The following is a 55,111-nucleotide window of genomic DNA, read 5'->3' as shown; positions in this document are numbered from 1 at the left end:
AGATGATGATGCAAATAACCAGTCGCGAAAGAGTAGCTCTACAACCTACGTAGCTAACTGTTGCTGAACAAGCTAAACGTTTTTCGTATCATTGTACAACAATATGTATTCACGATGACTGGCAGTATCTACAGCAGCTCACCAACAGGCCCTGCAGGTAATCACTATGTCACCACCCATTTCACACAGCCTGCTGAGGAATTTGGTTGTGCCGAATGCCGGTGTGACCATGCCTTCAAAAGGCATTTAGAAGACAAATAAAGTTTAGGAACTCACATGCACATTGTGTGAAGTAGTCAGCATAAAAGATGCAATAGATTTGGATCAGCCCTACTAGTTAGGAACAGCAGCAGGGAACACGGTACACTAACAACCAAAACAATCCATTATCCTTTTACATCTACGCTTCATGTCAAATATTTTCAGCATATTCTCTTCCTGTAGGAACTTCGCTGTCTTTTGGTACTACATTTTTCTCAGCCAATGGCCTATGGCAGTGTTTTTCAACCTTGGGGTCGGGACCCCACATGGGGTCGCCTGGAATTCAAATGGGGTTGACTGAAATGTCTGGTAATTGAAAAAAAGAAATACTGATAAAAACATTATTTTAACTAATTATTATTTAACCCTTATTATTATTTTTAAAATTATGATTAATAACACCACACACAATCTTAAACAACTGTATTCTATACTTTCACTTTCTCGAATATAAATAGAAAATGCAGCATAAATATCTGAGCTGGCGCATCTTGATTGACAGCGACCCCTGTCTTGAGAATAAATGGCTGAAAATATTTTAAATTAAGAATATATCTAAAAGTATATTGGATTTTCAGTGGGCATCTTTAAAAATGTGTCGAAAACACATTTTTCTCTGCTGGCCCTGAGCACAACTTTCTCTGTGATGGTGCTCCCTGCCGCCACTGATCTAAATATACAGCAGGTAAGACACAGACCGTGCATGGCTACCTCTCACAACCCCACATCAAATAACCCCAACTAGCCCTTTAACATTAGAGTCTAAGGAGTTGTAAATCTGTTTTGTCAAGGCAATGTTATGCTATAAAAAGCTTCGAAACAATATTGTTTGGTCTGTTTCATACACCAAACCTATTCTCAATGTGTGATCTTTGGTGAGAATCACAGCCCACTATGATGACTCACCAGCTGCAGTTGCTAAACAGGGAAGTTCAGGTTCCGAGACACTCTGCAAGAGACTGGGTATGCTACCTTTTCTCAGGAAACTGGCAGTGGGACAACTTGTGAAAGGATGTTTTCTTTACTACACCCAGTGTTTGTCAAGTCTGAGGAGGGAAGGTGGGTTATGATGAGGTCGATGGAGAGCTTGGTGAATTGTAATGTCTATTTCAGTCTCTTTGAAGGACGGGGACGTCAATCCTTTGGGGGGTCTGTGGTTTGTCTAACCCAGACAGTGACATCAGAGCAGAAGAGCATGCAAAAAAGGCCTGAGGGAGAAAAGGAAATCCCACTTTTGTGATGCCCCATATCAAGGCAAAAATCCCTATAATAGTCGACCAAAATGTTTACTCCCTGAGTGCACACTGCAGTTTTTACCATTTGTGTCCATGTCACCACAATGGTTCGCAACATTTGTGACTTGCATTGCGTCTGTGAATGGCAACAAGTAAGGATGTCTCTCAAAGTGACACAGTGCTTGGTACCTAATCTGGGAACTCCATCAAGAAGCGTGAACTTAGCCCATAAACACAATGGAGAGCCAGAGTCAAAGAGTCAGGCACGATGAAAGCACTTCCCGTCCGCTGACCTCTCGTCATTCCAAGCCTGCTGTGTTGTGGAGCAAGATCAAAACAAAGCCTTTGTAATCTGATCCTCGTGCAGCATCAAACAACCACTACCAACAAAACAACAAACAATGAGGCGAAAGGGCACAAAAATAGTCAAGGAAAGGGCCATAACACAATAACATTGTAACTGTAGAAAGAGACACTGGAGCACTGGCATTTTGTCAGCGCTCTACACTGGGCACACCTTTCTGTTTACAGGTGGTGAATTAATTGTATATAATCCCTCTACCTAGGTTTGGAGCTAGTCGAACAGCGAATCCCAAAAGCGAGTCGGGAAGAAAAGAAAACAGCAATTAAAAGATTAGATGTCCTCAACAGTGCAAAATGTTGATCTCTCAAATACTTGAGAGAACCAACAATTAACACAGTCGATCAAGTTACAAGAGAGCTGGATGGTGAGACTTGTGGAATAGCTGGAATTCTTCACAACACAGGTGCAAACTGTGTAACCATAGTGAGTGAAAATCCTTAGGCTCAACCAAAAAAAAGGAAGGTTATATAAGTATAATGGCATTATAAACAAGTGTGGATCAGTACAGCATAAAGTAAAAGGCATGAGATTTTACAGTGGTGAAAGATTAAAATGGTAGAGAGTAAAAAACAAATCAGCAAGCATAACTTGAGTGTAGGAGGTTGTATCATCCATTCAGAAAACCATAAACAAAGTATGACTCACCATGACACATAAGGTCAGCTTTAGAAAAACATTTTTCTAAATCCTCTGCGGCTTCCCTTAGTAAGCAAACGTTTCAGATATATAATGGAGAAGGGTGTTTTGAGATAGCAAAGGAGAAGAAGGGAACAAAGCGAGTGGAATAATAAGTGCACTGAAAACGCATAGGGATGAATGGGAGCTGTTTTTAGCTGCCATCACACAACAGGTGACAGTAGTGGCACATTGTTACTTCTGTTGTGCCATTTCAGTCATTACAGTTTGTGGCGGTACAACACACTGCTATAGCATCCCTAGGAAAACAACTATCAAACAGCTTAACATATTAGCTTTCTGTATGCAACAATAGTGCGGTGCTATCCTCCTGTATTAAATCAGCTGTCTTAACATACAAAACGTGGTTTAATGCTGATATTGTCATTACATAAGAGTTGTAAGCCTCTCAATTTTAAAACTCTTCTAGGAGACATACAACCACTCCTTAAAAAAGACATATTTTTAGACAGTGTTTAGGTCACATGTCCGTCAGAGGTGATGACATCGCCAAGGCTTCTGGTAAGAGTCTATTTAAAGTCAGCGTTTTGTTGCAGTAATAACATTAATGATTATAAAGATCTATTTATAGAGCACTTTTCCAGACACATGTTGCAAAGTTCATCACAAAGGTAATAACTGCAAAATACAAATGCATGTAAGTGTAATAAACAGATAAACTAATTGCAGCATATGTCAGACAAGCTTCAAGGTGAGAACATCATAAAGTGATTAAAAAAGATAATATAATGACATTGTTAATTTTACAGGGCTGGCACAGAGGAAAAACAGTGCCAAGTGTTACATGGGGCAATGCAAGTTTTGAGCAAAAAATCTGGACTCTGTCTGGAGACATTGCACGTCTGCTTTATAAAGGCAGAGACAAGTGGAAAAAAGAGAAGAGGAGGGAAATAGAAGAAATCACCGAGTAAACAGTAAATTCCAAGATCACTAAGTGGCTGAGTGGATGGACAAATTCGACCACACACAGTTGATAGCTGGTTAACTCATACCTACCATCTGTACAGTTGGTGTATGGGCTGTTTCAGGCAAATCAGCATACAGATGGTTGAAAACATGCTTTAGGTTCTGTCTGAACACACCATGAATGTGTCAACGTTGTTAAAGAGAAGTCAAACAGGGCAAGAAACATAAGCAGTCGGATGATAAAAATGTTGCTGATCATATAAAAAGGAAATGAAGGTGAGCCCAAGTATATGTTCAAGGAGAAATGCGCTAACCTCTGCCCTGCTCCAGCTTTGTGGCTCTGGCACCCCAAGACTCACTCACACAGTCTCTACGCCACCGGAGCCACGAAGATGTAGTAATAGAACAAAATTAACCAGATAAAGCTGTATGCATGCAGTGGGATAACAGATTATTGTACAAAAAGCTACTGTGTCCAGGAGACTATTAGCCACTCTGGCATCTGTCCTCAAGCTCTCCACTTTCAGCCGTCTCCATCTTTCCAACGTATCTCCGGCTATGCAGATCCTGGTTTTGTTTCTGCTTTTGTCGATACATTTTTGAGAGTCATAGCGAGGTCTTTTAATGTCAGTAACGTCAGACATAATCCACAATGCTTATAGCTGCAGTGGTAACTGGCAACCTGGATGCCGAAATTCTACTGATTTTGTGATTGGGAGTAAGCGGTGGGTGGCGCAACAGGCCAAAAAACAAAATCAAAACATAAACATGATCTGCATGCTGCAAGTAAAGTTTTTAAATGTGCACATTCTGGCTGTATATCAAATTAACATGATTCCTTAGTCTCTGGTGACATATTGGGTGATTTTATGATTACCTGCCATATAGTTCCTCTAACTAACGTTTCTGGATACTATGTTCTTGACAGTTTTGTAAACACACAGATTTCTTTGGCAACAAGTGATCCTACCTTTTAGGTGCTGCTTTTATTTTCCAAATAAAGATTCTCATCTTGCTGATCATGTTAATTGGAAAGAAGAGTTGTAATAAACTCAACTCCTGTAAAAAAGTTTGCTAGATTTGCAAGACAAGATGAAGCTAGACTTTGAACGGGACTAAAGACATTCACTGTATAAGTCAGATTTTTCTTTCCATAAATATGATGCCTGTAATTGTACAGCATTGCTGTCTATGTAATAACCGCTCTTTGGAAACTTTAATCACCGCTGTGCCCGAGCAGCGAATGATATTTTATTACTGTTTTCAACCTGTGTTTAGGACATACACAGTTAAACACACGCTGCTAAGCAACCGCTCTTAGTTGAACTGAAAAGACATTAAGTTAACTGTAATATGAACACCTCATCATGATTTTTGATGAGGTCTGACAGCAGTAAACACACCCTTGTAGCATGCAAAGCTACGTTTGCTGTGTCATTGTTTATCTTCACGTACATGCTGAAGCAAAATGCCTTTATTTATGTGCACGGTTCAGAAGACAGTTAAGAAAATTACGTCTGTACACACCTGGACACAGACATGCTTTCAACGGTGGCGACAGTGGAATAGTTTCGACAATAAAAGCCGAATTACTTGAATGAAAGCTGTCAGTTGGGGCGAGACGCATATCTAAACAATCTGAGGAGAGGCAGTGAAGCACATATATACAAACAGTCCTGAAATGCCTTGGTGTTATTCTTCTGGGGATTTCGAAGCTTACTTAATAAGCCTGATGAGTAAGACACAAAGTAATGGCACAAACATTGCCTATAGTAATGACTAATGTCTCTTTGGAAGGGAATTCTATACTTCAGGACTGGTGTTGACGTGGGTGAGTCCCGTCTGGCACGCGATGTGGGCTTAAGGACATAAACAAACCTGTGTCTGGCTCTGCCTGTGGATCACATGGCCGGCTTTCCCAATACAGGAATGTCCTGCCAGGTACTGATAGGGACTGGTCCTGTGTGTATGACCCACCTGAACCCATGAACCGCTTTGGAAGGGAGTTTAAGGATTTAAGGTATTCTCTTTTGTCTTCTAAGATATTGCATCCTAAGTGGAAAGAAACTGTTATTTCTACAATGTCTGTGCATTTTCATTACTTTTATCATAAGGTTCAATTATCAAGATTTTTGCCTTGACAGTTGATTAAATTAGCATTGTAATATGAATGGGGTTGTTGATAGTGATGAACCCTTAGATGGTCAGTTCATTTTATCATCTGTCAGCTCATTGTTTTGGTTTTATGTACGAAACTCTCAAACCTCTCAGCAGCTAAAAAGCTCACTATACACCGGACAGACAAAGTTAGCAACAAGCTGGTGAACATGGTGAATCATGATTTGATTTACATTCATGGTCAGAGATAACATCAAGTGAGTGGTAATGTTGCTCCTCGCTATAACTGGATGGAGTGATATGTAAACTTGAAAATATGAATTATATAGATTAGTTATACTTATTTAACTTTTATATGGCTAATATATTTTTCTACTGTGTACAAACTAAGACAGCCAAGATGAGTAAGACGTTACAAGCATGCCAGGACAATGGCCCGTCAGGCTCAGGGGGCCACACTTACTTTATAAGCTTTCTCAGAACACCAGAGATAAGCTGACAGGTTAATGATACATGATATGATTGCTTTTTCCTCTCCCTCTTCCTTTCCCTCTCTCTTTATATCAGTCTGCGTTACTAATCTGTTCAAATGACTAGACATGGGCTGTGCCTTGGTTAAACTTTAAGCCTATGTATTTGACACTGATGATGAATGGACGAGGAGTCATTTTACTGGATGGGACAATGGATGGTGAAACAATATTCCCTTTATAACCCATATGATGGAACTTTAATGAGGTATACGTCCTGGTTAGACTCCTGTCCTAATGCAGAATATGCCAGCCACTCCCTTAGAGACCGGAGATGACCCTAACCTTATATCAAAAAAGAGGGTGTGCCCTCTGATTAGAAAACACATAGCATACAATATACACTCAAGCAATGTAAAATACTTCTTATATCAACAGATAAAAGGCACAAAGTATAATATAGCAATAACCCTTTCTGTGTCTGCATTTGTGTGGGTGTCAGTGACAGTGTCAGTGTGTGTGTGTGTGTGTGTGTGTGTGTGTGTGTGTGTGTGTGTTTGTGTGTGTAAGGGGCCTTTTTTAACTGTTTTCACAGCTGAGAGCAGCAAAGAGGCCTGTCCACACCTCTTGACAGCTGTGTTCTGCTCAGTCACGCCACAGAGGCACAGCAGTGGTCTCCACCTCTGACTACAGGGCCCTCTACAGTTTAAGTGACACATACAAAGTGTTTTGCTCTCAGTCGAAGGATTGAACAGATGAAATGATCTTTGACAAAACAATCTTTCAGATATAAAAGTACTGTATATTGTGTTTTCTTTTCAATTAAAATGTTGTAGGCTAGGTTGTGCTGAGTAATAATGTCCACATTACAATGCCACCTTAATGAACTCTGAAGTATCCCTGTTATAATCATATCAAATCAGTCCATGCAAAAGTAACACTCCTAGTTGTTACACAATGTATTAAATAATATGAGTTATATGATCCATGGTTGAGCCCAAGGCTCATTCATTGTCCTCACATGGCTGTATAAGCAACATGATTGACTAACAATGATTAATAATCAGCAGTTAATCATTCTGTTGAGCAAGCTGTTTATTTTATCAAGTGAGAATGAAGAGAGTGAGCCAAAGGCAGGGAGAGTGAGTGGGTGAGATCCGAGAGGGTGCGCTGTAAACCCACTTAAAACTGTAAAGGAGTATAAAATATAAAAATGTTTAGGATGATCAATGCTATTTCATCCGGTGCATAGAAATCTACTCTTTTCAGTTTTCAGACTAGAAATCGATAAGAAATTACTGCAACTAGTTAGCAATCAAACAGAGGAACTCCGACATAACTATAACATGAATTATCAAATGTAATTTAATTCAATACAGTGAAATCAGCAGCAGTGTATTAAGTGTGATTACCACTGCTTTTACCTAGAATGTGGGTGCGAGTTGTACACATGTTTACAATAGATTTCATGTTTATAATGTGCTCCTGGTTGAACTAAGACCAGTAAATTACCAATTAGTGGCATATTTATCTTAGGGTGCAGCTTTCTCAAGCATTGTAGTATTTGTGTTTGAACACTGTGTTAGATAATGATTTAATACTGGGTGGAAATGAACAGTAGTAATTCATAATATTAAATAAATCAATTACAATTATGTTTGCACTGCTCTCATTTTGTTACTGTTAATTAAACGTTTAATTTTATAGGAATATATTTATCACTTAACGTTGACACTATGTGCTGAAAGAAACATGTGTGACCCAACTTGTACTCCTGGACTGTGTAGTTTGGCTATACTGTGTATTTTAGTTAAATATAAACCAACGTCAGCCCAAGGCACTGGGGAATTGGTTCATCCCAAAAAAGTACTGGTACTTTTATTTGGCTTGGTTATCAAGTAGCCTACCTGTCTTGATTCCAAAAACTTGAAAAAAAAAAAAAAATGTTGTAATGTTCACAGCACTGAAAAAAAAAGTTTGTTCAAGTGTAGAATATCTTAAAAGTTGCAATACTGTTTCTGTCCACATCTTGATGATATTCATTTGGTGCTGCATGCATAAAATCATATTGCGCCAGCTTTTACCCAGTCCTTTATTATTTCATCTGCAATGACTGAGCGTGGTTTATACAAAGTCAGGTTAACAGTCCCTCGACAAATGTGTGCTGCCTCCTGAAAAATGGTGTTAGGTTAAACCCATTTAAGCTTCACAGACATGTTACAAGGAATAACCAAGTCCAAAGACAATAGTTACAAAAAAAAAAGATGGAAAACGTGCTGTTGTCTTTTCTAGAGAGATACACACTGGCAAGAGTGGAGACAGGCAAGGTGAAGGAAAACACTGAGTCATCCTCATCCCGTTAATCTAAGAATAAGTTTCAGAGAAAAACATGCTTGTACTCATCACCTCATACATTATCCAGAACAGACCTCTGCTGAAAAGTATTCTGCAAATGAGGAGGTGTTGATGACCGTTACCGTCACAAGGATAAAAGCAACAAAGTGAATGATTTATAGTCAGAGAACTGCAAACAAAGTCCATAGTCCGAGTTATGTTACTAGAAGGATATTCCTGCTCACGACTGGTTCTGAGTTTCCACTGATGAGCTGCAATTTCTTAACCACTGACACACTGAGATGGTTGTGTTTCTGTCCCAGTTTCATAAAAGAGACTTTAACCATTGGTTGCTGCAAAAGGACTAAGGCAAATGTAGACAGGAGACAGGTCTGGTAGAAATTTGAATAAAAGCTCAGTGTTTAAAAAAAAAAGATAAACAGAGAAAATGGACACCTGGACATGGACCTCACCATGTCCTGGTGTCCAGTCTCTAAGAGCTGTAACTGTTGGGTTTCTCTCTGTGACACTGTAAAGTCATGACAATACTTAGTTATACAATACTTAAGTGCATTGACAGTATGATTGGCTTTGTCACTATAGAAATCAAATTGAATAAAAGTGGATTGAACTGAAGGTGCTAACAGAAGGAGTGGTAATGTGTCACCTGATAAGCATCGTTTGTGCCACAGCAAGACAGAATACACAGTGGGAGGATCAAAGGTCCGGTGCTGTCCAACATGAAATGCCATGGTGCACACACATACTCACAACAAAGTGTGTACAGGGAGCAGTTCATTCAAATCAAAAGCGTGAAAGGATTAAATGCATGTGCTCCTTTGGCTCTTTTGGCCTTAGCAGGAAAACCCACTTAACCCACTTGGACCATTTTTTCATTGCGGGAAAGACTTTCAAAGTAATTCCCTGAATATCAGCCGAGCGCAGTTCTTGGAAGTCTCACACCTTTTTAGTGAACTATTGACACCAGCATGTAGTAGCCAAACTTCATTTAAAAAAAAAAAAAATGCTCCAAGGAATGGGCTCAACCATGCCCCCTGCTGGGCACAAAAGACATGACGTGTGATGTGCAAGAGAAGGCTTCATCATTTGTATGATTGTGTCTAAGTGCAGATAATGTGGTTTGTACACAGTATGTTATTTATGAATTAGTTGTTCTTTTTGTTAATTTATTTATTTATTTTAATTATTCATTCATTTTGTAATTGTATATTAGCAAAATAAAACACCAACTGAAAATGACCTCTGCTTTCCATTTCCTAGTAAAAATCAAGCTTTTGTCAACTGCCAACAAAACATTAACTGCTAATAACCTGTTCTTCCAACTGTACGGTGTATAATAATAACTGATGATTATTTAACAATCATTACAAACCATTAATATATTAACGTAAACAGGGTAAACAGCATGAAGAAAAAGCTGCCAGGTTAATTTTATCCAAATGCAAATAGAATATTTCATTCCAAAATATTACAGATTATGTAGAAATATAATTGATGTTGCACACAGCACAATGTTTCCAGGTTCCAGCCGATCCATTTAGTTGCAGGGGAAAGGAAATGTCGGCTTTCATTAACTCTGTCTCATAAATAAATATAGTGGGAAAGTATCACAAGAAGGTCAGAGAGTAATTCATGTAAGTGTGGTGATGTGGCTGCTACTGGACTCAAACTCTCATTTAAAAACATTTCTTCCTGGGCCTCCATGAGGAAGTTGCAGTACTGTAGCATCACAATTTAAACAAATTCTCTCCCTTTTTGAAATTAAGCTTGGACTCGTGTCGAGAAAATTAAATGTGTATTATTCTGAATCATGTGGGAACATTCTGTGAAGTTTGAATTAATTAATTCCTGGAAAAAACATGCGTAGGTAAAAACAAAACAAAAGAAAATCTTTCATATTTTTGTCCATGTATCCAAAAATTTGAACCATAAATATAATTTGAAAATCATTTTGTTTTTCATGTAACGAAATACTTACCATGAATAATTTTCTTAAGACGAAGGAGGACATAAGGTATAAGTTACCTGGTGCCAAAATAAAGATAATATGATTATTTTGAATATAAAAACAATTTAATTGTATTTGCAGTTGTACTGGTACGCCACAACCTTAAATTGTTATTCCCTTCTGTTTTACACTGTGTTGAAATTAAGAGATAGAAAATAATCTTGGCACTGGAACTCATAATTTACATTAAGTGGAATATTGCCTTCTATGGCCACAACTCTTTGGTGCTGCATATTTTCAATATCCCAAAAATTCCACTTTCAGTGTCTAGACAACTTATTACATGAGAAAAAGTCACAATTTTGACTAGACTGTCTCAAACACTATTTAGACTGTGGCCTAGCACACAAGAGGCCTATTCATATTTTATTGACAGAGCAGCTTGTCTGTAATCTTTATTATCACACAGCAAATGAATATTCTCTAGGCAAATACAGCTTGATGTTGTTCCCACTGATGTTCTCCAGGCCATTTAATCCAATACCGAGGTGTTTCCCTGCTCTACCAGTCTTCAGCATGTTGATCTAACCAAGGTTGTTAAAACCATGCTGCTGTTAAAAATACATTCCCCAGAGGGCTTGCAGAAGACTTAACATTTAAGCAGGACAGAAAGCTTTAAGTCTCATTTAATGGAAGGTCAATATTGATGTAAAGTTTGCAGTGTGTCCTTTTCATTTTTACACCTAAAAGAATGTAATTGCTGAGGCGCACTTAAGAATTAATGCTGCCTTATTGTGCTTTCCCATATCTGAATTCAGTCCGGCAGTCTGGATCCTGAGCTGAACTTAACACTGCAAGTGAGAGGCCTGAAGGACTGCACATCACACACTGCAACTGTTACGTGACTCATGGAAGATCTGACTTGGTGTTGTTGTGCCTTCAGAGATGATTTGCAATTTTCTGATAATAATCATAATCATCTCTTGTCTAAATTTTGATGTGAACATGCCATTCCTCCTCCAAGTCAGCTTCTTAGCTCTATAGAGAGCAGCGTCGGCCACTACAGCCTCGCAGGGCCACGCATGGAACAAAATATCCCTCAATCTTTTAATCTCGCAAGAGGCTGGTTGAAAAATTCTACTTGAGAGATCGCCGGTAGTTTTGGAAATGTTCTCAAAATGAGCCTGTGTCTGTTTACATTGAGGTTCTGCAGCCCAGAGTCAAGGCAAGAGAGGATCTCCTGAGCCCTGTGTTTATACTGTCTGTTTCCTGTGTGGCTGTTGAGGGAAGAGACACTGCAGTCAGAGACCAATCAAACATAAACACTGAACAATGGATGATGGACGGAGGAGGATTTGCTGCAAAGACAGAGTTTTGGGGGTATCGCTGTTGATGCTGTCAAGGCAAAGTTTTTTTTTTCACCCTTGTCTTAAAAAGACAATTTTTAGATGATCCAAAATTAATGTAAACAATCTAAAATCAAGAAGACGGAAAGACAGATATACGGAGATTATCACTGTGTTTTTGATCCTCATAATCCAAATCAGTGTCTGAATTTCAAAATTCCTTAATTTCCAGGGAGGGAGTGGAAAAAAAGACACACTGTCACATACAGCCAGTGCCACACTTTACTCTCATCTAGGGGTTTTTAAAGTGTGGGAAAGTGAGTTCCACTAAGACAGGAAAGCCTCACACTGAAAACTACTGCATTTATCAAATAAGATACAGAGAATTCATCAATAATGACTTGTAGGACAATAGATGAATAATAAAAGACTTATTAGAATTTATAATGAAACCAGGCAACAACAAAAAAAAGTAGCTTGCAGCTTTATCCTGCGAGATCATGACACAGAGTAGATTGTTATTGTCGTCTGTGTAAAACTGGACTCACTGGAGCTGTGGTCTTTGAATCCACTCGGCTGCCTCGTATTTGTGAGGTCTTGCCAGTGATTGTGACCGAGTGGAGTTCTGAGTTTTGCACTTGAACATTTCAGGTCTTGTGCTGAACTACAGTATCTACAGTAACGTGCAATAACAAATGCTCGATTGTAGTTATTAGTCGATTGTCATTTGCTGAATGACAGTTTCAAAAATGATATGTACCATGTTTCATCCAAGAAGCGTCCCTGGGAAGATCTCTGTTTGTCCTGAACACATCATCTATGGCCCTTGGGACAACAGTGCACAGTCAGTCTCAGGCCTTGCAAGACGCATGTCAAGGATGTCTAAGCATTCACAACATAAATACATGCACAGTGAGAACAACCCATTACCTCAGTCCCTTCACTTAGGCTTTATCTTAATGAGCTCTGCCCTTTCCGGGTGAATTATAGTCGTTAAGAAATGTGGTGATGTGCCTTGCAGCCATATCTGGAGTGAAAGTGACTTTCATGACACAGCTCTTTGACTCTCAGGGGTAATTACACTAAGTTGTGTGTTTATGTTAACTAATAGGCCCCGTGATGTTTGCCGACTGACCACAGCTGAGGCAGTGACCAAGGGGCACAGGAGCTCTAGATCTAGTGCGAGTCCAAATGTGCCAGGCGAGTCTATCAGTCTTTGACCCGGAAATGATCGGGCAAACCTCGTTACACTATCAAAGCACCATCTCTCCTTAGAGAAGGCTTGTCTTTCTTATCACGACAAGGACCCTGCCTCTGCCTCGAACAACTGGACCCCCGGTTCCTGGGTGGTCTCGGCGCTTAGCTGCGTAATAACGATGCCTCGCTGTTCCAAGAAGATGTGGAATACGGCGAGAATGCCTCATTTCAGCCTGATAGGAATCGCCTCATAACCTCGATGGGACTGATAAGAGAAGCCTGTGTAAGTCTTGGTCTCTCAAAATGAAGTAAAATGAAATGTTTGTGAACCTAAAAGTCTTGCCATGATTATAGTGATTTCATAGGTATAAGTATAAAATCCTGTGTATTCATTCCATGCCCATTTTTGACTTTTTCTGCAAGTTTGTGAGAGTCACATCCATGAGCGGTAGAATGAGACGGAGCACTGTGGAGCTGGAGGGGGATGTGCAGAAGAGCCTAAAGGTGGGGTGCTGCTCTCCACTGTGTCTAAAACTATCGCTGTCCCATGTCCCTAACCTGGACCTGGATCTTGCCTCCGTCCAGGAGAGGAGGACAGAGAAGGGGGTGTGGTCTCCTCTTGTCTCCCCCATTTCCTGCCTTCCACACCAGCTCTAATTGGAAATTTGGGTGGCCCTGTTTATTTACATGGTTGAAATGCGGCGAGGTTGTATTTATATTTTCATGGCGCGTTCTCAGCAGTGCTGCATTACATAGCCTTCCCCTGAGATCGCTGTGGGAGTGGGAGAGGAGTGTAGGCTAACGCAGTGGTTGAAGATGATTGTGGGAGTTTGTGTGTGTGTGAGTGAGAGAAGAGTAAGGAGGTTGTATGATGCCTTATCTTCTCTGTGAATCTGTACTTAATGATCTTAAAGGTACAATCATTACATTTTCTGTGTTGTACTTTTTTGCTTTAATTGGGTCCATCTGCAGATTAAAGCATGAAGGAATAAGATACTCAAATGTCCTGAATGGAGATTTTCATGGAACAACACATACAATGCTTGTCTAAATAATCACAAAGCAGAAGAAGAGAAGAAATCCAAATCACAAAACCCAGATTCATTCAACGTGGTAGAAATATTTCAAATGCAGCACTGGAATGTTACACTATTTATATAGTGCTGAGTCATGCAGACAATGAATGGAAAAATATGTTTAGGAATCAATCACAATTAAAGGATTCAGAGGTCCATTTATCAAATACACAGATGCAGTGATGTAGTCGATGTAATAGACTAGTTTGAATAATAAAAAAAAATATATATATATATATAATCCATAAAAAATTTCAATAAAATAAAAAAGGAGGGAAGGAAAACATACAAATGCAAATATCAGGCAAAACTGTCCTGACAAGTTTAAAGATTTGTGTTGGGAATTGTTCAAATTGAATACAGCTAAGAAAAAGCACTGAAAACAATTACTCCATACAAGGCTATAGTTTCAGACAGTACACGCCAGCCTAAGACCCTCTAACCTAGAGGTCTTAAAGGTCCCATAAGTGTATACATGGATAAAAATTATCCTTAGATGAGCCATGTCAGAGTGGTGGCAGTGTATGTTTATCTTTCAGCCCAGGGCTGCTGAGTGGTGGAAGGCAGAGCTTTCTAGTAAAGCCATGGCTACAGAGAGCCTGGACCTGACTCTGGATAAAGTAAACACTTGAACACACACGCACACACACACACACACACACACTCTCACAGGGCTCTCCCGTCCTCCTCCCTGCCCGTCAGCTGGAGACCACACACCCAGACCACACAGAGTCTGAGAACAGCTCGAGTCACTCTCACGCAACACGACCCATGAGCTGTCACTCCGACCACCTCCGTCTCTCTGTCAGCGCTGGTCCTGCGTGTCACTTGACACACAAAAAAATAGTGTCTGTGTTTGGGGGGACTGAAAAGTGAAAAAAGTGGAACCCTAAACTCTCCAAACCTTTTATAGAAAATGGTTTACAGGACAGGACATACAAAAAGTACAATTTGATAATATTCAGGAATTAGAACAAATTAACTGAGCTAAAATGTGTGTGTGTACTGTATGTGTGTGTCCCACGGTTATTATAGGGATTCAGGTCTTTAGGCCATTAAGTTGATCAAACTGCAGATTATGGCTCATATTTTCACTTTCCAGCTAAATACACACAACAGCCAACCAATGACACATCACTCCCTGCTGGTCATTGATTTTACTGCACCCACATCTACACAGTGACTTGGTTTCAACTTGAACGTCACATTCTTGCTGTGTTATACGTCCCAGGAGGAAATCTGGTTTATAGTTCTAAAAAAAATAAATCAGCATTTCCTACTTTCCTTTATCTCTTTGCCAGTAGCCAGTCAAACTAAACAGACAGCCAAGCCCATGCATTAGTGCCAGGTAGCCCACCATATTGTTCTGCTTATCTACCCTTATCTGTTTACACTCGTCTCCAAAGTCATCTGATTGTTTTCCATTACTTTGCTGCTCCTCATCCGACAACTGTTTTTGCTTTCCTGCCATCGTAATGTATTAGGTCAAGTACATTGTTATCTGAGGGGTCCCAGATAAACACAGACATCTGAAAACAATTCAAGCTGATTAATTGTGATGATAAAAAAAATTATTTACTGCTGATGGGGAGCAATTCTCATGCGTTCTGTCGGTCATAGCTAGAGAACTAATTTAACTATAACAATAGGTAATAATAATAAAAATAAAAAGCTATGCTAAGAGTAATTCCACGTGTATCCACCCCCACCTCACCCACGCAGGGTGGATATTTTTTGTCCTGTATTCTCATCATCTTTGCGTGGATGATGATTGATGGGATTTGCAGCGTCAGTTTAAGAGGTCAAAACACAAAAAAACGAAAATGAGGTCAACAATTTCCTAACCAGGAGGGTCGACAAGCAGGGTCAGCCTGTGGTGACAAGAGTTTAACAGCACTGTCAACAAATGCTGGTCAGGGGTCTCAGTAATCCCTGACCCTTAACACAGCAGGGGTCACCCACTCCGAGTCTAGTGTAAAATTACCACAGATATATTAGCAGGCAAAAGGTTTTAAATATATGTAAATACAGCTAGGTGCTGATTAAAATTTGCAAGATGTGAATGGAGAATGCAATTTTCTACCGACTTGTGTGTCAGATTTACAGTGTCTAGAAAAAAAAATGGGTTAGGGTAAGGTAATTCCCCTTTACGCCAGCAGGAGGAGTATGCATGTCTATGTTTCATGTCAGTTCCACTGGTCTTCTGTTCTCTGTTTTATGACTAAAACCATATGCCAGCTACTGCTGAGCATAAAGTATCATATGTCGGCAACTTGTCGGGTGCTTTTAAGCTATGACCACCCACAGTACTGTGTGTGCATGACAACACAGAACAATCACCAGTATTTTTGTTATTTGTTTGGCTTGTGACCCTTTAAAACAAAACAAACTCAACTCACAGCTCCTGATCCAACATTTCATCTTCAATTTCTGATCACTTTTGTCAAACGTGATTTTACAGCCCAGTATTTCAATACAAATTAGCACTGCTAAATATCCTTTAGAAAATACACAATTTCATGGAGTAGTTTTTATTCTTCACAGACTCTTGGAGGGCCCCTGCTCTGCTCAAGGTATTGAATAATGGGTTCCCAGCAAAAGCTATTACCTGTTGGAAACACCTGCAGTTTATACAGGATTTACACAGACAAGAAACAGCTATGATCATAAATGAAGGACAGTATTAGCTGTTAATTCTAGTCTATGTTTTATTTAGCTCTAATCAATGCATTTTATTTTATTTCTAAGTTAGCATGTGTATATTTGTACTCTCCATTTAAAAAAAATAGCTTCTATTTTATCTTTCATCTATCAATCATTCACCACTGCTATTATGATAGCTTCTGGATACATTTTATTACATGTTCATCATTTTCATTTTTTAAGAGAACATATGCCATGCAGAGCCAAGAGGAAACAGCAAGCCTTAAGTGCAATAACACAATATAATACACCAATGCCAGAAACACAAAGCATAAAGAAAAAAACATCAACCATAGACGTCCGCACCATTTTCTGATGCATGCAGATGTGCAAACATACAAAATACAATTACCATTATGTTAACACACAGGCCATGCAACACAGCAATGTCAAAACATTTTGGCACAGGCCAATGACAGCAACACAAAGCATCAAGACAAAGCCAATAACCATAGAAGCCTTCACCCATCTGTAGATGTGTTAAGGAGCTTTAAACCTATGGACGAAATTCACTTACCATTGCAACACACAAGCAATACAACACAGCAACAAAAAAACATTTCAGCACAGGTCATAGGTATACCAATCACAGCAACACAAAACATCAAGACAAAGCCAGCAACCATAGACATCCCCAACCATCTTCTGACAGATGGAGATGTGCCACTCCGCATTAAAGATACAGATAAAACACATTAATCATTATGTTACCACACAAGCCATGCAGCACAGCAACAGCAAACCATTCCAGCACAGGCCTACCAATGCCAGCAACACAAAGCAGGACAAAGCCAGCAACCAGATGCCCACTGCCATCTACCCATGTCTGCAGATGTGCAAATTTGCAATAAATAGGCCTATACGCTAGATAAAACACAACCATAACTGTGTTAACACACCAGCCATGCAACAAAGCTTAAAGACAGGACTATGGAGTCACACACCATGTTGTTACAGCATAAACAAGCCAACCAATGTCTGCAGACCTAGCTACAGTACTCAGGTTTGATATTTGACTTTGAAACATGAGCTTAGTTACAGTATCAACTAACAACTTTAATCCAATAAATAAATAAACCCTCAATTACTGCACCATAGCGCCATGAATGGTTGGTGTAGCTACAAGCACTTCAACAGCTAAAAAGCCTTGCTGCTGACGTCACCTACCTGCCACTGGCTCTTTCAGCATCGGTGTCGGGCCCAGGTGGAGGTGATGAGGGGGCAGTTGAACAGGTGGTTGTAGCAGGGTGGTGGCTCTCCTCCTCCGTTTCAGGCCGATGCTTGGTTGAATGAACGCTTGTGGCTCCCGTTAAAGTTTGGAGGAAACATCCACAGGGGACAGAGCTGGACACGACACCTCTTTGTTTTGAAGTTAGCATTAGGCCTATCCTCCAGCGGTTCACTGCTAATGTTAGCAAACTATTTTTACTTTCAAAAAAGTCCAAACCATATCGGTAATTCCAACTAATTTCGGTTTTTCTAGCATTCAATAGTTTCACCTCTTTCTTTCTTTCTTTCTTTCTTGGCTGCTTCACTGCACCAACGTTTCACATTCATGATGTTCTTCTTGGGTTAGGTTTATTGGCGGTTGCATAGGCGTCTTCTTCACCTGGCCGGCTTTGCGTAAAATTTGCCATGGTGTCACCTGGCGGCTGGCGCGATACGTCATCACGTCGTGCTTTGAGAGCCACCCAGCAAACCAATTTTTTTTTTTTTATAGGCTATATTTATTTTTAATGTCTAAATGAATCAACTCTGCATACATTGGATACTTTTTTAAAAAACTCACATATTTTACAAATTAAAAAAAAAAAGATAGCGTGGAGGTTTGGAGGCCCCTTAGAGGTCTGAGTGCCTTTGATACAGGGTAACTTGACCTAGTAGTGTTTATTTTGTGAGTAGTACCAAAACTTTTTTTTTTTAAACTCTAGCCAGCAGATGTCGGCAAAGTTCTAGTTTTTCTTCTGATGAAACCTGCTTTCTTGCTTGCCTCAGATCAATGATGTATTTATAAGTGGATTAGCACAAACAAACAAATTTAAAAATAAAAATAAAAATAAAAATTTACAAACTGTAGGCTAGTATTCTATCTTAAACTTTGAATAATAGGACTATTGAAAAAAAAAGATAAAATAAATCTGAGTTGTTTAGTGTTCAGTGTAAAAGTGTAAATGGAGAAAAGGCTGAAGCTATTAAGTTGTTAATTGCTGTAATTGAGAAACTCCTTAAACAACAAGATTAATTTGAGGCAGCAATAACACATCAGATATTTACACAACTGCCAACTGGAAAACATTACAATTTAACCTGTTCTGTGTCACTACAAGGCAAGTCAAATTCATCATAGTCAGTGAGTCAAGAGGGAACCAGCAGAAATACTTTCTTTAAGGGAAAGTGATGAAGTCAGTGTCAGTGGTGGTTTCATTTCTCTCTAAAAAACCTTTTTGGGTGATTAGGTGACAAAACGGTCTGCTCCAAGGCTTCAAGTGAAGGGCTCAGACGGTGTCACTTGGAGTAACGGCTCACATAGCGGATAAACTGAAGCCTGACTACAAATGATGTGGCTTCCTGCAGAGGGGGAAACACCATGGCAAATGTGTGAATGTGTTTTCTTTTTTTTTCTTTTTTTTTCTTTTTGTAACCAAATACAGCTCTCTCTCATTCTCCTACCCTTTGTTTGCAAATGAAGGGGCGCTCAAAGACAAAATAGCACAGTAGACATGTAAAAGAAGACTGATACTTTTATTTCAAAATAAATCATCTATTATATGAATCAATGTTTGATTATTGCTGCTTTTGTTGGAGAAAAAAATTAACAATATTTTTTTCAGTATGCAAACATTTTTCTGATTTCCTCTGTAGCTCTGCTCTGAATGTTTTACTTTTACTGTAATAAGAAATGCGTGTGTGCTTGTCCGTGTTTGAGTCACTGTTGCTGTAGGTGGGGGAGTCACATGTTTTATCCTGAGTCCACAAATGTCAATTTCTGATAACAGTAATACTGCAACTGTGACACACTCTTGTGCCACCTACACATGTGTGCAAGGCCCTTTACACGCACACACACACACACACACACAAACACACATACACATACTGTTTACCACAACAGCACACTGTATATTGACTTGGTATCGTTTTCACTCTTAGGATCTGATTTTGATTGAGTCAAATGTCTGATTGTGAAGTAATGCAAAAGCAAAAATATCATCCAACAGACAATGAGAGGTTCTGACTGGATATTGGGGTGGCGGGTGTTGGGATGGGGGCGGATTTATGGTTCACACACTCACAAAAAAAAGAAAAACATTCCCGCCTGTGATTTTGGTCAGACTTTTGAAGCCATTGTGAAAGTGATGTGGTTTAAGTGTGAAGGAAGTAAATGTAGAGATCGAAACTCTGGACCACAGAAGAAAACACAACCTTTATCCCTCCTACTGCTGCATCAGCCTTTCGGACTTTCAACGTACAGTAATGAGAAATTCCACTACTGACTTTTTGCATTTTGTGTCTTATGTTGCATGCACATTCCTGAGTGGGTAGCGTACATTTTGTTGAGCTCATGCAAGAGCCTTTAGTGGACGTTACATCCAGTAAACCTCTGCAAAGTCTCAGGCATGGGAACCAGAGAACTCTTCCCTGGCTGAAGCTGCACAAAGACCGCAAAGGTAGTTTTCCTTCCCATTTGAGAGGCCACTAGTTTCAGATGAAGAGGAACAGGTACCGTTTCCTTACAAGTTACGGGATGAGTGTGATTTTTCCAGTTAACTTCCTACGGTCCAGTCATGTCAAAACCACCTATCATGGCCAGTGAGCCCCAGGCTGCTTCTCTCTCAATGTTATTTCTCAACACTGGTCCTCAGCCTTTTTGTCCTTCCACCATTGTACGCAACCTTGTGCTTTGCCTTCTATACATCCCTATCTTCTTAATTGTTAATTCCATGACTGTCTGCACTATAGCTTAATTCACAGGTTTAATTTTTAACATATATATTAGGCCACAATATATTAACAAAGACTGAATCGTTTGAAATTCAAAACTCCAATCAGAATAACCCTATACTTATATTGTATTATATTGCAGTAAATGTGGTCATATGGACACCAGCCTTTATCCACCATTACCAAATTGTGAATAAATACCACCGTCCACCTACAAACTTGTAATTTTTTTGCTTATTTTGTTAATTTGGTGTCATTTAAATGAATCACATCTTTTTAAAAGCAGATCAGATTCAGTAGAAATAGACTTTTGTAAACACATCCTGCAGTACATGGTGCAGCCAAGAGGGAAAATATTTGTGATAGCAGCTTCCTTTACTACACCACTACAAAAGTGATTTCTCTCACATTCAACCTGTTTTATTTTATTTATCTATTTTTGAAATGAAAAGAATTGAGGTCGTAGCACTAAGATTGTCCACTTGCTCATCCAAGCATAGCACGAGTATTCATATGGCACATTGTGTACTGTAGATGATAAATTGTGACCTGAACTGTCAACTGAGTTTAAAAGGGGGACTCTGTGATTGTCTGAGTGCCATTTCAGTATGTGAGTTTGACAGTGACAATGTCGGCACTGTTACCTGTGAAAATGCATGAAGTATTCATTCATACTCTGTTTTATTACTTCAGAGTATCGGTGTTTGTCTTAGGGGCCACTCTTCCTGTGCACCTGTGCTAGTACTTCCTGTCTCAGTCGCCCTCCGCTCCCCTCATCACCCCCACCCTCAAACCGCATCCTTCACACTGTCACAATAATACTTTTAGTGAAAAAAAAAACAAAAAAAACATCACCCCAAAGTCCCAGACACAAAGACTACGACGCATAGGTGTGCAAGTGAAAATGACAGGGTCTTCCCCATCTCTACCCCAAAGTAGCATGCCAGTGTCTGCCATTTACAGTATGAAGCACTGCAATCACATGGCGTGGTGAAAGACCAGTGGTTCACCTTTATCCTCGCCAGTGTGCGTGTAGACATGCGCGTCACTCCTGAATATGCTGCAGAGGTCTCTGGGAAGGATAGTCGATTGCTGAAGATGTGTTCTGTTCTTGGACGTGATCGTAACCCCGTGGGTAGTGGCCATTGTTCTGCTGGTAATAGTACACCAGTTTTCTGGCAAACACTGGCTCCACCTAAAATGAAATAATGTCTGTGTATAAAATATGTCTGTGACTGTTGCATCATATTATCTTACTGTGTCACCTAAAGGCAAAGAGCCACAGCCTACCATAAGACATAGCGCATCTGAAAAAGGCATTTTTAGGTTGGCTAGAAAAGGAACGACAATATACAGATAATATGGGATAATGGAAACGAGCTTCTGTGTGGCGTAAAAACTGATCTACTCACAAATCCATATTTATACAGTAGTTCTGTTAATACTCCATTGTAACTGTTAGGAAAGGGTTTTGTAGATGAGCTAACGCATGGCAAACCAAATGACATATTGGAATCGTAGTAGTAGTTAATTTGATATGGTGTTGTCACAAAAAAACACCTAAGGTAAAACCAATCAATTAATCTATCTTTTGGCATTAGGTTTTGGTGAGGGCTGGCTGTGCCTGTGACTATCTCACATGTTAGCATGATATTGTGCTATTTGCTGTATTTAAAGCAGTTTGGCTACAGTATATTTTAACTCTTTGTGTTTTCTCAATGGTGTCTACACAGAAATGATACATTTCTATGGTGTAATATGTTTTTTTTCTTGTTAAACATGTCAAAAAGTTGGGTTTGGGTTTTTGTTTTGTTTTGTTTGTAGCATTGAGGTCTCTTTATTGTCACCTCATGAAAAAAGTAGTGGCTGCAATACTTTTTATAGAACTGTTCCTAATCTCTAGAGAATTAGTAGATTGGTAGATAATGATTAATAGTGGATGTGTACCTGTGCTGTGATCATCTTCCTTGACCGCTGTGGGTCAGGATACTCATCTCCAAAGCATAGCACAACCTGGTGTCTTGGTACATGTCGGCCATTATGGGCAAACTCTTGAAGCTCTGTAATAGGATGAAAATAAAAAAAGAAAGGGGAGGCATTAAGAAAAACCCATACTGTATACAGTAGAATATACAGTAAATAAACATTTGAAAACTCCAAATTGCCCACAGCATTTTCACTGATTATGACAGCTTTTCTATGAAGATGATGGAAATTTTAGTGTGAAATGGCACCGAAAATACCATCTTGTCATATTGTGTGTTGGCCTACAAGTGGTGGGTGGGGACTCCACACATTGGCCCCCTGCTGAGAATGTGCCTGGCTTCTTAGAGCTACCTTAAGAGGGACTTACCCTGCTAAAGCACCTGCAGCCTCTCCTCCTATCATTAACATCAATATCATCATGGCTCTCATCAACATGACCACATCTATCGATATACTGGAAATGCTGTAGCACCGTGGTTACTGGTTCTAGTTATTCTCCTCACTGACAGAATCTGATAAATCAATCTGTTCAATATTGAACATCTTCATTCACTTTTTACATAAAACATCAAGACAAGATACTGTGAATGCTAACAATACACATTAATGACATCTCAACCTGTGGTCCAACAAGTTACCATAAATGTAAATCAATACTTTTTTGGCCTGCGCTACTAAATAACTAGGTAGCCTACATTTACTCAACAATTTGTGGTTTTTCACTTATCAGACATTTATCAGTTTCCATTCCTATTACTTTGCAAAGTCGGATTTTACACACAAAACACATGGCAATCCCTGAAAACTTGATGTATCATGACAGATCAACAAAACGGTATAAACTGTTCATATTGTGTCCAGCCAGTCAGCTGTTCCCACAGTAATATTTAAATTACCCCAATATTTTGGATTGATAAGCACCGTATAAAGATTTACAGATAAATAAGTTAGATAAAGTAAGCAGATCAAATATTTGTTAAATCATCTTCATGGCACCCATAAGTGGTGGCTTATGAATGACAGTATTTAAATCGTATAAAATGTAACCTATTAAATGTAACATATAAGGGATGTTATACTTGCTGACAAATAGAGACAATTCAACATATCCTAATGTCCAACTTAAAAATACATCGTAGTGGCTTATAGATATATTTCGGGATAGTAATTATTGCCTTAAAAAATGAAATACAGGATATTTCTTAATAACACTGTTACGTCTCTATATAGATAGCCATACCCTGAACAGGTCAGTTTGCGATTTGTGATTTTGGGATGTAAAAACTGACAAGACTTAAAGCAGAAGTAAGCGATCCAGTCATTTTGGCTAACTTCTTGTCAGCCGATGGAGTTAGCAGTCCCCGCCCTCGTCCCTACGTCACCACATTCACGCGCATTCCTTGGCTGCACACACAGAGAGGACCGCCCCTTTATGCCGTTCTCTCTCCTCATTGGATAAAGGTTGTAGGATACAAGGAAAGCTTTCTCCTCGGCTTACAGCAGAGCAGAGTGACTGACATACCCGTGTTTCGGACCAAACACTCTATGTAAGTGATTGCTGTCGGAAGATATACCTATTTAAGACTTATATTAACACAAACATTCCGCTTACTTCTGCTTTAATGCATCTGAATATCATATTGGATTTGATCAATAAGTATACCTCCAAATACGTAGGTGTGAACAGAACACTAGGGCTTACCAATAAGGAATTGCTGGGTGTCAAACAATTTGCATGGCTGCTCCTTCTCCAGTTTGTTGGGTTTATCCATGTACGGAGCCAGAGGTCCCTCCCAGTAAATTCGTCCCTGGCACAGGCGCTTTGCGTACAACCCATCAGGCATCATCCACAGAAGCACCCCCCTTTCCAGTATGTTAGGAAGCATCTCGGCACCCTGCCTCTGAGACTCAGGGTATGGGAATGGGAAAAGGATGGTCTCTGCCCCACTGTGAAACTTGTCCTCTGGGCATGGGGGAGAAGGAGAGGAAGAGGATGGAGAGGAGGAGGAGGAAGAAGTGATCCGGCAACCTTCTGGGCTACTGGTGGTAACCTCCTTCACCAAAGATTCTCTGTAGTATAGGGACACGTGCAGGCTGAAATCTGGAGGGAAGATATCAGCATTGGTCACATGCAGACCCTGAAATGTGTAATCCATCATAAAACGGGCCAATATAAGTTCACTAAAGGTTTGCCAGAGTTGATTCTTTACCTGTTATTGCATTGTTGTGGTCCATTGTATACATGGGTGGCTGCGACTCTGAAAAGTAGGTGTGGAAGGAGAGCTGGAAACCTGCATGCATGAGTAGATCAAAAAAACTTTGGTCATAATTGGAGTACCGAATTCGAAACTGTTGACATGTGAAAGGGCGTTAGGCCACTTCTTTGCAGGTTTGAGGAAGTTCTTTGTTTTGTTTTGTTTTCCATTAGCATTATAGTCTAATCTGGAACAATAGCAGGTTGGATGAACGTGTTGCAGCTTAAGTGTAGGCCGGCCAGTCACACCTTTCACACATCTCTCAGTTGTATGCAACAATAACCTATATCAAACAACCAGGCCATCCACATAAACAAATTTAGTTCTGGCTGTTTTTGCGCAGACCACTGATCACCATGTGCATATTTGATGGATCAATCAATACCTGTTTCCCAGCTCTTTCATTGCTGCCATCTGCCCAGCCGGCAACTGTTTAAGCATTTTTCTTCTTGGGGATTGTTCATTATTTTACATCCTTTCAGTGTGAATTCAAGTACATTTCACTGTTTTGTTTGTAAGACTTGACCTCAAATTCTTGATAATCACAAGCAAAACCACGAACACAACACCAGCACACCCACAAAACTGCAGGTGTAGACTATCACCTGAAAGCTGCTCAGTGCAACCTATGGTAAATATAGACATCAAAAATCTGCAAGTCTAATCAACTGATGCACTTTCAATATTAATTTCTAGCATGATATTGCTGTAATGATTAACACGTAAACTGCTGTGAATTTCCTATTGGTTAGTGCTTTAAATTTTATATATATTTTATATGAATTCACAGAAATTCAATTTTCATTAGGTTTATTCATCCTCCATATCTGATGTTACTTATGTTTACTTATTTTAAAAGTTTCCATTGAATTTTATATGACTCAACATGTTGACGAAATGTTAGCTCTTCTTTATGCATGAAAAAAAAGTTGGTGACAAACAGTCTTTGAAATTATATGTGGGTTTTTTCTCTCTCCTTAAAGTTCAAACATGGATTCCACTGTAAACGACATGTGAGGGATTGACATAACTGATGACATTTTAAATTAACAGCAAACAAGATTACTGATATGACTTTATAAACTGTTAGCGCCTCAAGTTCAGAGATGGATGAAAGAATAAACAATGAAACAAATGCAAGACGATTGTCAGAGCTTGTGACGCAAAGGTGACTTTATTCCATCTCATGCTTTTGATGAAAGGACTGACAGGATGTCACGGTTAACTGTGGCTGGAGACTGATGCCATTATTTTGAAAACATTTGTGAACATTGAAAGAATCATAAAATTAAGGTATAAATTTGCACACATCTAGAGCTTATTTGGCAAACCGAAACTTGAGTCAAACATCGTCAGTCTTATGTGTGTGTGTGTGTGTGTGTGTGTGTGTGTGTGTGTGTGTGTGTGTGTGTGTGTGTATGGCCGAAACTTACCATTTTCTGAGTGTGACCCAGGCCAAGCCCGGCTGATCGGCGACGGGTAGTGGCCGTACTGCAGTTCTGTATGTGGCCCATGGTGATGTGGGGGAGGAAGAGGTTGTTGTTCTGGTGGTGGGTAATCCCTCCAGTCCCTTCTCTCTTGAGAAACCACATAGCCAGGTACCTGAAAACAAAGCAAAGAAATGATCCCTCAGAGAAAATGTAATTAAACGAATACATTTTTTTTTTCTATTTATGTGTTTAGCCTGGTTTGGCCTATAGAACACAGAAGCCACAAAATGTGCTGACCTGGTTATGCAGAGACCCATATGGAGGAATATATCCAAGAGCATTCATATGTGATGGTGTGTCCTCCACACTGGTCATCTTCATTCCTGTAAATGTACAAAACCAAAAATATATTTGGCATAATTTATTCACAATATAAACCATGCTCTGTGAAAACAGATCTTATCTTAAAACAACTCTTCCTCCAAAAACAAGGAAGTTACATCTTTGATATATAGATTAACTGTAAACCAAAACATATGTGGGATGCAAAATCATGTGGACCTTCATGATTCATTTTGGTGTTTTGATAAGGCAAGTGCAACAGCTGACTCAGACAACTGCCAATCTAAATTACACTCACGAGGCAGGTATTAGCCCAGATACAAAGAACTGCTCTGCTGTGACAAAAAACTGTTGTACTATGGCAGAGACTTAGTTATGCAAGGCTGGAGGTCGTCTGGTTGTGTTATGTGCACCCTGCGCTTAGTAACCGAAGCCCTCTAAAAAAAGCACTACGGCCTTTTTGGTACATGCTTTGGCTTCCTTTGTGCTTCCTGCCTCAATAGAATCAACTGCAGTGGTGCACATGTATGTGAAAAATGCGCCAGCACTCTATAAACAATGTCACTTGCTTTGTGAAATGCAGCAGTGTGCTGTATATGCACATGTAAATGCATCATGGCTATGACATAGGTTTAGATTTTACTAATTTTCAATCAAGGTCTAACTATAAAATATTTTGCCCCTTGCCACACTTTGCTACATCTTTCACTGCATATATAGGTTACTATCATTTGCAAAAAAGCTTTATTTTCATCTTGCACAGTCATTTATTAAACACTTACCCCTTTTGGCTCCCTCTGGAATGATTCTGTAGACTTTGTAGGGCTCTGAGATGTCCAGTTGGCTTCTCTCTACTAACTCATCAAAGTCATTGCTTTTATTCAGAGCACAGCGTAGTCTAGTTTTCCATGTGGGGGGATCTGGCTTGTCCACACCTTCCTTATATTTTCCTTTGAACATTGCCCATGCCTGAAACAATAATTTAATTGATTCATTTAAACTTCCTCTTTATACTGTACATGCCAGTGTACGAAAGACTTTTAAAGTGTTTAGACATAGAAGAATGGATTAGGCACCATAGCCCTGTTAGAAAAAGCCTTTTCAAATCAATGTTTCTTATCAGTATCAAAAATTATAAAAGCATACATGTCCAAATAAGGTTAATTCATATGCAGCATTGTTTTTGTGCAGTTGTCAGACTGTGAGAGGACAGGTGGGATGATCTGACCTTGAAGAGCGCAGCATCCTCCTCTCTGTTATAGTCTTGCTTGCCTGCATGTTTCCACGGAATCCGAAAAATTGTTTTCTCGTCGTTCTCCCAGACCAGGCCAGCATAGCTCCTGCTGTCAATCTGATCGATCAGCCACTGTCTGAGTTTGCCATTGCCACAATGGACTGACAGGCCGCTCTCCTCATCCATGTTCATCTCTGCAAAATGAGACTAAGCCTAATCAAATACACCGCATAACAGAACTGTAAAGTAATGCAGTTTATTAATTTATTTAAGGTACCAGGCTCATCTCAAAACTGTTTCACTCTAGATATACATCTGCAGCCCTTGCTGTAATATCAACAGTTAACTTTTAATGCATGTTGACTAGTTGTCTAAGGATGTGTGTGACACTTCTGGTCATACTCATGTACCACAAAAGGATGTAAGGCTAGGGGCTGAAGTGGACAGAGAGAAATGTAACACATTTGAGATGCAAGCATGAACAGAGACATAAGACACGTTGCTATATTTAAATCACAAGTGTTTTAACACATGCCTGCTACTGAGACATTTTATAATAGGTCTTAACTTTATCCTATCACTTTTGTAGGATACTGATATAAGTATGATATGTCAAGTAAAACAATTAACAGAAACCCCACGTTTAATGATAGTCTTCTAAACACCGTTGATATTATGTTGAAATTTTACCTGCCAGTTTTGATACTGACTGATTGAAATCAGGTATCTTCTCCTGACTGAAACTACTGGGGTTGACAGACACATTCAAAGTTTGAATTACTTGTAATGTTGAATATACGCCTGTTCATTTAAGAGGAGCTATCGCTTACCTTTGATCATGTGAGCTTCCCCCGCTGAAATCTGTTTTGAAGCTCTCTGTCCTATCCTTAAATGCAATCACATCTTGATTTGTAACAGGGAGGAGCCTCTCGTGCTCTGAGAAGTACAAGAGGAGATACGCGCAAGTCAGTCACTCAGTCAGTTCGTTTCTGTGAAACTCAGCGCCCACACACAATGCTGCAGTGGGGAATCCCTCTAGTGACACCCCGAGCAGACAGAGGGACGGAATGGAACAATTACCTGTATGAATTACCATCAACATATCCCCCCACATATTTTTTGTAAGTGTCTAAAAGGCTGAAGGTTCTACTTAATTTCCACTTACATAACTGCTGACTGGAAACAATAAAGTCTATAAAGTCTTCAAATTGATATTGAGGAAATACTGACTTTGACTGGGTGACTGATGAGGCAGGAGGAACCAGTGTAAAGAGAAGAAACACATGGTGTAGCCCAGAGTACATCTATCTTTTAATAGTACTTTGCTTACTGCCCTCCAGTGGCTCTCTATGCACACACTCAGTAATCAATGGCATCTACTATATGGCTACAGTATGTAATATCTCACCATGGTGCAATTAAATACATTTTTTTTCATTGCTTTATACTATTAAGAAAGTTGAGAAAAGAGTGAGAAAAGAACGCGGTGGATCGTGGTGTTTTTGATGCCACCATGCATGACCTGCCTTGCACATCAGACAAACAGGAAGAGAACCAGGAAACAGAGATGTAAACATAGAATAGATGCAAAGAAGCATAGAATGTGTCTTATCACCTTCAGTGTTACAGGCCACCGCGAGTCACACACTCACAAAACAATTGACTTCCCTCCCTTTATTTCTCTACTTAAAATAACCAGAAATCTAATCTGTATTATCTTAAAATGAATCTTGCAAAAGTAAATCAAAGTGAGTTAATTCCACCAAATCATTTCATTATATTTTTGCAGTGGAAGAATTGCACTTCAGTGCTGATATGTAAAATAGTGCCTTCCTGAGGATAAGGAAGTTACTTTTACTGTCTTCCACCTATAGCAAAGTGTATTTTTTTAAGAGCATCTTTTCATGTGATTACAAGATAAATCATATGCATCAAAGTAGTCCCTATCAACCCCATTAGTGATTACAAAAAATTTCCCACATGCTGTTGTCAGTGATGTTAAAAGCGTATAGGGCTTTTATTCATGGTTAATCTAATCTAAATGAACTGCTGATATATAGCCTACATGGAAAAGACAACAATTTAATCAGAGCTATTTATTATATTTAACTCTATTAGTTAAGTTGCTGGGTGAGAGAGGGGAGTGCACAGTTTTGGTCCCATCAGCAAAAGGAAAAATGGAACTTCCTAGCTCAATATATGCCTGAGACCTTGGCCCAACTCCGGCCCATGTACTTCTATTTCTGTGTGCACATAAGAACCGGTCCAGATGTAAAAGTAGCCTCTGAGTCAAGCTATATGAAGGCCGGACTTAAGCCCTCATATAGCCTGGATTGGATGAGTGGTTATTCAGAAAATGAAGACAGAAAGATAGATAGTTTTCACCATTTATTAGTATGATAGTGACTTATTACATAGTTCACAACATTTATAAATTAAAAAACAGCATCAGAAACATCAATCAATCAATGCAAAAACAGAAAAAAAAAATCAGATGTGCTTGAATGTCCCTTACAGTGTTTTTTGTCCATGATATCTAGAGAATCAGTAGTGCACTCCAAAGAAACATTAGGCTTCCAGATAGGTCCAGAAAACCTAAGCATCTTCACACAGCAGTGTAATCCTCAAGGTTCAGCTACAAACGATCTCATCAAAATTTCTGATCAGATACCTCCAGGTGGGGTAGCTGCCTGCTTTTTCACCTCTTCACCATTGACTTTGGACACCCTGGCAAGTAAGTCCCGAATATCAGCCTCATCATTGAAGGGGTTGTCCTTATATTCCCTCCGTAGCCATTCCCTGAACTACAGGAAAAGAAAAACGTTTTGTTGATAAATATAAAAATACATTACTACTCTTTTTTCCCCCCACATGCTCACTACCAGGACTGACCTCATCAGCTTGAGTAGACTCGAACTCCTGGAGCTGGCGCTGAAAACCCAAATTAGGACCGGCACAGGGCCTGGCCACCCTCACTGCAGCCAGCGCCTCCTGCCAGCCCAGTCCTGTCACCGTCATGATGTAGGCTACTACCAGGGTTACACTGCGGGACACACCTGCCAAACTGTTTGAAGACGGAGATGAACAAATAGAATGAAAACTGTTAGAAAAGACAATTAACATCATCCTCCCACAAAACCACCACAAAAAATGCAAATGTTGTTAGTGCTTTTAAACTGGACATGGAAAGCTTGTGTATGTGGGCATCATGGTTATGATCACTTAGACCATATTTGCACATGAAAACATAAAAAATAACCTATATAAGCCATTATCCACTGTTATGATGAACCTGAATTCTTATTGTGGCATTAAAATGCCTTATCCAGATTTACTACATTGTAGTTAGTGAACACAATACAAACAAAACAGTAATGATCTACGGTACTACATGCTGAAACATAGTGAAATTAAGTGAAATTTACTGAAATTACATGAAAATTAAGAGGATACATTTATTTTTCTTCTTGGCCTCCAGTATAAATTTGTTTTAGAAGCCAGCATAAAGGGAAATTTATCTGATGAGTGTGAGTAAAAGTAGACAGACAACCAGAACCTTTAGCCCAAAGATTCGCACTAAGTATCAGATTGTATATCTACACTCTAGAGAAGAGCAACCAGACCACAGGCAGTGAAAGGTACAAAGACGAGAAGATAAGAGATAGTGGTGTAAAACAAAAGGGGGGCGCGAAGACACTGACTGCACACACTCTGAACAATGTGAAATTTGAAATGATCTGAATTCTTTCTTTGGCCATGAAGCGTTAAGTTGATATACCCATGTAAATGCAAAACTTATAAATAGCCACTTGTTCCCCTGTATTTCTGAGAAGACCCTCTGTCTAACCAAATATAACTTTCCCCTGTGTGCATATGGTCAGCTACTCTACTACACACACACACACAAAATGTGGTCAGACTTGTTACTGTACTCTGTTTTAGGAAGCTAAAAAAACAGGCGTTCGCTTATCGTTTTTTATCTCCTTTGTGCAGCAGTTACACATGACTTCACATGTGCACTTGGTTGAGCTGTTTTCAGCTCTACATCAACACTGTACAATTTACAATGAACATGTCTATGATTGTACTCTGAGATAGATGGAGGAAGTGTGTTGAGTTCAGTTTACCCCTGTAGCATCTCTCATTTCGACAGCCTGTGAGACTAAAACCTCGATTTCACCTTTTTCAGGTCAAAGACAAAACAAGCGATCTTGTTTGTGCTCACCAGTGAACGAGGCAGCCCTCTCCTTTGAGGCGAGATTCGTGCATAAACATTATACTTTGTTTAAAGTGCTGAGTCCTGTGGAGCATAAAGAAAATGCTTGTTAGGTCATGACCACATTATGAGAACAACAACTAAAAGGAAAAAAAACGTGCGACTACGTGTTGTTATTTTATCTTCACACTTCACACAGCCCCTGCATGAATCTAAAGGTGGACCAGTTTGTGCATAGTGCGCATGTGTGAGTCTTTGTGTGTGTGTGTGTGTGTGTGTGTGTGTGTGTCTTTTGCACCTGACTTGTCAGACCCTTTCATTTCTCATCCTGGACCGATCAGGATGAGGGTGTGCTCATTTCAGGTTTGAGAAACTTAGTGTCATATTTCACACAGCAGATTTAAAAACACTGCAAACTCTGAGGCAACCAAGCCATACTGTAAAGGTGACGAGGATATTAGTGGCCTGGTGGGCATATATATGCGTGTATGTATGTGTGTGTGTATGTGTGTGACTGTGTGTGTGCTCATCTGTACGAGAGGAGGGGCTATGTGTATAAATAGAGGCTAAACACCAGCCATCGTGCTAAACGTGCAAAAGCTGCGAGACTTCCTTCCTGCTGAATTATGAATTTGGCCATAGAAGATTTATGTGCATGTTCATGTGGCTATCCCTCTTTGACACATGCATCCCCATTCATTTTCATTTTTCTTCCCTACTTTTTCATGTAACATAAAAATAACTGCAGGTATGTCAAAAAAAAAAAAAAAAATACAACCATGCACCAATGCGGTGTGTGAATCAGTTACGTTGCTGTGGTCTAGTCAGAGAATAAGTTCACAGTTAAACGTTGAGCTTGTGAAAGCATATCATTTACACGTTAGCTTGAAGAAAATGAACCTCAGACGCCCACACAGTGCAGCGTCAAATGGATGTGGTACTCTCTCTTTGCCTCAGCCTTTTTATTGTTCTGTAATGTAGCTGTTGCTGTGCTGCACATTTTTGTACTTACAGGTTTTGTGTGGGCAGGTCAGCCGCTGAAATGCAGAGATAGGTCATCTCCTGAGGGACAAAAGTACACTAGTTACCTGTCAGCAGCAGTCACTTCCTCTAATGCACTGAACACAGATCAATAAACAGCAGGAAATAATCACCCCATACGTGTGTGTGTGTGTGTGTGTGTGTTCTTACTGATGGTGGACACAAGCTGTGCTGCTGTGTGTGAATGAATAATGGAATCTGATTTGCAGGCACATTTGTGCACGGCCCCTTTTCTTAAATGCCAATAAATGAGAACAGAAGCCACTTGCAGCTGTTTGAGGAGCTTCACATCCGAATCAATAAACTAGAAAAATAATCAAAATAACAATAATGATAATAACGATGATGAAGAAGTGAGACTGCACATGTCCATGCTGGCTGAAACAAGAACAACCGCCCACACTCAAACCCACGCAAGCACACCACTCAGCACACTGTTCAAACCAACTGCTGTTGACAGGCATTTTTCATGATACTCCAAGAATCACATGAGGAAGAAAACTCCCCCTGCTTTTGTCCCCTCACTTGACTGACATGTGACATTTGCTAAGGGAGAAGCAGCACGGTTGGTTCAGTGAGGCGGCTCTTCCCGAACAACCTGACTGACTGGTTCACAGACTTGTGCCAGAGATTCAACTCAAAAAGCATCTCAGACAATCAGATCTGTTTGGCCTCATTTGCTCGATGACTCTCTGCCTAAACTTTCATGTGAAACTCAAGGTGTGCACAGCGAAGAGCGCAGAGATAGTTATAGTACAGTAAAGTAGATGGAGAGATTCTCACCTGGAGGATAGGAGCTGCGCTGTCGTGAATGGACAGGATGTGTGTGATGTTGTTCCTGGCTAACTGCTCTCTGTCTCTGGCATCTGACATAAACAAATGACACCACCAAGCGAAGACCATGAGTGTGCTGCGACCGTGCAGGAGCCAAATCAAAGAGATGACCTAAAATACACTTCCACAGGCTACACACCTTTGAAATTTCCCAGATATAAGTCAGGAAGGACCTACAGTACAAGGAGAGAGAAGAGTTGAAGTATACACACAACAGGAGCAGATATATTCAAAGCAGTGGTATAATGAAGTGGTGCAACAGCTGAGACAGCTTGAAACAGCTGAACCAGATAACAGCCTGAAAATATGAGGTGATAATCAGAAATAATGCACCATGGCTCAAATCAAAGCCTGAGGTCATGTGACTATGAGAAAACATACAGGTGAAAATACACCTAAGCAATATCTACACGTTTTTAGCTCGTCTTAGTGAGAAAGATATATGCTTAATTCTTTTTTAACAAAGACGTGTTGACATAGACTGAGATAACAGAAAAAAGAAATAACTTTTTTGGAAACATCTCAAAGACAACAGATGATAACAACCAGCCTTATCTGCTGCTGGTTTCCCCACTCAAGACACCGATGGCCACTCGTGTGTGTGTGTGTGTGTGTGTGTGTGTGTGTGTGTGTGTGTGTGTGTGTGTGTGTGTGTGTGTGTGTGTGTGTGTGAACTCTAGCGCATGCAACAGATGAAAAATCCTACCTTATTGATGCCATTGCCCATGCTGACAGCGCCAGTCTGAAACACAGTGATGCAGAGAAGTGGCACGCTGCGGCTCCACGTTGTTTGAAACTGCTTAAATCCAGCGGTTTGACGGCTTCCTCTACCCACTGTGAGGGGCGCAAAAGGCAGCAGCTCCGCGTCCGAGCCGAGCCGAGCACATACTGCCCAGGCTCCTGGTGGTGAATGCTGGGAGTTGTAGTTTGCTGATAAGGAGACTATACAAGGCTTTTGTGGCGTGAGCGGTGGACACAGGTGGGGGCTTCAGTAAAGCCTTGGATTTGGAATCATACGATGCAAGAAGTATAATTACACTGCTCCATGATCGAGTGACAACAAATACTAAACCCTAGAACCGGACTGTCGACATGCCAGAGCAAAATTAGCCAAACCCTGTGGGAGTTTAGATTAGATTAGATTGCCTATATGGCAATGAGCTATACCAAGAGGTGGTATGCTGGGGGAAAAAGGGGATAAAAATACTGATCATTAAACAAAATAACAAATCACATAAATAAATACATTATTTTGGATGTTCATATGGTAGAAATAAAAAAATTTCCAAAAAAGCTGGTCAATAGGCACAGTGGTATTCACAGGGCGAGAGGGGAATCACACCCCTGTGTCAGCTCTGTACAAAAGAAGGCAAATCACCTCTAAGAAACAGGGAAACAGTTCCAGTGGCGGTGAGGGGACAATTACCCCATCTACCCTCAGAGCATCAATTATGATTTCACACCTTATGAAAGGTTTGTCCACACATCACCCTTGGCCAGCGAGGGAGGCATGTAGAATACCAGGGGATGAGTCAGCACAACTCCCAGGTGTCACAACAATAATTTCATTTGGAAAGGTTATAAACTCTCAGGGATTGTAAGAAGCCGATGCCACCGATGTGGAGAAGATGACATAATTAGACAAATGTCTACATTAACGCCTGGTCAAGTAAATCACACTGAAGAGGAATACTTGACCATCTACAGCCTCTGTGAAATGTTGGGTAACTCAAGACCTGAGGATCTCTGGCAGCCAGCTGTCTTCTACTGTGCTGATTTATATAGTGTAATTTTATGTGTATGTAATACATGTTTTTAAAAAAATGACGTGTGCATCATTGACTTTTTTAACCTTTCAATTAACTTGTTATTTCAGCCTGGAACCAAGTAGATTACAAGGGGCAGGTGGCCAGGTATGATTGAGAGCGACTGATTTCTTTGGCAAAGCCAAGACTAAGAAGTAGGGTATCAGGGAATGATGTCACTTGTGCCTTGTTGTGTGCTTGGGGCCCCCACTCTTCCTTGGACACAGCTCGAGTTTTGTTGACTAGGGAATAAAACTCTACTGCACTGAACTCAAACTGTTTCCAGTGCCTGATTTAAGGCTCCAGTTTATTTCTCTATTGGTGTATTGGAAATATTAATGGTGACGCAGAGGACTGGACTTAGTCTCTAGTCTAATCCTGGACTTGAGGACCAATCATTAAAACTGGCGAGCCAGCCGGGAGAGGAAACAGGACTGAAGGAACACAACGCCTGGACGGATCAAACCTGCATCTCAGAACCAAGGCCACCACAGCTAGTGTTGGAAGGAACAACTCTGTACTAATGAAGGTGCGGTAGCAACTACCACAGTGCCTTTTTGGGCATTGCTGAGGGACTGGTCATAGCGGGCAATAAATCCACAGCTCTGTGTCACTGTAATTTTCAGAAAAGTGGAGTGAGAGACCGGTGAATTTGGTAGCATAGTTGAAGTCCCCACAAAAGACGGATCAGACGAGCTGAAATGTATGCCTATAAGAAAAATGGTTAAAACCTGGAGTGATTGCAGGAAAATGACTGTAGTAAGGACTGCAGCGGGAGACGACTCAGAAATTGTTAAATCAATTGCAAACAGTGCTCAACAGGCAGACACCGGGGCCAGAGTGGTGAAGTAAAACAGGATGTTGACTCCACTAGAGCTGGTAATAAAACAGCAACCTGATTATGAGAAGCAGATAGCCAACTCTGTATGAAACAATGGCGCAAACACAAGAGGAAAACTACAGTGGCCAAAAGACAGAACATTCCAAGCAGCCCATTGTAATGAAGTAGAGGCCAACATAAAACTACACCTGCACACTCAGCTTGATGAGTAGCTTGTATTTTTGTCATAAGACAATGGTGTCCATGTTGTTTCACTGAAGCACCATTGAGTCTGAGGAGAAACCACCTCCGTCCCCAACTTCTTCTCTGAGGTCTGAGTAGAAAACAGCTGGGCAGCTGGGCCAGGCAGGGAGTGTGCATGGGCCACTTTTATGGGCCTGGTGCTTGTACAAAGAAAGTATGGCACCTGACAGCTTGCACTGATAGTCATCACATTAACAACATCAACAGGAAGTGCTGCTATACCCACTGCCCCACATTGACACATTTACACAGGCCGCTAACACCGCAGGTGCCAGTTGGTTTGACTTCCTGGTGATCTGTTGTTATTCTATGTGGGTCAGTGTTAGACAGTCAGACAGCCTGAATGGGAGAAGGTGTCTGCAGCAGATTTGTTAGACGACCTGGTCCTTTTATATCATGATGGGAACTGAAGAAGTATATGAGCTGCCTGCTACTACTACCCCAATTTTCTTGTCTGAGCTCAGTTGTAAGATTTTTCACAGTGATTAGGACTTTTCAGTAGTTTAGCGATGAATTAGTATAAAACAATGTTTGCCTCATTTAGTTAAATATGTGAAAAGATTTACTCTGTTGGTAACAAAGTAAGTTGTATGCATTGACCTTAAATGAGGTTTGGCAAAATGTGATAATACCCTCTCAGTGAAAATGGGTCCTAATAGCCTACTTCTCCTCACCTCTTACAAAATCAGTAAAACAATTTTAATTGTTGATGGAAAGGAATTTACTTGTGCATGCATTAGCCAACAGATTTCTTTATTTAATAGTCAATTATAATCAACAGTTAGCGGTAACCTGTCACTACTGGATGGTTTTCTCAATAACCTGAAGGTTGCCTTTATAATAAAAAATTATAGGGGCTGAAAAAAAAGCAAACAATTAAATGTGTAAATAAAAAAGCGAGACAATACAAGACAGGTAAATATGATAGTGCTTTGTTGTGGCTTTAGTGTGCAAAAGGAGGAATTTCTAGTGTGGGTGTTCGCAGATAGGCTGCCCAAAATGTAGGCCTAGGCTACATGTCATTCATCACCCACGCAGAGGCTACAATTCAGGTGGTTTCCCGCTCTAGTTTCACATTAACCTTGTTTTATCAATGAACTTGTTTTTTTTCTCCCTTTTTTCTTTCTTTTACTAAATTAGACTCAGGCATGATTTTACTGTAGTTTCACTGCCTTAGTTTGACACAGAGAAATTGGTTTGCTGTCCTCTGTCCCTATTTGGTTCTCACTCTTTATCTTTGGTGGTCTCTCTGATTGCAGATGCTGTTCAGTCTCAGACGGGAAAAAAAAACTGTCCTGGTGTAAGGACAGCTACAAAAAAAGTATCACCATTAAATTTCAAATTGGCAAAACTTCAGTCCAGTTGTGGTTGTTTTTAATCTGTAAACATACCCATTCACCAGCAGATGGTAGCAATGCCACATCGCAAAAGTTACAGTGGAGTAGGCAGACCACTAGCAGAGGGAACTTTAAATTACAAGTTTCTTAAAAAAATAAAATAAAATAATTAAAACTGACAAAGAGTGGAAGAAAACAATTTTTTAAATGTATTATAATTGCATAGGCTATGTGTTTTCTCATAGAGTGTGTGTGTTTTCAGACTCAATCACGGATCTGAATCTACTAGCCGTCCTGACTCCGTTTCTCTGACATCGACTTTTTACGTCTGTTTGTAGTTTTTATGTCTCTCCCTCTGGTTTTGGTTTTGAACGAGGACGTCGAGGAAATCCCGGAACTACAAACAAAAGTGTCCCACTTGGGGGGTTTTCAGACTCTTAAGGTAACTATTTAATCCACTTTTTTTTGTCAATAGTGGCAGCTAATATATTATTTAACATTGTTTTTATTCATTTCCGGTGAAGAGTTTGGTTCACGTTCCGAAGACGACGTTTGTCTAGTTGCCCGTCCCAAAGTTTTGTAAACGTGAGGCGTTAGCTTAAAGTTACATCTTTGATCCTGTGTTTTGAAAGTAATGCATGAGTGAGCCCCCACGCTCCACTCATTCATTTGGGCTTCTGGGTACATTTGCATAATAGTTTGACAGCGTACAGGTGTTGTCGTCTTATTGTTATGAGTTTCTCTGAGCTGTTATTGTGTTTAGCAGGGATGGCCACGGCGCCTCAGTCTTTACTTCACATGAGGCCAGCTGACCTCATCAAAAAGGAGCCGCTGGACTACGGAGGGTTTGGAGATGTTTACCTGTGCTACCACGTTACCCTCGGCCAGGTGGTGTTGAAGACTATGTACACGGGCTCTCTTCGAAACGAGTGAGTAACGTTAGGCTACTCAATAACTTAGGCTATCTGGCAGGACGCTGGGTATTCCCCCTTGGCCCTGTTGGTAACTTGAATCATGTGTCTGATTCTGACAGGACAGCAGAGCCAGAGTCTGCAAACTCACTGAGACTGATTTATGTTTTCTTAACAGGAAAAAGACAACAACTTATTATTACAAGATTTAGATGGGGGAAATGCTTATTGTGCTGAATAACTGAGAGCAAGGTTTGGTGTTTATAGAAATGGGTGTTTAATGCATAAGCAGGGATTTCTGTTTTACACACTTCCTTTAAAATGGAGACTAGACATGTTGATTCATCTGAAAAGCGGATGTTGAGGCAACGTCCGTTTTTCAGACCACAAAAGCAACATGGTAAACAACAATAACAATAACATTTACATCAAAAACTCATTCATCACCATATCAGGGCTGAACAAATAATGGGAATATATTATCAAAATCTCAGAATGACCAGACATCCAAATTGTTGCAGCTGCAATTTCTTTGAAAAAAATTAAATGCCTCACAGCTTGCCATAAATGCAGCATTATGAGTTGGTGAAAAAATAAATAAATCTACCTCCATGTCTCAAAAATACAAAAATTATCATTTGTATATTTCTTTTACCTAAAAATAGGTTTTTACTTATTTTCCCTAACTCCATCTCAAAAATCTAAAACAGGGTTTAGGCTAGGCCTATATGTTTTCACTTCCTGATTTCCTACATGTACTGTAAGGATCCACCCAGCTTTTTCATTTTACATACCTACATCTTTTCTTTGTTTGATAATAGCAGGGTGTTGATTTCTGTGGTGACTTGTCTGCCCTTGTCCAGATGTTGACAGACAGCTGAAACGCATTTCCAAATATCGATAGTGACGATGCATTTAATGTGGATCAGTGGTGCAAGTTAACGCCACTTTGTCTGGCAGTTTCTCACTGTGTTTGCTTCACTTTCCAGGGACAGCAAAAAGTCACTGCTGGCCGAGGGGAACATCATGGCAAGTCTCAACCACGAGCGAGTGGTGAAGTTGCTGGGTGTGATCATGGAGGACAGGGACTGCTCACTCGTTATGGAGCTCATCCCCAGAGGCAACCTGCTGATGATGCTGGAAACGGTCAGCAGGATTAAAGTTCATTCACATCTGCAACATCTGTAGTTCCACTTTAAATATCTCAGGATTAACACACTGAACTCTCCCTGATCCTATAGGTCTCTGTGCCAGTGTCCATCAAGGGCAGAATCATTTCAGAGATTTTGGAAGGGATGGTGTACCTCACAGACAGACGTGTCATACACAAAGACATCAAGCCAGATAACATTTTAGTGGACAAGGATTTCCACATAAAGGTACATTACGCATGAGTGCCTATGACTCATTTTATGTATCTTACAGCATGAATCATTGTAGTCTGATTTACCGTTTCCGTTGTTTTGTCAAGATTGCCGATCTGGGCCTAGCTACTTGTCAGACATGGAGCAAACTCACAAGGGAGGAATCTCGCAGGAGGAGTCGTGTTGGCCTATCAGCTGGGCCAAGAGGTGGTGGCACGCTGAGCTACATGGCTCCTGAGCACCTGGAGAGCATACATACAGTCTCCACTGAGAAGTCCGATGTGTACAGCTTTGCCATCGTGGTTTGGGTCATTCTCACAGGCAAAGAGCCATATGCAAGTGAGTTGGGATGCTAAAACATGCTCTAAAACACGTCTTTATGACAAAACGTGTTATATCCATACATGTTTAAACAATGTGGCCTGAAAATGGGGCCTTAACTACACTGCATAAACCTCAACCAAAGTCTCCTTTTTTATTTTCAGATGCCAGAAGTGAAGATCACATCAGCCAGTGTGTTCGTAAAGGTGACCGACCAGCAATCGACCTCATACCAGAGGACACGCCTGAAAACATCATTCAGCTTATGAAGAGTTGCTGGAGTCACGATCCGCAGCAACGACCAACATTTAAGGGTATTCTTCGTGTGTTTGTGTGTGTGTGTGTGTGTGTGTGTGCATTATGCAGAGCAGGTTATTTAAGAGCTAATGGAAATGAGATCACACAGGTGTAATTGCTTGATTATTACCTTTTATCAAATTATACAGATCAGACTTCATGGGCTTTACAATAGAGATTAATTCTACAATCTCATGGTTCATCAATTTCATGAGCTTGTGTCAGAGGAGTCGATTTTCAGTCCCCAAAATTGAGGATTTTCAGGACACCAGCTTGGTGCTTTTGCTCTCAGCTGGTCTTGAGTGTTTGACACTTTGTTGTACAAGATGTAAACCTTCTTCCTCAGATTTCAAACCAAGTTATCCAGTCAGTACTTGACAGTTTAATATGTGGAGCTTCTTGTCATCTTATTCCATCCTTTTTTCCTTTTCCTGCAGAGTGCTTTGACTCGTTCCTTCCTTTCTACAAGGAAAAGCTTGAACCACATGTAGAGGACGATTTAGTTCATCTGAGGGTAAATATATATATACATATATTTCAGGGTTTGATATGGTAATAATGTATATATGATATGTGCATAAATAATATGCACAGCGAAGACACTAAGCAGTTGATTTGAAGGCAAGGCAAGGCAATTTTATTTGTATAGCCTGTTTTTACAAACAGTTTGTCTCAAAGGGCTTTACATGGCATCATAACAACATCCTCTGCCCTTAGACCCTCACATCCACTGAGGAAAAACTGAAGTCCAATAAATACAATTATACACTGATCAGGCATAAATGTGACGAATTAGGCCCACGTCACACTTGCTCAAATCCTTACGCTTGCCCATTTTTCCTGCTTCTAACACATCCGCTTTGAGGACAAAATGTTCACTAGCTGCCTTATATACCCCACCCACTAACAGGTGCCATGATGAAGTGTTATTCAGTGGTATTCACTTCACCGATCAGGCATAACATTATGACCACTGGGGGTGTATGTTATTTCAGCATTCACCATGTGATTTTTTTTTTCCCTACAGAAATTATATGAAGGGCCAGATGACCTTGTTGAGAAGATGAAATCTTTATCAATGACCAATGAATGTTTTTCAGGAGGTGAGCACCCTAATGTCCACTTCTTCATGCTGCATTACAATTGTTTCCCTAAATGTTCAGAAAGCTTGAAAAATTGCCCAGAAGGACTGATTAGCTTTATTGCTGTACTCCTCTGCTCACCTTGCAGATTGCCCAGCTCCTTTGGTGAGTTCAGACAGAAGTGTCTCTGTGCCAGTTGAAGCCAGTATCGAGGACCTGCATGACATCCAGTATGAGCCATCCATGGGGTCTATTCAGACAGATGCAAAGATGGTCAACAGCAGCTCAGCTTTGGATGAGAAACTGCAACGGGAGCTGCAGTACCACAAATACGGTAGCTATAACTGTGAGAGCCAGCCTGACCCTGCTGCTAACTGCTACAACCACAGCAGCTCAAATCCTTTCCTGCCAAACAACATAAGCACAGACCACAACGTAAGGCAACCAGAACAAGACAAAGCCTCCGTGTCCACTGTCCATTCCTGGACTAAAGCTGAGCCAGTACAGCCCACCAGCCAGGAAGAGACGTGGTATCGCCCCACCTCTGGTCTCTATGAGTCCATGAACTCTACCACACCCACTCCGTTGCACTTGCCGACGTCTTCCAGCACTCATTCACTACCACAGTTAAACCAGCAGCATCCACATTCCCACTACGACCGCCAGCAGTCCTGGCCTATCTCTGACGTCCCCCCTGGACGTCTCTTGAGCTCCTCCAAGAGCTGCATGCAACCAGACCCAGGTACGAAACTCAGGCCTGAGGAGTTCATAGCTTCGACTGAGATGTACTGGGATGATATTTAAAGTGTGTTTGTTCTGTGCTTCTTCCAGCATCTGTTTTCATTCAGAATGCCAGAGGGATCCAGATTGGAAGCAACAACACAATGTCTATCAGAGGTTATGAGTCCACCCATAGTTTATCACCTGCTAACAGCTTGTCTAACCTCAAAGACGGCATTCTGAAATATGGTAAACCTTAACAACACTTTTTCATATAACATACAGTATGTAATAATATGTCTGTACACTGCAGTTTGCAAACACAAATGTTCGTCCTCTAACCTCCATCTAACAATTATTGTCATTGTAAAGTAATCTACAGTTAATTTTGATGATTATTATCATCATAAGAATCATCATTTCCACTATAAAATGACGAATGAAAAATGTCCAGATTCCCAAAGAAGATCTTAAAATTCCATGTTTTATCTGATCAATGCTCCTGGACTAACAGATATTTAAATTTTCTATCATCATATAACAAAGGAAAGCATAAAAACTTCACATTTTGAGGCTGTTAATCACAGTGTTTGATATTCAATATTCAATTATCTTTCTCCCTCTCAGCTATTCTACTAATCTACTAATCCACTAATCCGCATATATCTTCAGCTCTGATGGTTCTTGATAAGTATGCAATTTTGGATGCAAATCAGATGAGCAGTGGAGGCACATCACATAGCTGTGATATAATTCAGTATTTTCTGGTTCAACAAACAGTACTGCACATGAAATAATTCTTTGACATTTATCACTGCCTTATATATATATTTACCTCCACTGTGTCATTCAGAGGACCACCCTGTGACTGAGGAGCACCTGGATCTGCTGAGGGACAACATCGGGTCCAAATGGAAGCGCTGTGCCCGAGTCTTGGGTCTGACCAGCGTGGAGATAGAGACCATAGAGCACGACTACTACCGGGACGGCCTCCCAGAGATGGTGCACCAAATGCTGGAGCGCTGGAAGATGAAGGAGGGAAGTATCGGCTGCACCGTTGGGAAGCTTTGTCATGCTCTGTCAGGACACATAAAGGTAGATGTCATCCAGAAAATATTGGACAGTTGCCGTTCTTCTTCCCCGAGCTCATAACCCTTTTATTTTCACCTGACAGACTTGCCTCTTTCTCATAAATGACTTTAAACTATAGTTGCCATTTCAACCAAAATGTAAAAAAGGTATTGGATAACTAGTAGATGACTGACATTGTCTTGTAGTATCTCCCTCTGATGAGACGATCACTTGTATTCAACAGCTGAATAGTTTAAAAGCTCTCTTCTCCTTTCAATTTACTGTAGCTCTTACTACCCAGCTAATCTTAATCAAGTGATTTAATTCAAAATCTGTGTTAATTTTTTTAATTGCAAACCAAAAAATCAAATCCACCTTTTAATTATTTCTACCGTGTCCTAACTGGATGCAATGCGAGCGAGCGTCCGACAATCGCGTCACATCTGACGCTCTCTGTCCACACTGAATCCGTGCGTCTGTTGGAATGGAAGCACATCAGCTGTACCGTCCGCTCGTCACATGGATGTATTATCAGACTAGAGACGTAACTACCCGGTTAAAAGATGGGAGTTGTGCCTTTTAAACGGAAAACAAGTTTCTTGGAATACTATATACAGCCAACGGCAAGTTGTAGCCTATCTATAGTGTAGGAACACGAGTAGCAAAAACATAATGAAGGGTTTTCTGTAACATTATAAGACAGCGCACCGCCCCCCGCCCAAGATGAATGAAGAGGCTATTAAAAAAAAAAAGTCCACTAGTCTCCTTGAAGCGGCCGTTATGTGTCGCACACATGGGGTGAGCAGCAGAGCGGCCGCACCGTGACCGCGGTCCGCTCCAACTGCCTAGTGTCCCCATTGCGCACCACGCGTCTTATCAGTCACTTGTCCAAGTTCTCCTTTACTTATCTTTTTCGAGACAACACTCATTCTCTCTCTCTCTCTCTCTTTTTTTTTTTTTTACCGGCGGTGTCAGCTGATGTGCCTGTCTGCAGCAACCCAAACAAATACACGTGTTGACTGGCTCTATTCCAGCCACATGATTGGTTCGGCGTGGTGGAAATCTCAATATCATTGGTTATTGGTATTGTCTGCCAAAACATGGATGAATGAAACCTATTGACCACGTCTCATATTTCTATTGAAGAAAAGTTATTTCACAATTTATAGGCTACTGTTTTATCGCCCAGCCCTGGTGGGCTATTGTCCCCCTCCTACCTGGGAAACAGGAGGGAGACACAGCTCTAACTACACAACACCGACAAGCACCGAGAGCTGCGTGTTGCAGTGACATTATAAGATTAAAAAAAAAAAAACAACAACCCGCAAATAATAAGCCGACGAAAAGATGCAATTTGCCACTTAATTTCTTGTCGATGTGTTATTTGCGGGGGATCTGGTGACGGTGGAGGATCCACAAGCGACAGAAATAGAAACGGGGCGTCGGCTCTAAACGTCGCGTCGCGCCGCATCGCGCTGCGTCGCTCGCGGCCAGTTAGGACATTACAATAGGAAACCATTAATTTAGCAGCTGTCGCTCGCTCGTGTTGCATCCAGTTAGGACACGGTGTGGACACGGTTACAACATGCCTGTTACTGTATGTATGTGTGTTATGACGAAGTATTGCAAAAGTGATTCTTTTTTTCTTTTTGTACTGCCTTGTCAAGATTATGAATTTGAATATGAATTGTGACGTTTTAATGAAATACCGTTACTGTAGCTTTACCTGAGGGTTTGGGTATTTTTACAGAATCATGAAGCCATATTCACAGACAATCATGATGTGTGATAAACATTTATTCCAGACAGACACAAACATAATGGCTAATGCACTGTTTCCCGAGTGACCATTTATCTTTTCTTGTTGTGACCCCAAAAAAAGTCAAACTGAGATTTGATGAGACGCATGTTGACAGTGAAATGAAAGGTATATAAGTTGCTAGTTAGCTACTTGAATTATCAGTGTGGATTTATGATGTAATGATTATTACATTATCTCACAACTGCACGTTTTGGGTGACGAGATACATTTATCTTGGAGGTTTCATGACATAAATTCATTGACTGAATGGGCTGATTATCACAGTGTTGATACAGCTCACTACGCAGTATGTGACTAATATGTGTCAGTATCACATAAATGAACTTTCACAGACGTCATCAAATATGGAACCACTGGAAAGCCATTATGACATGTTTTGAATAAACTGTTTGTACATATGTTTCTAAAACTCTAAAAGTGTGAATGTAATTTATTGAACATTTAAGCTAAACAAGAAGTCAGAAAAACTACAATCTACACTGTAGAAAACTCTTTTACTATGATGATTAAGAGTTTTGTCTTCCTGCACAATGTAGATTTCTATTCCACAGACTAGAAATATAAGCATTTTTTTTCTCCTTCAGTGTCATTGAAAAGACGGTTTGAAATCACATTTTAATTAATCTTTTAATGGATTACAGATGTGATGATAGTATGTTTTTATCAATCAAATGATGATATTTTTTGCATGGTGAGTTTAATAATCTCCTTGGTGAATACAATAATCTAAATCCCTTCATGCCATTAAGGATTAATGATAAGATTCTGGGGCCCAAGTGTTTCCGGCTTTCTGTTTTCTTAACAGTAATTGAATCCATTTTTTCCTAAATCAGATATAAAGATGCTGCAACCCTGGCACCCTGTTGATCGATAGATAAAATCTAATGAACTTCTCTAGTTCATCAAAAGCAGTATAGCTCACAACATAGGACATACACCAGAAACAAGTAATTAAAAAGGCAAAACTGATATTTTAATTAGATTAAATGAAATAGCTGACCCATGGTATCAGCTAATGCAAAGAAAACATTTCTTTGGAGCAGCTTGGAAACTGAAACAAAGATGGATTTGGTCCTGAGTTCTTGTCCAAATCCCGTTCCAATCATGTTCACGATATACAGTGGATTATCCCACAATAACAGTTACAGACAGCACAAACGGCATAGTACACTACAGTACATGAATTACCATATCTACAGTTATATCACCTGTCTTATATTGGTTTGTTTTAATTTGTCATTCTTCCCTTTCTCTCTGTTGTAGTAAAATAAAAGTTTATAGCTGTTACATAATCAAGTAAATAAATACTCTATTTTCATTGTACAAATACTACAAAAAAGAATGACTTGAAGTTCTAATAACACAAGACTGTCATATAACAATGTCATTTTCCAGCAGTGTTGTTTTCTACCCAGTGTGTACACAGATAATTGAGTAAGCACCATAAACTAAATTCCTGCATTTGTCAAATGTAAACAATATTTGGGCTGGCATAGTAAAGGAAGTGTAAATGAGATGGCTATCAGTTCTCACATTCACATTCAGGGTATATTGCTATGTGATTATTAACCAAAACCAGCACCATTTAGGCCTGACCAGTGGATATTATCAAATCTTATACCCTCTTTCACAATAAAGCCATGATGAGGACAAACCAGTGCAGTGAAACTCTAGATACAAGTGAACCATCTGAGAACGAAAGCAATATTAGTGACTGTCGTACCTTGTTCCCAGACGGTGTAATTCCCTGGGATTGAAGTCAGGTTTCACTAAGATTAATACAAGCAGCAAATGACTTGGTGACCGGTAAAAATAATATCAAACATTTTAATTAGGTCCACAAGTATTTGCACAGCACTTGTCAAAAAAAAAAAAAAAATTGTTGAAAGAACAGAATGTCAGCTTTAATTCGAGGATACCATTAGCCGCAGGGGAAGAAGATATTTTTAAAAACACATTTCAAATGGCAAGTTATATTTTTGAATATCCTGCTCTTTCAAATGCCGCTTCCTAGTATTAGTGATGGGATCCTACATGACCACACTGTTTTTTTCCCCCAACATTAAAAAGATTATCACCTAACAGATTTCTGTTATGTTTATGTAAGTGTACTGATTTTGTAGTGGGTGAGAAAAAAGTGGCTTGTTTCTCTTTCACCATTTAGGATATAGCAAAATTTGAATCTCAATTGTAGGTGTAATAAATAACACCTAAACCTTAAACTATAAGATAAATAGAAGTACTTTTATTGTAATTATTTAGTCATTATAAATATTAGAAGTTACTCTCTATCCAGCCTCACCAAGCTAATGTGAATGTAAAATTCAAGCACCTCATTAAATCCAAGATTACACAGAGACATACAGTATATCTCCAGTTGGAGGATGGTAGTATTTCTTCAAGGAATATCTGAGGCAGCACAACATTTTTCTAAGAAATCCCATTTGCAACATCTAAAAACGTGAAGGTAACATTTGTATATGCGTTGTAAACAAAACACCTTCCATCATAAATAGTCAAAGTTATGCATGGAGGGCAATAAAGAAAATAGGTAAGTTACATGGCTGCTGCCCAAATACTTTGGGAGTATATGGTTTGTTCCTGAATAATTTTTCCTGAAATTAAAGAACATGACCTGCAAAATATGTCCCAAGATATTCTGTAAACATTATTCTATAAATTGGTTGAAACATCAGGGCCAGGCCACTTTTGCATGCCCAGGGACCATCTCCAAATTAATGTGGAGGTTGTCTATTTCTGAAGTCCTTTTTGCGCACATAGTGGCCAGCAGAGACTTCTTGTGGCACACGCTTTGAGTCTTCTGCATATGCGTTTGGGGAACTGGTGTGTCTTGATCCTTAGATGAATCGCCATTAGCAGCTGGGTTAGTGACACCACACATCTGAGGGTAGTGTCTGAAGCATTCAAAAGCATCCTTGCACTTGTCACAACTGTGACCCCCTGACAGAGCCACAGGGGGCTGAGCAGAGGAGTTGGAGGAGGGGAACTGGTTGGTTTGTCTGTGGATTGTGCGAAGTCTGACTCTGATCTCTGGCTTGGAGCAGCACTTCACCGGGCCCTGGAGGCAGAGGCAGCTCTTCAGACACGCATGGCACAGAACACCCATGTCCCTGCGCATCATCCTGCGGAAGTTTGGCCTAAGCATTAAGTAGATGATGGGGTTGTAGATGGTGGAGGACTTTGCAAACATGGCTGGCATGGCAAATGCCAGAGGAGGAATGTTCTCAATGTGTCCAAAAGCTGCCCACATGGAAACCACAGCGTAGGGACTCCACGCTGCGAAGAAACCGATGCAGACAGCAACACTTAGCTTGAAGGAAAAAGGGCAAAAGAAGGAAAGTTATTTTTAAAAGAATACATTTTGAGGAAACTGTTCTAGATGTTGTGTATTTCCCCCATAGCAGTACATTTCAAAATTAATTTTCTCATTGTAAATAAATCCCATGATTCAACCAAAATCACCAATGTATTCATCTGGTTTCCCTGGCTCTTAATAATCCCCCTTGTTTTTACTATAGAGTGAATATACTATTTAATGTTTAAAAACCATCAGGAAGCTTCCTAAAACATATGGACACTGAGTTTCATCAGTCATTAGTCAAACTAGAATAAATTGTGTATTTGTTTGGGACTTTTTTTTTTGTCGGCGGATCAATACACAATCAGTGCCTTAGAGAGCATTTTCATGAAAGAACATTACATCTTTTACAAGAAGGTGGCGTATTTGTTAAATAGTTAGTAGTTAATAGTAAAGACAAAAATTGAACTACAACATCATGTTTTCCAACACAAATGAGCGTGGACCAATGTAGGACCAATTCATTGTTGACTTTGGTGCTCTTGTTGGATTTAGTGACAATGAGACAAATGTTAAGTATTGATTTTATTAAAGGGATGAGATAAAAACGAAGTCACGGCTGTCTAGTATGGCTGACTCTCACCGTTATGGAGAAGAGTATGATGATGACCATTTGTCAGCTAAGGCAGGAGCAGCTTCTCATCCATCACAGTGCAACCAGAGCCAATTTCTGCTAATGAGAAGCTGCATCACTAGAGGATCTATTGAGGTCACTGCCAATTTCTTCAACAAATGGAGGAATGAGGAACCCTCTAGAGAGCTCTGGTCTCTAAGATGGTGCTTTGATATTTACCCTTGAACCCCACATTATCTGGATAACTGTGCGGTGTCAGTACAGTTCGAACTCATTGGCACCTCCTTCCCTTGATTTATTTCGAAGGTTCTGATTCACACAGATTGGTTGTGCAATCTTGTTTTGTTTTGTTTTTTGCTAAGGTTTGTGCAAGTAATCATAAGTATTAGTCTGGCACTGAGTTGAATTTCAGACGTGGCTATATTTTTGTCTGTGGGTGTGTATGTTCTGCATGTAGTTGAAAGGGTGCACTGGATTAATGATACTCTTCTGGGTTGTGATTATATGTAGACACGGTAATGATGAGGGCAAGAAGTGTGGAGAGGTGAAAAGAGATCGAGAGATTGGAGCAGAGTGCAGAAGCTGTAAAGCAAAGCTCAAAAACTCTTGAAAGAATTATTCTTAGAAAATTTTATCTTTAGGTCAGTATTTATAATTCAGACTAGCAGAACGTGTGAAAGCAATTAATAGGATATGAACCCAGCGGTATCTCTGGCAGTGATAATTAGAGTATACCTTCCTCTTACCTTGACAATGATTGTCTGGATGCTGCTCATGTGGGTCTGCCTCGATGCATGTTGCTCCATAGTCTTGCGGGATGCATGCACTGTAATCAGGATGCACGTATAGGATGCTACGATAACACAGCACGGAAGGATGTAGCAGAAGACGAACAGTGCCACAGTGTAAGAGCGTGCTGTGCTGTGCTGATTGGACAAGCGCCAGTCGATGCAACAAGCAGTGCCGTAAGGCTCTGGTCCATATTCCCCCCAGTGGGCCAGAGGAGAGCAGGCAAACAATAAGGCATAGACCCAAGCACAGCCAATCAGCAGACGGCCATGAACAGAGCTGAACCTGTTTCCTGTGAACACAGATCGGATTAATATTTTATTGGTCATGTAGTTGGCACAATTATAATACTTCTGATTTGCCAAAATATGTATGCTACAATAGGAAATCTTTAGGTTGTTTGATAACTCTGGTTTTCTGAGATGTGTATCCAGAAGCACTTCAACTTCAACTGGAAAGGCTACATTCAAATGGAGGGCAACGGCCTTCTCCCACAGAGAGGGAGATAGCCTGTTCATTTTTAATAGGAATGACAGCTCAGGCTTTTGAACAGGAAGCTATTCGGGGGGTTGTCCTTATTTGTGCTGGTGTGAAGAGATGAAGTAGTTGAAAGATGGACTTCATCCTATAGAAAGTTCAAATGTTGAATACTTGGCGAGTTAATACCTTTATATTTAGAAAGGTGAATTCCCACATTTCTGGACATCATTATTATTTGTAGTTTCCTCAGTTCAGTTCAGTCAATAAATAGTCAGTAAATATTCCATGTTTACTTTCATTGATTACGGAAGTGGCCTAAAAATAATTCACCTACATTTTTCTTTAAAACTTTTTTTTTTTTTTAATGAATACTGTTTCTAATTGTTCTTCTTATTAAGGATGTTGTCAAGAAACACTCCTTCTTAAGGTCAAACAGAAGGCCCCATTGCACTGCATCAACCAACATCACAAGTAAAGCTTATTGAGTGCAGCTCCTGGACTTGTCATTCATCAAAGAAAGGCTAATGAGCAGCACTTCACAGGGGGATTATCATTTTCTTTTCCTCTACAGATAAATCAACAATCAGCCACGTAGGGATGTGATAGTTAATCCTGTGTCATTTCAATGAGAAAAAAACACAAAAAACATCTTCTCTGATGACTTACCATAGAATGGGTAACATACTTTCACAAAGCACACCATGCTTAGCAGGGTTAGAGTGGTCAGACTGCAGATGCCGAACAACATACCACAAAAAGCGTATATGGAGCACACTGTTTTCCCATACAGCCACCTGTGTGGGAGGGAGAGGGGGTGTGAGAAAGAAAAAGAGGACAGTGCAAAGCAAAGACAGAGAGGAAAGATCAATGAGGGAGAAGGTGAGAGAGGGAAAAGAGGAGAGCAGCATTAGCAGTGCACTTCATATCTGAACTCACAGGAAGCCGTACTGCTAACCAAGCAAATACTGTATATTTAAATAAGCCATGAAATTTGAAAGAGTGGCTGATTTGAAAGCAGTACCTATGAAGATTCTTCCTTACAGTGCACCTTTCATATGAAAGTGTCTCATTTTGAAGTGGTGAGACTTTGTCTTTACTCCTTTGCTTTGCTATACCTATTAATGCCACAGTCGGTGCTGGGTGTAGTACCTGTGGTAGAAGCTTGAAGTTATCGCCATAGGGTAAAGAGACAGAGTCAGGCCCAAGTCACTAACAGCTAAGTTGATAATGAAGTACTCAGCAGGTTTCAGGAGGTGCTTTTTCTTGTAGGAAACATACAGCAGTGTGCTGTTGCCAAACAGTGAACATACTCCTGCAGGAAAATAGGGTGAAAAGTGTCAAGGAGTTAGTTTTGCCTTATTTTAACACATTGCCTGAATCATTTTGCATCTTTAAAGCAACAAATTGATGATTTAGGATATACCCTCACTGGTTTTCTGTAGCGATCAGACAAGATTCCACTCTCTAATACATCTTATGAGACTATAAAGCAAGCAATCAGCTGGCTGTGCCTCGAGTTAAGTTAGTTTTTTTTTTTTTTTCCTTAAAACAGTGTGTGGCCTGCAGCTTCATTAAATACAAGGTTTGTCAAGTAGAGATACCAAGATCAAGATCATGATGAAAGTTAACCTAGTTATCTTTTTCAGTGCATGGTCCAGCTATAGAATCAATTGTCAGAGGCCTCTTATGTTGTTGTATAGGACCCACAGATAATAATATATAAACCGTTATGCGGAGATTACAGCTTTATGTGTATCTGTGCATTTCCCTGAGGAAGAAAACACATATACACATACACAATGTGGTAAATACAGATTCAACTATTGAGAGTATACAGTTGGTAATTGTGACAAGTGGAATTTCTGAGGATTTTACTCACCAAAAACAAAGTAGACCACAGCCACCGTTATATCCAGTGGCACAGGTATGTTGGAGAGGAATGCATTGTCTTCATCCAACAGCCCCATCTGAAAACAGTTCATCAGGAGCATTGTTAATGATTACTGGTCTTATACCTGTTTTTATTCTAATATTTTGCAGCTCAAATGAATGTCCCCACAGTAAGATACTTGAAAGTGATTTTCACAAATGACCCTTAAGTGCTGCACGTTAGACAAAAGGTGTTTTCACATGTAGCAAGCTCTCCTCTGTGGATGACTGTTTGTAGTGACGGTGTTGACTTTCTGCATTATTGTTGGTCAAAAGCTTTGTTCATGTGAGTAATTCAAGTTATTCCGTGCATTAAAATTCCTCGTTTCAGTTGTGAAACTTCACATTCACATCATGTGGGGAAAAAAAAGAAACTTCAATTTCTATTTGTAAGAATTATTGTGTTATCCTCTCATGTAGCATTAATTGACTGTGCTTTACACGCAATGGACTAATACATGAACAGGTCTTGCAGCTACCCATGTGATCACATTATCAACACTCTGTTTCCATGTCTTCATTCTGCTTCAGCAGCTAATGTCAGATAGTGACAGACTGACAGATCAATGGATGACGTGAGGTTCAATGAACAAGTGGTTTAATGACAGTTAACATGGAAATGCATTCTCAAGTGTTGTTCCTGTGACCACACACTTTACTGCATTTTCATTACCCTGAATATTGTAGTTAGTTTTCTACCACTGCAACAGACGTTTCAAGCCCAACTCCTACAAAGCATTTCCAATATGTTGTGTACATGATACACAAATGTCACTTATAGATTGAGATTTACAGCAGGTTTTCAATGCAGACTTGTATCATTCCTCACAGGCCACACATATCCTTTGAGCATTCGGAGAATTGTCACTTATTGTATCAGCACAAAGTTTATTTGCCTCAGCCCCCCTCAGCCAAATTCTACTGCTTTGATAGTCTTTAGATATTTTTTGTAATTTCTGGCACCAGATGGAAGATATTAAAAGCAATAACTGAAACAGCAGGAGAGTATGAATGATGCTCACCATCTTACTTAATGTGTGACCGTTGGCTGCTGAAACGCACAACACAGTTCTGCCAGAGAAAGTGTTCCATGGCTGCATGTGAATGTGTGTACTGTAAGGACTGTGTTGGTGAATTACAGCAGCCACGTGTATTAAAAAAAAAAAAAAAAAATCAGTATGGTCAGAGCAAGCTAGGGTCACAGTGTTACAGCCAGAACCAAACAAGGAAGAAACAAATTTACATTTTTTTTGTTATGTTAGGATGTGACTGTCCAAAAATGACACTTTGACATCCTCTCTTTTTTATATTGATGCTGTTACATCAACAACTTCAATTTTTTAATTTGTTAGCATCAGATTGATTATTTATCCCTTAAACAATCTTTAAATACCCACAAATGCACTGCCATAGTTTTATTTCCTACAAAAACAATAAATAGAAGCAAAAAAAAGTGCTTATTTGCATATTACTATAAAAATTAATCTAAACAGTCAAATGAATGAAACTGTCCTCTTGACCCTTTTCATTCTCCTCACACTGATGAACCTCTCTCATGACAGTCTGCATATTAAAAGGAGCCTATACTGTATGTACCCTTAAAAAACACAAGCATCAGGTGATTAAACACGATGCAGGCCCATAGATCTACCAGTCACAACTCACATCAATGTGCGCATTTTGGGTAAATAAACTGAATGGCTCCATGCATAAAGTGGCAAAAGTCATCCAAACGCTACAGCTCTATGGGCTGCTTCTAGCTGGATGTTTGAAAGCTTTATTAAAAAAAAATATATATATGTAACACAGCTGATCAATGCGGGTAACTGAAGAAAGATTGATCCGCGCCTCTGTCATGATATAAGTAAATTAATCCACCACCAAGACTTGATTACAAAATAAAAGCCTTACCTCGTTGAATAAGGGATGAACTACTTAAATCCACGTCCACTAGTGCGTTTCTTCATCCAGTCAAGGTCCCACTAAGTTTTTTCCTGGAAACCTGCCTCTGCCTCCAGATGTGGTCCCAGGGATGTTGGCTCCTCTCTCAGCAGCGCGCAGAGAGGCTGGATACTCCCCCACTGTACATCAGTGTGGAAACACACAGCAACACGCTTCACTACAATGAACCGGACCGGAGCTTCAGATCCCACAAACGGGGAGCTGCTCCGATCAATTAATGACGTCAATT

The 55,111-nt window shown here is 40.1% G+C and overlaps 4 protein-coding genes across 5 annotated transcripts; 1 reads left to right on the top strand and 3 right to left on the bottom strand.

The window, feature by feature from the left end:
- Nucleotides 1–19,314: 19,314 nt before the first annotated feature.
- irf4a (interferon regulatory factor 4a) lies at nucleotides 19,315–28,727 on the bottom strand. Of its 2 annotated transcripts, none has more exons than XM_085805496.1 (9): nucleotides 28,695–28,727; nucleotides 27,859–28,058; nucleotides 27,413–27,599; nucleotides 26,586–26,671; nucleotides 26,292–26,460; nucleotides 24,814–24,894; nucleotides 24,306–24,704; nucleotides 22,565–22,677; nucleotides 19,315–21,812 (listed from the first exon to the last, which is right to left on the bottom strand). In XM_085805496.1, the coding sequence occupies exons 1-9, from the start codon at nucleotides 28,702–28,704 to the stop codon at nucleotides 21,663–21,665; spliced, it is 1,395 nt and encodes a 464-aa protein (XP_085661622.1). In that variant the 5' UTR covers nucleotides 28,705–28,727; the 3' UTR covers nucleotides 19,315–21,662. The 2 variants fall into 2 exon arrangements, with proteins under 2 accessions (XP_085661622.1, XP_085661623.1); XM_085805497.1 differs by having other exon boundaries at nucleotides 19,403–21,812; nucleotides 24,814–24,861.
- A 1,506-nt stretch (nucleotides 28,728–30,233) lies between these two features.
- Nucleotides 30,234–34,862, bottom strand: dusp22b (dual specificity phosphatase 22b). Its single transcript, XM_085805498.1, has 7 exons — nucleotides 34,662–34,862; nucleotides 34,095–34,128; nucleotides 33,905–33,987; nucleotides 33,093–33,142; nucleotides 32,090–32,164; nucleotides 30,757–30,928; nucleotides 30,234–30,668 (listed from the first exon to the last, which is right to left on the bottom strand). The coding sequence occupies exons 1-7, from the start codon at nucleotides 34,680–34,682 to the stop codon at nucleotides 30,528–30,530; spliced, it is 576 nt and encodes a 191-aa protein (XP_085661624.1). The 5' UTR covers nucleotides 34,683–34,862; the 3' UTR covers nucleotides 30,234–30,527.
- A 3,641-nt stretch (nucleotides 34,863–38,503) lies between these two features.
- ripk1l (receptor (TNFRSF)-interacting serine-threonine kinase 1, like) lies at nucleotides 38,504–44,299 on the top strand. The gene is made up of 11 exons (XM_085805495.1): nucleotides 38,504–38,623; nucleotides 38,948–39,110; nucleotides 40,082–40,238; nucleotides 40,334–40,471; nucleotides 40,564–40,795; nucleotides 40,942–41,091; nucleotides 41,512–41,588; nucleotides 42,102–42,177; nucleotides 42,305–42,898; nucleotides 42,988–43,125; nucleotides 43,730–44,299. The coding sequence occupies exons 2-11, from the start codon at nucleotides 38,950–38,952 to the stop codon at nucleotides 44,026–44,028; spliced, it is 2,022 nt and encodes a 673-aa protein (XP_085661621.1). The 5' UTR covers nucleotides 38,504–38,623; nucleotides 38,948–38,949; the 3' UTR covers nucleotides 44,029–44,299.
- Nucleotides 44,300–47,914: 3,615 nt separating this feature from the next.
- On the bottom strand, nucleotides 47,915–54,910 carry opn7a (opsin 7, group member a). Its single transcript, XM_085804146.1, has 6 exons — nucleotides 54,832–54,910; nucleotides 52,871–52,958; nucleotides 52,141–52,303; nucleotides 51,658–51,785; nucleotides 50,469–50,803; nucleotides 47,915–49,100 (listed from the first exon to the last, which is right to left on the bottom strand). The coding sequence occupies exons 2-6, from the start codon at nucleotides 52,956–52,958 to the stop codon at nucleotides 48,462–48,464; spliced, it is 1,353 nt and encodes a 450-aa protein (XP_085660272.1). The 5' UTR covers nucleotides 54,832–54,910; the 3' UTR covers nucleotides 47,915–48,461.
- Nucleotides 54,911–55,111: the final 201 nt, after the last annotated feature.

This window comes from Trachurus japonicus, chromosome 17 (genome assembly GCF_045865225.1).
Source record: "Trachurus japonicus isolate A0001 chromosome 17, Traja_1.0".
NCBI classification, from domain to species: domain Eukaryota; kingdom Metazoa; phylum Chordata; class Actinopteri; order Carangiformes; family Carangidae; genus Trachurus; species Trachurus japonicus.
Note: the sequence above shows the minus strand (reverse complement) of the source record. Positions and strands in the feature narration are given on the sequence as shown.

Bases quoted from the DNA above. Each gene is read 5' to 3' on its own strand.
- irf4a (XM_085805496.1), bottom strand. The intron at 26,461-26,585 runs GTCAGCACATTT...CTTTGTTTTCAG, and splicing joins ATGGGTCTCTGCATAACCAG to GTACCTGGCTATGTGGTTTC. The intron at 24,895-26,291 runs GTAAGTTTCGGC...TCATGCATGCAG, and splicing joins TGGGTCACACTCAGAAAATG to GTTTCCAGCTCTCCTTCCAC.
- dusp22b (XM_085805498.1), bottom strand. From the start codon at position 34,682: ATGGGCAATGGCATCAATAAG. The intron at 34,129-34,661 runs GTAGGATTTTTC...CTTGTACTGTAG, and splicing joins TGGGCAATGGCATCAATAAG to GTCCTTCCTGACTTATATCT. The intron at 33,988-34,094 runs GTGTGTAGCCTG...TGTTTATGTCAG, and splicing joins ATATCTGGGAAATTTCAAAG to ATGCCAGAGACAGAGAGCAG.
- ripk1l (XM_085805495.1), top strand. From the start codon at position 38,950: ATGGCCACGGCGCCTCAGTCTTTACTTCACATGAGGCCAGCTGACCTC. The intron at 40,239-40,333 runs GTCAGCAGGATT...CTGATCCTATAG, and splicing joins TGCTGATGATGCTGGAAACG to GTCTCTGTGCCAGTGTCCAT. The intron at 42,178-42,304 runs GTGAGCACCCTA...CTCACCTTGCAG, and splicing joins CAATGAATGTTTTTCAGGAG to ATTGCCCAGCTCCTTTGGTG.
- opn7a (XM_085804146.1), bottom strand. From the start codon at position 52,958: ATGGGGCTGTTGGATGAAGACAATGCATTCCTCTCCAACATACCTGTG. The intron at 51,786-52,140 runs GTACTACACCCA...CCTCCCACACAG, and splicing joins ACTTCAAGCTTCTACCACAG to GTGGCTGTATGGGAAAACAG. The intron at 50,804-51,657 runs GTAAGTCATCAG...CTGTGTTCACAG, and splicing joins AGTATGTTACCCATTCTATG to GAAACAGGTTCAGCTCTGTT.